This window comes from Sparus aurata, chromosome 22 (genome assembly GCF_900880675.1).
Source record: "Sparus aurata chromosome 22, fSpaAur1.1, whole genome shotgun sequence".
Taxonomy (NCBI): domain Eukaryota; kingdom Metazoa; phylum Chordata; class Actinopteri; order Spariformes; family Sparidae; genus Sparus; species Sparus aurata.
Window position 1 is genome coordinate 14,935 of NC_044208.1, and position 71,742 is coordinate 86,676.

The 71,742-nt window shown below is 44.8% G+C and overlaps 5 protein-coding genes, 1 long non-coding RNA gene and 1 other non-coding gene across 9 annotated transcripts; 4 read left to right on the top strand and 3 right to left on the bottom strand.

The window, feature by feature from the left end:
• Positions 1-19,502: 19,502 nt before the first annotated feature.
• On the top strand, positions 19,503-22,351 carry LOC115574531 (trace amine-associated receptor 1-like; the record flags this gene model as incomplete). The annotated part of the gene is made up of 2 exons (XM_030406120.1): positions 19,503-20,430; positions 22,332-22,351. Coding segments are annotated over exons 1-2 (948 nt in total), but the record flags the coding sequence as incomplete, so codon positions are not given.
• Positions 22,352-23,276: 925 nt separating this feature from the next.
• Positions 23,277-24,185, bottom strand: LOC115574467 (uncharacterized). The gene is made up of 2 exons (XM_030406012.1): positions 23,757-24,185; positions 23,277-23,646 (listed from the first exon to the last, which is right to left on the bottom strand). The coding sequence occupies exons 1-2, from the start codon at positions 24,130-24,132 to the stop codon at positions 23,285-23,287; spliced, it is 738 nt and encodes a 245-aa protein (XP_030261872.1). The 5' UTR covers positions 24,133-24,185; the 3' UTR covers positions 23,277-23,284.
• Positions 24,186-24,541: 356 nt separating this feature from the next.
• LOC115573759 (uncharacterized) lies at positions 24,542-29,315 on the bottom strand. Of its 3 annotated transcripts, XR_003982347.1 has the most exons (5): positions 29,199-29,315; positions 27,227-27,417; positions 26,328-26,735; positions 25,475-26,182; positions 24,542-25,295 (listed from the first exon to the last, which is right to left on the bottom strand). XR_003982347.1 is itself a non-coding variant. In XM_030404704.1 (4 exons), exons 2-4 carry the CDS (start codon positions 27,384-27,386, stop codon positions 25,821-25,823), a joined length of 930 nt encoding a protein of 309 aa, XP_030260564.1. In that variant the 5' UTR covers positions 27,387-27,417; positions 29,199-29,315; the 3' UTR covers positions 25,403-25,820. The 3 variants fall into 3 exon arrangements, 2 of the variants coding, with proteins under 2 accessions (XP_030260564.1, XP_030260565.1); XM_030404704.1 differs by lacking the exon at positions 24,542-25,295 and having other exon boundaries at positions 25,403-26,182; XM_030404705.1 differs by lacking the exons at positions 24,542-25,295; positions 27,227-27,417; positions 29,199-29,315 and adding an exon at positions 27,508-27,776 and having other exon boundaries at positions 25,403-26,182.
• Positions 27,699-29,817, top strand: LOC115574532 (piggyBac transposable element-derived protein 4-like; the record flags this gene model as incomplete). The annotated part of the gene is made up of 3 exons (XM_030406121.1): positions 27,699-27,717; positions 27,812-28,746; positions 28,993-29,817. Coding segments are annotated over exons 1-3 (1,779 nt in total), but the record flags the coding sequence as incomplete, so codon positions are not given.
• A 1,190-nt stretch (positions 29,818-31,007) lies between these two features.
• trnal-caa (transfer RNA leucine (anticodon CAA)) lies at positions 31,008-31,113 on the top strand. The gene is made up of 2 exons: positions 31,008-31,045; positions 31,068-31,113. It is a non-coding gene; the product is annotated as a tRNA-Leu (tRNA).
• Positions 31,114-32,234: 1,121 nt separating this feature from the next.
• On the top strand, positions 32,235-34,507 carry LOC115574325 (uncharacterized). The gene is made up of 2 exons (XR_003982467.1): positions 32,235-33,057; positions 33,793-34,507. It is a non-coding gene; the product is annotated as an uncharacterized LOC115574325 (long non-coding RNA).
• Positions 34,508-45,513: 11,006 nt separating this feature from the next.
• LOC115574533 (probable ubiquitin carboxyl-terminal hydrolase 8) lies at positions 45,514-46,020 on the bottom strand. Its single transcript, XM_030406122.1, has one exon. It carries the CDS (start codon positions 46,018-46,020, stop codon positions 45,514-45,516), a length of 507 nt encoding a protein of 168 aa, XP_030261982.1.
• Positions 46,021-71,742: the final 25,722 nt, after the last annotated feature.

A 71,742-nucleotide genomic window follows, 5' to 3' on the forward strand; every position in this document is an offset into this window, starting at 1 on the left:
TGACGATGGTTATACAGCTGAGTTTTATAAATGTTTCCAAGACAGGCTAATACCACTCCTAACGCTGCTTTTCAATGACATAATAATTAATCAATCCATGCCATTAACCATGCGCCATGCAACAATCTCTTTAATTCCTAAACCAGACAAGGACCATTTGCAAATGAGTAATTATAGACCCTTGAGTATTTTAAATAGTGATTACAAATTATTTGCAAAGAACCTTGCAATGGATAATGTTATAACTTCTTTGATACATATTGATCAAGCAGGCTTTATACAAAATTGCATGGCATCTAATAGGGGTGGGACGATACGGGTAACTCACGATTCGATACTGTGACGATATTTGGCCCACGATAATGATAATATCACGATACACGATATCTGCAATATTCGATATATTGCAAGAAATTTCATCAACGATGTATCACGATATGTGACTGAAAAAGAAAAAATACCCATAAAAAGAAAAAACGTCTTTTGCATTTATTCCATTTATTTTATTTTATTTTATTTCCTATAAATTTAATATGCCTTGATGTGTCCAGGTTGACCCGAAGCACTTTAATGTTCCCACTTCCCAGGTACTGGATGGGTGAACATAACTCTGCACATAATTGGTTGCATACTGAAATGTGCCCAATATTTCATTAAATTTTTACATTATTTTTATCTTGTTTAGCTATTGTTAAACTAAAACGGGCCCAAGTTTACATAAAACAAGTTGCTACTGACTTTTCAGTATCAGAAAGCACTGTCCTGGTTTACATAAGACATGGCAGGGTTCTCCCCAGACGGTGGAACAGCGGCGCTGCGCCGCTATACTCATTTTCTATGTTAGCTGCTTTATAGCGGGTGTTTGTGGGCTGCCGCGTTCTTCTCGTTAAAGACGCGCCCCCCGGCTGATGGTGACGAGCGTCCGTCCGTCCGTCCCCCGACAACGACGACCGTCTCTCTCTTTTACCTTCGCAAAACAGTTCTTGCATATTGCATATTCTTTATCCAGTTTTCTCCCGTCATCTGTCTCGTAAAAGCCAAAGTGGGTTCACACTTTAGAGTGGAAACTTGCGGGTGGGTCTTTGATTCGTTGTTCGGATTTTCCGCCATTCTTGCATCTGTTCTTCTGTTGTTAATTCGTCTTCTTCACCGGCCGCTGCTTACGCCTACTTTACCCTCATTTACGGGATTAGCGCCCCATCAAACAGGACAGGAGAGATTAAGTACTGACGGTGACAACGGGGTAAATCCATAATGTGTGTTGCAATAAAATATCGATATTTGCCAGTGTATCGATTATTTATTGCGACAGAGAGCACAACAATGTATTGCAATATCGATTTTTTTCTCCACCTCTAGCATCTAATAATATAAGGAGGCTTCTACATGGAATGGCTAGGGCAGAGACTAATCAGCACCCAGCGATAGCTGTGTCACTGGATGCTGAGAAAGCCTTCGACAGAGTAGAATGGAAGTGTCTGTTTTATGTATCACTGCATGAAAAGTGGGGTTTTCGTCCCCGTAAATGCCTGGAAATCTCTCTAATTTTCGGCAGTTAACGACAATTTACAGCCAGTATTTTGAGCTCCTGGAGGTGCAAACTGCTCTAATTTGCATATGGATAGCCGTGAAACCACGCCTTGCTAGAGAATGTGTGGGCTTGCTTGAATATCCTCACTCAGTATTGGATGAAACCACTACTTATAAACAAGCAAAATCACCTGTGATTGGTTGGCAGATCTGTCACTATTGGTTTCCCTGGCTCATTATAAATGTAAACGTAAATGTAAACCCCAATAATAAAATCATATATATATATATATATATATATATATATATATATATATATATATATATCCGGCCTCGAAGCTGTAGGTTGGTCACATTGACCAAAAACGGATCACATCTAATAAGTTGTACCCTCTTTGTTCTCGATTTACTCCGAGCTGAACTCCTCACAGCTTCCGCCTGCGATGCAAGATCTGGTTGTTTGTACCTGAAGCTCTTGCGTACTGTCTTGTAATGTCTTAAAGGCAGCTGGAAAACAATTAAATGAGAGTGGTATGAATAAAGAAACGTAAGTCACAGTAAAATTAAACAAGGAAGGACAACACAGTAACAGTCACTTACACACAATGGCGTCATGATCGGCACCATGTAAATCTGGACTTGCAGACATAGCGCCGAGCAAATAGGAGGTCACAGCCTCATTATGAGGCAAGGTTAGTCTGTGAAAACAAAATGCTTGCAGCGATAAACCTCCGTGTCCCTCTGCGGCAGCGAAGAGCCCTCCGTCGGCGACACTCTTCGTAACGACCTGGCACATCTCCTCCCGTCAGCACAGGCCTCCTCCCGACAATGACTGGGCTGCTAGCCTAGCTCCTGCTAGCTAGCTTAGCCGAACTTGCTTCGTGTCCATAAAACACAAACACTTAGACTGCGATGGAGAGTCCAACTCACACTCACAGCACGTCGTCCGACAACAGTTCACAGTCCGTTAGTGATAAAACACGACACTGACGACCAGGGGTGCTGCCAGGGATTTTGGGCCCCATGAAAATAAATATTACTGGGCCCCTGTATAGCCGGCCATTAGGCCAGCGAAAATTTGTTAGATTATTTTCTTCCCTTTCAAATACCTCAAGATCAGCTTGATTTTCTATGTTCTCACTCTCTGTTGTCTTTCCAAGTCTTTCTGTGCTCTCATTTAGTCCATCCTCCTCATCTGAATCCCTTTCAACATCTTCAGCTTGATTTTGAATGTCCTCACTCTCTGTCGTCTCTCTGTGCCTTTCTGCGCCCTCACTTGCTATATTCTGATCACCTGAATCTGTACCCTCTTGCATCTCTTCCTCCACTTCCACTCTCCTCCCTGACAAACTTGATGAGGATCCCGGAACTGGCTCTGTAGAGTATACATCATGTATAATACATGACATACATGAATTATATAGAATTTCCTGTAATACCATTTGAAATAGCATCACCATCACCAGATTCAGGTTTCCTCCCACCATTCTGTTTTACTGTCAGTGATTTGATCAAAAATAACAAAAGAAAATGTGATTTTCACAACCAGTACCCCACTGCTCACTGTCTCCCTCTTGCATTTAGGTCTAATTTATCTCCAAAATTACTATTATAGCAATACCACACAATTTCTCTTTCAAACATGCACATCACCCCCCACACACACACTTAGACCAGCCACTGCACTCAATGTAAAAACTGTATGCTGCCTTACATTATGTTTTTGTTGTTGTTTTTATTAAGTTTGTTTATACGTTCATATTTTGTTAAAAAAAATCTATTAAAAATAATAATAATAATTTATCTCAAAATCTATACGTAGTGGAATTAGAGTTGGGGTTGAAAAAAATACATAAATGAGGCTCTATGGTCATTGCGATTTAATATTGTTAACGTTTCTCTGATCGGATTGAGCGCAGTCACTTAGTCTGCAAGCACCAGAAATTTTCTCCTCTTTTCCTACTGCAAAGCAAGGGGTGAGAGTCCCAAACTACTGACCAAACATAGTATTTCAGTGAGTTTATAGTTCAGTTTCAGTGATAGCTTAATTTCAACAAAACAAAATAAAGTTATAGGCTATATGCTTTTTAAACCATTTAATATTTTTTATTTCAGAATGATCTTTATTCATTAATTTCAATTTATCTTTTTTTCCATAATAATAGATTAATTCAACACAGAGCTGCTCACCTCCTTCCTCAGTTGTGGGTAGGCCTACTGGGACTGGTTCAGGGGTAGGGGGCTCACGGGGCTCACAGACAGCTGCTGTGGCTGCTGCTGCTGCACTTGACATGTCTGTTCAAACATGCATCATTTTTGACAGGAGGGGTGGCCAACTGATTAAATATGGGCAGCTTGCTGAACGTGAAAAGTGAAATCTAAAAATCCAGAGTTTTCTTCCAAAATATGAGCTAATATGGGGAGAAAAGTGAGCTAGCTTAAAAACCACAAGGTTAAGATAAACAACAGACTAATGTGTTCCAGAACTTTCAACCACATGAACTAAACCCACCTTGTTTTTGGAAAAACTGGGTGACATACTGACGCCCCTTTGCTTCTCTCTCCTGCCTAATCTTTGTGTCTTTCCTTTTTTGGCTACCCGACTTCTGGGGCATTTTGCCGTCTCTTGGTCTCCTTACTGACTGATACACCGCAGTTCAGTTGATTCGATGGGAGGACCGAACCATTTTACGTAAGGGAGGGGGGGGGGGGGGGGGGGGGGGGCCTTGAGAAATGTTTCCAAAATAAACTTAGTGTTATTATTAGTGCATTAAGTGATGCATATTTATGATTATAAACTAACAAATTAGTGTCATATTATTTTTGTCAGTATTATAATTTAATTAGGGGCCTTTCTGGGCCCCTGTCAATGATGGGCCCCTGGAATCCTTCCCCTTTCCCCCCCCTTTTCGGCGCCCCAGCTGACGACACACACAGTCCACTGTCAGCTGCTCGACGCCATTAAATCTCCGCTCCTTCTTCCTCGTCACTCATGCTCCGGTCTACCCGGAAGTGTAAAATCTCTTAAAGGCCATGAACTCTCACACGTAATAAGAAATCTTTATCTGTCTACACACCAAGGCTGCCCGGCATCCCCGTCCATTTTTATACTTGCCCTCAAGCCTCTTGCCTGTGCCATACATGCCCAAAAGGATATAACCGGTATTAGTATTAGTGATTATGATTTCAAAGCCAGCCTTTTTGCTGATGACATACTGTTAACATTATCAAACCCAATGTATTCTATTCCGCAAGTACTAAAGCTTATTGACACATTTGGACAGTTTTCTGGATACAAGATCAACTACAGTAAGAGTGAGGCCATCCCACTCAACCATCTCACTTATCAAACACATTTGGGCACATTCCCTTTTAAGTGGACCCCCCAAGGTATGAAGTATCTAGAAATTAAATAAGATCCCCAATTAGCAAAATTGTTGATATAAATGCACCAGAACTTCTCAAAACAGTTAGGGAAGACATTGAACGGCGGACAGTTTCACCTCTATCCCTTTGGGGAAGATCAGAAGTCATAAAAATGAATATATTACCAAGGTTGGCTTTTCTCATGTCTTCTATACTGCTTAAATTCCTCCCTAGCTGGTTTAAGGAAATAAATAAATTATTCTCTGGTTTTCTTTGGAATGGCAAAAAACCTATACAGCTGTGGGCACCTTTAGTGGGGTGAAGGCAAAACCAGAGTCTGTGATTTACTCCAACAACACCAAGTACGGCGAGGACCCAGGCCAGATGGCGAGGGCGTACTCCATCAGAGGCGGTATGGAAGATGGCCAGTGGCGGTCTTCTATAACATCCTTAACCACTTTTATTAGTAAGTGTTGAAATAAAATATTTCATAATCAAATAAGTTACTTTTGATTTTAAGAATGTTCTGTATTAAAATCTTGTGTAAATATATGCAATAATTATGGTTTACTACGTGCGATGATATGAATATTGATAAATGTATAATTAAACTTGTTACAATGTACATTATGTACAATATTATTTCATTTTTTTTTCTAAATATCATGACACAATGAATGATACATTCACTTTGTTAGTGGTTAAATAACCAATTGAGTCAATCAATTGGGTATTAAACCGCTAACAAAGTTAGAGACAAGAGTGCGGTCAATATGCCGAAATAGGTGAAACATCATAAAACATCAGATATCATCATATCCATGTCTTACATCAAAATATTCTTTAATAGCAGCATTTAAGTCGTCACTGCCAGCGCTCTTATTTTGAAAACATGTAAACTGTGTCCTTCAGGTTCAAAGGACGGACCAGTCCAATCAGCAGCAATTCCTGTTGCCCAAGGGTATCTACCTCTTCCGGTTTGGTTAATGTCGTTGTGTTTTCTGATTTGCGTTTGTTTTTTCTGATTTGCATTGGTGTTTTCTGATTTGGGTTTGTGTTTTTTGATTTGCGTTTGTGTTTTCTAATTTGCGTTTGTGTTTTTTGATTTGCGTTTGTGTTTTCTGATTTGCTTTTGTTTTTTCTGATTTGCGTTTTCTGATTTGCGTTTGTGTCTTTTGATTTGCCGTTGTGTTTTGCACTTTAGGGCAAGACGGTGAGCTCAATTTGGACAGAGCTTAACTCTGCGATTCCGAAATAAGTATACATTCTACTGTGCCACACATGTCTCAGTGAACAATGGCTTGAAGACAAAGTTGTATCTTCTGTTTTTTTGTGGAGGCATTTTCTGAAATGATACTCTAGTTCTTCTAAAGGGGACATTTTTGTTTTATGAACAAAACAAATTAAACTTTTCTGGCAAAACAGTAGACAGTGAAAAAAATTGATGTAGCATTATGAATGGTTATGCAATTTCCAATTGATGTGTATACTAATGTGCATGAAAATGATGATGCCCGTTAGCTCAGGAACAATGACAATTGCACATAATCAGTGACTATGAATCCTTAAACAGAGCACAATAATTTAAAGTGTTTCCTTTCGATTCCTGCTTGCTCTATTTGATTTAAAATGGAATTGTATAGTCTTCTATGGCTTAACAGTTTATTTAAACATTTTAATCTGTTTACTTGCATTTTTAATATTAAAGGTTTAATGTGTGTTGATTCATATGCTCACTTGTCTTCAGCAATAGGTCTTCAGTTAGATGATGTGATGCAAGAGCCTTCAATTAGAGGTGTGAATGTATGGTGTGGTTATTGGTCCCCAAGCTGCCAAACACACACACACACACGCACAACTAAAAGGGAAAAACAAATTCATGACTTAGTTAATGATCAGAATAATGACATGTGACACCACAGAGTCCAATTTACTGAGCAACAAGGAACAAACAAGAACCCTGAATATAGCCCACCTATCCCTATCTGCCTGGAGATTTCTTAATTGTAAAGTTAATATTGGCTGTCCAAATGGAAATTTTGCGTTTGCATCATGGTGATTGTGACTGTGCAAAATGCCCACACAACAGAAGAATAATAGTCAAATTAATAGGTGGATTTTTCAACTTTTGTTAAAAACGTTTGTAATGAATTGTGTGAATTTTTTGCAACTTACAATGTTGGCAGAGGTGTAGCAATGCCTCTGTCAGCCCATCCTAAACCTGAAGGTCTTTTTGAGCATTTAATAATGGATTTTATTGAACTCACTCCATGTAGGGGGTATAAATATTGTCTCATTATTGTGAACATTTTTTATTTTTTCAAAATGGATTGAATGCTTTCCATGTAAATATGCAACAGCGATCTAAATTGCTAAATCATTGTTGAGGAAATAATCTCCCCTCAAAATTAATGAGTAATACTTGATCACACTTAAAAATAAATAATAATAATAAAAAAAATAAAAAAAATAAAAAAAAGTAAATCATTTAATTCAAAACATCAAAAAAAAAAAACCTGCACATAAACCTTAAATCACATTGTGTTAGCTAGTGGAGGTGCAGTGGAACGTTCTCACCAAACCCTTAAATCAAAATAGACTGAATTAATGGCAGAAACAGATTTGTCATGGGTTGAGTCTTTACCGCTTGTATTGATTTTATGAGAGGCTGCCCACATGAGATGACTAGACTGTCTCCTTACGAGATAATCACTGGCTGTCCTTTGAAGATATTAACACCCCGTTTCCTCAAAACAGGTTAACCCTCACCGGATTGAATGCTGATAGTTAAAGCTAGAGTTGTGCATTTAACCATGTTCTTTGAAGCTAATCTTCCATAAGGTGAAAGCGGTCCTTCTGGAGCCTACGTTGGTGCAAACTCCACAACATCCAGCCTGGAGACTGAGTAGTGCTAAAGGACCTGAGAAGGAAGAACGGGCGTCAACCGCGGTGGACAGGACAATATCAGGTGATGCTGACAACACCCACTGCCGTTCGGATAGCTGAGAGGGACACCTGGATCCATGCATCCCAGTGCACATCTTTTCCGAACCATGCCACTGAAGGAAGGAAAATGACCTAACCTGCGGAGTGCTGAGAGGGGACACCGTCGGACGATTATGGCTGGATTTCATCGTTGGGTTGGTCACCACAATGACAGTTGCCCAATCCTGGTTTTCAACAGAGCGAAATTTGGACTCCAAACGTCCCCATATATTCAAACCTTTCACACAACCAACTGATTCACTTGCACCCATCAATTACACTGATGACATTTATACTGACTACTCAGACACCCCATCTCTTACAGAATTTTAAAAAATGGACTGTCTACAAAAACAAAAGAAAACACAGAAGAACCAACACAGGATCAAAAGATCCTAAAAGGACATGGACTAATCCTTGCCACAGAGCATAAAAACTGTTTCAACAAAATGAGTTTTGTCTATTTTTACTATTATTTCTTTGAAAATAACATTGTATTTTAATTTTTGTAACACAGTCAAATTCATTGATTTTTGTTTTTTGTTTTTGAAAATTGTTAATGGAGCTTTTATTTTGAAACTTTGAATGTAATTTCCCAAAATGTTGTGTTGACACTTTGTGTCAAAAGGGAGGAATGTGTGAAATTACATAGTCTTCCTGTTAGTGATCAAATGTGCTGTAAGGACAGAAGGAGGAAGGGAGAAATGTCATGTTGCTTGAGGTGTCAGAGAGCCACAGGAGGGGGCACATACAACATGGGAAGATTACAGAAGTTTAGATAAGATAACATTTGCTGTCCCATCTGTTACATCAAAGAGTCACTGTCCTGGGAAAGATAGGATACACCCAAGCATCAAAGAGTCATTGTTTATGTAAAGAAAACATTTTATGACTGTTGTAAATGAAGGTAACCTCCTCTCTGTTCTGTACTTAAGGGGTAATAAGTAAATAAGAGTTCGGCAGAGAACGCTCTTGCCTTCTTCTCCACGCTGCGTGTTTTTAAAGAGATCTGATTCATGCGTTGAAGTCTGAAGTTCTTCGGAGACTTAGCAACTCTACCTCACAAAGGAGAATTTCCACAACATGTCAACTTACTTTTGCAAACAAAGTCAACTCAATTATGTTAAGTTGCCTTATCAAGCCCCGTATTTTCATCAGTGTGGCAGGATTTCATTGAGCTGGAATATATTCTTTGTGTTTTGTTTGGGTAGCAATGCTTGGTATTTCTGCCTCTTGGTCAGAACTCCCTTGAAAAAGAGGTTTCACTTTCAAAGTGGAAGTACAGACACTACTTTAATCTCCTTGAGATAAAAGGCAAGAACGTACATGTGAAGTGTACGTTAGGTTCCAGAGCTAAATGTTTGTCCACGTCTGTTGTAAGCAACTCTAATCTAATGAAGCATCTCTCAGCGGCACACGCTTCTACTAACTAGTGGCCAAAAACATGGTTGTTGACACTGTTGATGATGACAGCAGGCCAGGTGTTGCTAACGTGAGCTCCGCTAACAAAGAAGGACACGGAGCCACTCCACCCAAGCAGCTACAGCAGAATTTTTCAGCTCCAGCTTTACAAAAACTTGTGATACAGACTGAGGACATGCTCCCATTATCGACAGTTGACTTAGACTCCTTCAGAGCCGTCATTGGCAAAATACTGGGGAGAGCAGGTGCAGGTCCGCCATGCAGAAAGACATTTTCTAAATACATAGATGCCAAGTGAGCTAAAATGAATGCCAAGCTCAAAAGGGGAAAGAATAAAAAATAACACAGTAGTTATTTTCCCTGGTAACTAGTTACTTTTTTGTGAAGTAATTCAGTTACTAACTCAATTACATTTGGGAGAAGTAACTAGTAACTATAACTATTTACTTATTAGTAACCTGCCCAACACTGCTCATCACAACAAACATGGCGCAAAAAGATGTGACCTGTGAACCCTGGATGATGTGCGCATGTGCCAGCATTAGAAATCTCATTGGACAGCAATGTTGTCCATCACACACTCTGCATCGTGATTGGTTGATTTTGAAGACACACTCACTATGATGCCTACTCAAAGACAGCTGAGAGTGAAAACATAACACACGTGGACCTGGAAAAAGAAGGTAAGCTACATTGTTAATGTAATTTGAGTGAATTGAACATTTAGAGGACAGTTGGTCATGTTGGTTCTGATTCCCTCGGCAAAAACATGTCTGCATATTGCAACGTTAGCGCGTTAGCTAATATTAACATCAAATCACTTTATGACTATGAACTTGTTAGTATTAGCAGTATTAGCTATAGTAGTCCAGTTATAGAGGGGAATTAAACCCGCAGGGAATCCAGCGACCTCGACCGAAATATGTAATTTAGATTATTTTAAACAGTGTGTAGAGGGCTCACTTTTAAAACCAATGCTATAGCTTCAAAAAATAACAGTAAAATAATGACTAAAATTACGCTCGATTTTTTTGTGGGGAAATACTGACATGGCCATTTTCAAAGTAGTCCCTCAGTATACTCCACGGTTGGGGTGACCGTGGCTCAGGTGGTAGAGTGGGTCGCCCTCTGTTCGGCCCCTGATAACTGTGCAATGGTCGTTGTGTCCTTGGGCAAGGCACTTCACCCACCTTGCCTCGTGTGAATTTGAATGACTGCTGTATGTTTGGGGTGGTGGTCGGAGGGGCCGTTGGCGCTGAATGGCAGCCACGCTTCCATCAGTCTGCCCCAGGGCAGCTGTGGCTACTGTCGTAGTTTACCACCACTGTGTGTGAATGAATGGAACCTGGAACCCTGTGAGGTGCTTTGAGTATCTATAAAAGCGCCATACAAATCTAATCCATTATTCATTATATCCATCCATCCATTTTCTCCGAGCTGCTCCGCCCTATCTCTAAGGGAGGGCCCCGCCACCATGCAGTGGAAACTCCTTTCGGCCGCTTGTATCCGGGATCTTATTCTTTCAGTCATGACCCAAAGTTCATGACCATAGGAACATAGATTGACCGGTAAATCGACAGCTTTACCTTTTGGCTCAGCTCTTTCTTCACCACGACAGAGCGACTGCATTACCGTGGCCGCTGGCACCAATCTGCCTGTCAATCTCGCACTCCATCCTTCCCTCACTCGCGAACAAGACCCCAAGATACTTAAACTCCTCCGCTTGAGGCAGTAGCCTTCCCCCAACCTGGGGGGAGCAAGGCACCTTTTTCCGGTTGAGAACCATGGCCTCGGACTTGGAGGTGCTGATTCTCATCCCAGCTGCTTCACACTCGGCTGCAAACCGCCCCAGGACATGCTGGAGGTCCTGGCATGAAGGAGCCAACAAGACAACATCATCCATGAAAAGCAGAGATGAGATCAGTGGCTCCCGAACCAGACCCCGTCAGGGCTGTAGCTGCGCCTAGAAATTCTGTCTATAAAAATAATGAACAGAACCGGTGACAAAGGGCAGCCCTGCTGGAGTCCAACATGCACTGGGAACAGGTCTGACTTGCTGCTGGCAATGCTAACCAAGCTTCTGCTCCTGTCGCACAGGGGCCTCCGACCCCATACTCCCGAAGCACCTCCCACAGAATGCCACAAGGGACACGGTCCAATACCTTCTCCAAGTCCACAAAGCACATGTGGACTGGTTGGGCAAACTCCCATGAACCCTCGAACACCCTGCGGGGGGTATAGAGCTGGTCCAGTGTTCCACAGCCAGGACAAAAACCGCATTGTTCCTCCTGAATCTGAGGTACGACTGTCGGCTGAATTCTCCTCTCCAGTACCCTGAAATGACTTTCCCAGGGAGGCTGAGGTGTGTAATCCCCCGATAGTTGGAACACACCCTCCGGCCCCCCTTTTTGAATAGAGAGACCACCACCCTGGTCTGCCAGTCCAGAGGCACTGTCCCCAACTGCCACACAATGCTGCAGAGACGTGTCAGCCAAAACAGCCCCACAACATCCATAGACTTGAGGCACTCAGGGCGGATCTCATCCACCCCAGGTGCCCTGCCACTGAAAAGCTTCTGAACTCCCTCAGTGACTTTGGCTTGAGTGATGAATGGAAGTGGAGAACATGGTCCATTCGGACTCAATGTCCCCAGCCTCCCTCGGGATCTGGTCAAAGCTCTCCTGGAGGTGGGAGTTGAAGACCTCCCCGACACAGGGTTCCGCCAGACGTCCCAAGCAGACCCTCACAATGCATTTGGATCTGCCAAATCTGTCTAGCCTCCTCCCCTGCCAGCGGATCCGATTCACCACCAGGTGGTGATCAGTTGACAGCTCAGCCCTCTCTTCAACCAAGTGTCCAAGACATGCGGTCGGAGGTCAGATGACACGACTACAAAGTCGATCATTGACCTTCAGCTTAGGGCATCCTGGTGCTACAAGCACTGATGGACATCCTTATGTTTGAACATAGTGTTTGTCGTGGACAAACTGTGAGTAGCACAGAAGTCCAGCAACAGAACACCACTTGGGTTCTGTTGCTGTCACTGCCCACATGAGTGTTGAAGTCCCTCAGTAGAATGACAGAGTCCCCAGTTGGAGCACTTTTCAGTACCCCTCCCAGGGCCTCCAAGAAAGCGGGTACTCTATACTGCTGTTCGGCCAATAAGCCAAAACACCAGTAAGAGACCCAACCCCGACCTGAAGGCGCAGGGATGCGACCCTCTCGTTCCCCGGGGAGAACTCCAATACATGGCGGCTGAGCTGGGGAGCTATGAGCAAGCCCACACCAGCTTGCCGCCTCTCCCCATGGGCAACTCCAGAGTCCAGCCTCTCTCAAGGAGTTGGGTTCCAGAGCCCAGACTGTGTGTGGAGGTGAGCCCAACTATCTCTAGCTGGTACCGCTCAACCTCCCGCACTAGCTCAGGCTCTTTCCCCCCCAGCGAAGTGACATTCCATATCCCCATGGCCAGAGTCACCGTCCGGGGATTTGGGTCATCGGGGCCCCTGCCCATGACCGCCACCCAAATCGCATAGCACCAGCCCCTTCTTAACCCTCCTGCAGGTGGTGAGCCTACTGGAGGGCGGGCCCACGTCGCTCATTCGGGCTCGCCTGCCATCCCCAACCCCAGGCCTTGCTCCAAGGTTGCGGTGACGCCATTCCAGGCGACATGCACTTCCTTGTTCTAAACATTTTCATTGAGGGTTTTGGAACCGCTCTTAGTCTGACCCATCACCTAGGACCTGTTTGCCTTCAGAGACACTACCAGGGGCATTAAGTCCTGGACAACATAGCTCCTAGGATCATTCAAGTGCTCAAACCCCTCCACCACGATAAGGTGGCGGTTCGAGGAGAGGTATAACACAGTATAACTTGTTTGGGCTCGCCTGCCATCCCCAACCCCAGGCCTTGCTCCAAGGTTGCGGTGATGCCATTCCAGGTGTTGGATAGTATGCGGTCCTGACATGGGCAGCACCATGAATATATAATGTAGGTGACACTGCTCACACACTACTTTGATATTTATATGATAATTAATCACTGGTAATTCATTTTAGACTCGTAAATGGGGCACCACCTCAGTGTTTAGTTACTGGAATAATCCGGAGGACATTATTCCAAACACCTAACTGTACCAGTTGGCTTGGATGGTTAGAGTCCATTCAAGATCAATTTATTCAGTCTCAATATTCTAAAGTAGTGACTTCTTTGCAAGTATCCATCGGTTCTCCACATTAAAATTAAGTTCCAGACAAAGACAAACGATTATATATGTTTATTGACGACATAATTTGGGGTAAAATAAATGACATGACAATTTTAGACGAACAACAGATAACAGAGAAGGTAAAGACTGTAATAAGAATAGCGATAACGTTGTGTGACCGTCGGTAGATGGTAAAGTTAAAGGGTCGGGATTTATATATTAAATATTACGGGAGTAATTTTTAATACTATGAGACCCTAATCGTAGTTCTCTTAAGTTCATAAGATAGAAGTTAGAACTTAGACAGAAGTCAGAACTTTGACAGAAGTCAGAACTTTAGACACCACTCATTCTAACGTATGTGGATCCAGCTGCATGAAGACGTTGAGCCGGTTTTGTCTGGGAGTCAGGAGGCACTGAAGTTTGGTGTTCTTGAGACTTCTGGGTTGGACTATGGCACGGCGCGTCGGTCCAGTAGCCAGAGGGAAGGCCGGTACTCTGTTGAGGAACTCTTGGTCCGAAGGCCCAGCGGGGTTTCCGCCTTGGGAGCACTGGGGGCAGAGTCGGTCTTGGCTGGGAGCACACAAAGTCTCTTTTTGTTGGAGACTCCTTGCAAGGCTTGCAACGTTCTTCATCAGATGATCAAAGTCTTGAAAAAGACTTTTCTTGGTGGTTTCAAATAGTGGTACTCAAGTTCTGATTCTGAAACTAATTCAACTTCTTCTGAATCAGGTGGTGATACTTTAACAGTATAAACTCAAAAAGTTTGAATAAAAAAACTTGAATAAAAGTAAAATACTTAAAGTAGGGATTCAATTCGCTTCTTTTAGAGCTTGTTGCAAAAATAAAAGTAAAGATTACTTTAAAGATAAAAATAAAAATGAAAAAACAAAGAAGGGAAGAGAGAAGAAGGAGAAGAAACAGGGGGAGAAGAGGACAGGGAGAGAGGAACACCCGGAGAAGAAGAGAGAGTGAGAGAAGGGGAGAGTGTTTGTTTTATGACCTGCAGCAGGCAAACTGGACAGGGGGGGCCGGATGACAGTGTCACACCTCCTGTGATCTGCGTTTAGGCTCCCAAAAAGTTAATCTAACTATACTATTGTATTTAACGTTTTGAAATTGCGTTTTAACCTTCCCAAAACTTCACCATCTTAAAAGTTGAATTTCGTGCCTTCGTGAAAAGATGCAACATGATAATGATCATTTTTCATTCAAAAGAATTATAACCTGATTAAGACATGAAGCACTAAAGTATACAACATATAACAATAAAGTATACAATACACCGTAGAACCAAGGACTTATACATATTCCTTGTAGTTCTATCTTTAACAAAACATATCAGACATTTAACTGGTAAATAATACAAGTATTACACAAGGAATGATGATCTCCAAGTCTCTCCTCCATCGACAAAGGGGAGGGGTGGTTTCTGTTGACCTCAAACTTATTGAGTAATAAACTTCTTTTGGGCTTGACAATAACATGGGAAAGATCTATTGTATGACCTTCTTACGCTATTTTGGAATCTGCTAAATTAAAAACAAACTGAGATGTAGTTTATTAGTTATTTAGGACGTATTTGAATTTGGGTGAGAATAGAAGACAGGAATTGGAATGTCAGACCCAGAACAACAATGGTCGTAAATAACAGTTGGACATGTGAGGAGAAGAACACACAGGTTAGGTTTCCCAGTAAGCCTTCCCCCACTGGAGAATGTTCCAGAGGGAGAGAGACATAGATTAGTAAAACATCTTAAATCACCACATCTATGTTAGAAGACATTCCTTCTTCCTTTTGGTGTGACCAAAGAAAACTCGGGCTTGACCTTGTTTGACCTGAGGAAAAGGGGTTCATCTTCTTTGGAGGAAGGGGAACAGACCAGATGTGCTTAGTCGTTGTAATTACTAAAAGAAGGTCTCTGGTGATCTGTTTATTGCAAGAAAAACAACATCTTCCCACTCGTGGAGAGGAGAAGATTTGCCAGGCCAGGATATGGGGGCTTTCAGTCCCATATACTGGAAAAAGGAGTCGATTTGGGTTAAAGGTAATCATGGCCAAAACATTTTCATTAGGGGTTTTGGAACCGCTCTTAGTCTGACCCATCACCTAGGACCTGTTTGCCTTCGGAGACACTACCAGGGGCATTAAGTCCTGGACAACATAGCTCCTAGGATCATTCAAGTGCTCAAACCCCCCCACCATGATAAGGTGGTGGTTCATAACACAGTATAACTGTATGAAAATAGATGCTATGGATACCCACAGATCTCCCCTTTGCAGACACGCCCACTTTATGTTAAATTCATGACATTTGGGTTAGAAATCATGTCTTTTGCATGCAGTTGAAACAGGATTGTTAATCGTGTAATATGGCGACTGTTACAGTGTGTTTATTTTATTCATTTTTAATGTGTAAGGCAAGGAGCTGTACAGCAGATCACCAAATGCCACGTTATTGTGTTTGTTTTATTATTCAACAGATGTGCTGTGCTGCTAAATAAACTGCTGTGCTGTGAACCCAAGGAATAGTCGTTGAGTGGTCTCTTCAGTCTGCTGAGGTTGAGCCGAATAGATGGGGTTCCAATCCTTAAATGAGGAATTTGATTATCTTTGCATACTGTGTGCCTTAAACAGTTTGTGTGCTGCAAAAAATAGGTATAAACAGAAAGTTGTGACTATTGTGGACCCAAAAAACATCATATTATTGATCTATGGTGATCTTAGCTCTCAGTAGTTTAGCATTTTCAGTAGTTTAGCATTTATTTATATGTAAGAAATAATTTCAGCAAGCCCATTAACAACCCTGAAATAAAGACCTGTAGGGCATTTAGGGAGTGTATGTGTTTCTTGGTGAAGTGACTGTAGTCTCAGTAGTAAGGTTTCTGTGTGCCACTTGATACTGTATGTTCGCTGATATTGGCAGAGTAGAACCCAAAAGCAAGACAATGAGACAGTCAAAGTGGCAGGGAAAGTTCAGTTTACTTAACAATTCAGGCAAGGTCAAAACCGGGAGATCAGTCATACAGGCAAACAAATCCGAGGAGGGGCAGGCTGGGTGTCCATGGTCCGAAAAACAGGCAAGCAGGTTCAGATAAAATATGTGTCAAATAAAACTCTGTCATGTCTCAAATAAGGTTCCTGTTGCGAGCTGTCATGTCTCACCTATTGCGCCTACTGAATATTGGGAGAAATAAACAAGAAATCTCAGTTTTGTTTCCCCCGTGCTGGAAATGAGCTTTGAGGAGTAAAATTTTCCTCTAGGTATGTCTTCAGTATTGCTCATTTTTGTCTCCAAAGGAGGGCAAATAAAGTCGCACCTACTGCTCCTAAGGAATTTTAGGAGAAACAAACGAGAAATGTTTGAGACCAAAAAAGACTACAACAAGACTGAAATGAGAAATCTCACTGAGCAGTAAAATTTTCCACTGGGCAGACACCTCCACCTCTGCTCTTTCCGGAGTCCATCGTAGGATCTGCTCCATAAACAGTGCAGCTGACTCCTTCAATTGCTGCGTCCTGGGTTCCGTTTCACAAAGCAGGTTCAACAAACTCTGAGTCTAACCCTGAACTCTGAGTTGATCTACTCTGAGATAGGAAACTCTGAGTTTTCGGTTCCAGAACAGCTGATTTGAGTTAGTTTAATCAACTCGGAGTAGTTTAACCTGGAATTAAGCACGTGCACCACAAGTATAAAAAGACAGCATCAATGGAGCCCCGATTTGACGAGTCACCATGGTAACGGGGAAGAGGAGGGCTACGTTTTAATGCGCTCATACGGTGAGTTTGAGCATGTTTTTAGAAGGAAGTGTAACACCACTGCAGCAGCAAAAGAGAGGGGGACAGCGTGGGAGAACATTGGTGCTCAGGTCAATGCGTAAGTTTAAATGTAGTCCTTTGCAATCACAATAATATTACAAGGGGAAACTGCTTGAGTGGTAGCCTATTAATTTATTTCATTTAGGTGCAACCCCGGCTGAGAAGCGCACTTGGCTGCAGCTTAAGATGAAACATAAAAACATTAGACCTCTGCATAATCTCATGGGGGTACCTCATTTTGATCATGTTTTACATTGTAAAGTAAATATTAAGTGGCTGTTTGACTGTACAGTTGTTTTATCCCCAACATAATGCTGTTTTCACACACATACATTTTCTTCTCATCTATATCATGTTCTGTTAAATAATTAAGCCTATTTAAACTAACACAGACTTCTACTCAGCCAACAGAAAGAAAGCAGATGCCCGTAAAATGGGTGGTGGCCCAGCACCGCTGTGTATGTAAATGATGGACTGTGACGTGAAATGGTACCGCTCAAAAAGATAATTGTCTGGAAATGCAAGAACATCTATGCACGGTCTGATAATCATCTCCCGACGAATATTTAATTCTCTGCGCAGTAATGCTGCACCTTCATCCACGGGATCATTATCAAAAGGACATGCCATGGTAGTGAAAATAGTCGCCACCTAATAAAACTTTTAATGTAGGCCTACTGACTGATTTTTACAATGATCAATGAGAACTATACTACGCCAAAACTCGCCTGCTGACTGAATGAATGAGGAAATCAAATACCGTGTGTGGCTGAAAGAGGGCGGAGACAGAGAGAAACTCGAGGTTTGTTTAGAAAAACCTGGTCCCGACCAGGTTAGTTTCAGAGAGTATGTTACCATGGTTACTGACCGAGCTAAAGTTACCTCTCTCTGTGAAACAGGCTAGAGTTACCCCTCTTTCTCTGGTTTGAGTTACCTCCCTTTGTGAAACAGAAAACTCAGAGTTTCCCTCATTTCAGGGTTAACAGACTCAGAGTTTTCACTAAACCTGCTTTGTGAAACGGACCCCAGGGCATTGTGATTCAGCCAGGTCTCTATGATGATGGTCATGCAGTGTTTAAGCAGTTCTCATTCTGAGCTCATCCACTTTGTTTGTTAAGAGACCTGCAGTTTGTGAGGAACAGACTTGGGGAGCGCTGGTCTATGGAGGTTAGCGTTTAGTCGAGCACGAAGGCCAGCTTGCTTCCCCCTCTTCTGTTTCCTCTCCCTCCACTCCCGGCGTCATTTTGCAAGTACAATGTTTACTACTGTAGTTCGTGGGTTCGTAGGATGTCCGTAGGGATAGAAAAAGTGTCAAAATGGAATCCAGCATGGTTATTGCCAATGAAAAGTAAATTTGCTCTGTCAAGATAAATACAGTCCACCGTGAGACCAAAAGAAAAGATGAAAAGACAAACAAAAACTATGACATAAAGAGAATGCAGAGCCACTGCGTCCGCATGCGACGACATCTTAAGTACTGCAGAATCTATTTGGTTTGTTCACTGTTCAAGTGTAAATGTAATCACTGTGTCATCAGGTTAGTGGCTGTTGGCTCTGCAACACCACTTTATGTATGGTATTTAAGTTATGCTTCAGACACACTCAGGGTTTTGCATGCAACTAACGATTAGCCACCACTAGTCACAGCACTGATTCTTTGTTTCAATGACAGCTGCCATCATGGACCATTGGAGTCCCTTATCTGCCATTTTGTTTGTAGTTTCCTTTGTCTACACCATGCAAAGTGGCCATATTTAACCCAAACCATCATTTTACCACACACGCACGCTCGCACGCACACACACACACACACACACTTGGTATATCATTATTTATTATTTCTGTCTTTCTGTCTCTTCCAAACAGGAGGTAGGTACCTACATCTGATTGGAGAACCAAAGTTTGTTTTAATTTACGTGATAACTGATAAATACTGTACAAAGTCATGAGGCTCTTCACAGTGGCATAGTGACTAAGTACGTACTGCCCTTGTACGTACTGTATTGAAGTGTCACTCAGTGACGAAAAATGCTTTAGGGAATGTTTTTTTTCTGAGAAAATTCTGTTACAGGATGTACATGCTGAACTATGTATTTCTTTTGATACCATAGGTAATTATTGCAGAAATCGAGAAGCATGGATTTGACTGTCAATTTAACATATAATATCAATGACATGCATCCCTGCTATGAATCAGATAACACAACTCATGTATTTACAAGTAACCCTTCCATAATCTGTGTAATATTGTATATTTTCCTGGGCTCATTAGCTGTTGCCACAATATGTGGAAATCTTCTTGTAATAATCTCCATTATTTATTTCAAACAGCTCCACATCCCTACAAACTACCTCATCCTGTCTCTCGCAGTGGCTGACCTGCTTGTTGGAGTTGTAGTTGTTCCTTTCAGCATGGCATTCACTGTAACCCTGTGTGTGTATCATGAAGATTTATTTTGTAAAATACGAGACAGCTTTGATGTATCACTGTGCACATCTTCTATTCTTAACTTATGTTGTATTTCCATAGACAGATATTATGCAGTTTGTCAGCCTCTGACATACAGATCTAAAATCAATGTCCATGTTACTGTGATCATGATCCTTGTGAGCTGGTGTACTTCTGTTTTAATTGGAATTGCGATTATATTTGCAGGATTCAGCCAAGGAACTTGTGAAGAAATGTGCTCAGTTGATGTTGTGTTGGCAAACACTATGGGACCTGTTTTATCATTTTACCTCCCAGCAATCATAATGCTCTGCATCTATCTGAAGATTTTTCTGGTTGCACAGAAGCAGATGAACAGTATCCAAAATGCAACCTGTCACAGCACAAAGTCAGGAGCTACTTTCAGTAAAATGGAGACAAAGGCAACCAAAACTCTGGCTATAGTTATGGGAGTTTTCCTGTTATGTATGATTCCTTACTTTCTTTGTATTGTTTTTCAGCCTTTAGCTCATAAAACCCCACCCATTCCTGTGATTGAAACACTTAACTGGCTTACATTGTCAAATTCATTGCTGAATCCTTTCATATATGCTTTCTTTTACAGATGGTTCCGATCAGCTTTTAAAATGACAATTTCTGGTAAAATATTCCAAGGTGACTTTACCAACTCAAGTTTGTTTTGAAATATCATGTAGTATTGTCTCAATACTGCACACTGTTAATGTATTCTAGTACACTGAGCCAATAAAAATAATAGAAACAAAAAGTCATGGCTGCTCTATGGATAAATCACAAGGATATGCAAGGATAAAGTTAAAACAGTTTGGATTGAAATTGTAATTGCAGTTCTGTTAATGGCTTAAACTGCAGTTTAACCCATTAATAGATCAAATAATAGGGGATAAAATTGAACTGTATTAATCCAGAAGGTATTTGTTGTACCAGAGATTGCTATGAAAATACAGTACTAGAAATAGCTCTAGAAAAACCAGTAACAACTAGTGAGTTCCTCAGGTCAGGGTCACACTGGGCTCAGTTTAAGACAATAAAGGGTATTAGATATTAAGGAATTATACAAAATCTATAAAATATATGGTGTTGAAGGAGATGAACGCTATAACCAGTGCAATACTACAATAACAATTGAAGATATACATAGGTATGATATTCAGTATTTTAAAAACACATAGGAACAAAAAAACCCAAAATAGGATTAATACTAAAATTAAAAGTGTGTGGCCTGTTCGATCTATAGAGACTGTGACCCCCGGCTGTAATTCCTTATACCTTTAGTAGTCCAGGTGATATGTTCCAAATTTGAGGTGAAGTTTTCCCTTATTCATTAAAACATGAAACTTGGCTACTTATACATTTAGGGCCCCAACATATTATATGATGGAACCATTGCAAACAATGCCTCACAGCTCTTTTTCCTTTCTGCAATAACCAAATAATGGATTTTGCATTGTATCTCTTGGAACAAACATAATACAGAAGGTGATATCTACTCCAATATTTTAATAGTTACAGATTAAAATGTCACTGTACACAACATCATAAACTGCAACTCAACAGAATGTTTGAAATGTGAAAACACGTGTTTGCCAGAACAGGATCTCTATGACATGAGGCAATGGAAACACAACCTCTTTTGTCCACAGGAGCCACCAAAATCAACACACTAAATAAAAGTTCTTTGTAGTTATTGTAAGCTAAGTTGCCATGGTCATATTGAATATAGTTTGAATATGATATTATTATAGTGAATATAATGTACTATTACACTCAATGAAGTCAGGCTGAACCCAAAAGTGGACACAAGGCAGAATCAGGTAATTCGGGCAATTTACTTTCCCTTGACTATGAACAGGGTTTCAGCAGATGAGGGTGAAAGCTGGTTAGGCTTGAGTCACGGTCCAAGAGGTGAAGGAAGGAGGAGAGGAAGTTCACGTCGGTGCTGGAGTGCTGTACACATGTACACTGAACAAAAATATAAATGCAACACTTTTGTTTTTGCTCCCATTTTTCATGAGCTGAACTCAAAGATCTAAAACCTTTTCTATATACACAAAAGATCCATTGCTCTCAAATATTGTTCACAAATCTGTCTAAATCTGTGTTAGTGAGCAATTCTCCTTTGCCGAGATAATCCATCCCACCTAACAGGTGTGGCATATCAAGATGCTGATTAGACAGCATGAATATTACACAGCCTTAGGCTGGCCACAACAAAAGGCCACCCTTAAATGTGCAGTTTTGCTTTATTGGGGGGGTCAGAAAACCAGTCAGTATCTGGTGTGACCACCATTTGGTGTCTTATAGGTGTCGTATCCAGAGCATCCCAAACATGCTCAATGGGTGACATGCCCAGTGAGTATGCTGAAAAGTCAATGTTCTGTAAGAGTTAATGAATAAAAAAAAGTTTTAAACTCTTCATAACATGCATTCAACATCAGTGTTGGGAAAGTTCACTTTCTACATGAACTAGTTCAAAGTTCAGTTCATAAACTTTAAAATGAACTACTTCAGTTCATAATTAAAAATTTTGAACAAAGTTCACAGTTCCAAAAATGAACTAGTTCATAGTTCTTTTTTTTTTCAATATGTTGATGCGAGCTATTAGCGTATTTTTCAAAATTATTGCCACAGTCCATATAGAACCACAGACAGCAATTATTTTATCAGCTTTAACACTGAAACTGCAGCTCTCCCACAATATTCTGCAAAACCAGGTTGTCTAGCTGCGGCTGGGAGATGAAGACAATGGAGCCGCTACTGTACACCGTTAACCCTTGTGTTGCCCTTCGGGTCAGGGTGACCCACCCCCTAAATAATCATTACCGCTTGTGTCCGGTAGATGCCGCTATTACCCCCTCTGCGTTTTCGTCACGCATGACCCCCCTACAGGCAATGACTGGTATAGCACGCGGTGCTTTAGCACTTGCATTGCCCTTCGGGTCAGGGTGACCCACCCCCTAAATAATTATTACTACCGCTTGTGTCCGGTAGAAGCCGCTATTACCCCCCCTGCCAGTCTAAATGTTATCTGACACGTGTGGGGGTTTTTAAACAGTGCTGCGCTTGTGCTCAACGTGCTGCGCCATACTGCGCCTTTCACTTTGGCAACCTTGCGCTGTGACGCGAAAACGGATGGAGATGGATGTGGAATTCTGTGCAGCAAAAAAAAAAAAAAGCCTGCGCTGTTATGCAAACGGGGAGATGAGTCTAAATGTCATCTGATGTGTTTGGGTTTCTTTCTTTCTTTCTTTCTTTCTTTTTCTTTTCTTTTCTACAGCCCGTGCTGCACCGTTCAACATTGGCAACCTTGTGCTGTTACGCGAAAACGGATGGCGATGGATGTGGATTTCTGACACAATGTAATCCCACCAGTCAGTTTCTTTAGTTCAATATAGGTTTTTTATTTCATTTTGTAACATACATTGACATGACATGTAGATTGACACAGTTTGACATTTGTTTTTGTTTTTTGTTTTTTTTTATTGTCATTTTACTTTACAAACACTAGCACATCTTCCCCAGACATCTCTGGAAGGTCAAAGGCGTGCATGTTAAAGGAGGCCACCACCAATGAGATGAACTCCCGGTTGGCTTGAGGGATGGTAGCGTCGCTGCATAGTTCCTGCAGTATCCGAGTCATAGCGGCGGTATCGTCCTCGTTCATCCAAAAGTCGGCACATTCCCTTCGAAGCAGCTGCTTGTATTGCATCAGTAGGTCCAGGGCGCAGTCGAAATGAAGGATCCTGTTCTTGTAAAGGGGTGTCGTCGCCACGTTTTTGAGATGCGAGACCTTATCGCCGAGCGCAGAACGCACCCTCTCCTTCAATTCCACCACGGGAGGATCTCTCCTGACTGAAACGAAACAATACAAAGAAACACGTGCAGAAAATATATATGACTTTAGTTGAGCAGCAGCAGCAGCAGCAGCCTCGATCAATTTGCTCAGTATAGCACATACTCACCAGGCTCCCCCTGGGATCCGCATTCTAGCAGGTCTAAATACATGTATCTATCCACCTGAAAAGCGACCCGTAGGAATTTCATTGCGCTTTCCTCGCTCTCGAGGTAGCAATCGATGAGTTTGGGCATCATCTCAACCTGATTGATCTTGCAGTGATAAGATCTGAGGAGATCATTATCCGAATCTCCTGTCCGTAAACGAGTCACATAACTGCTCATGTCGCTGTGTCTATCTGCTATGTCAGGCTTGCACGTCTGCAACATCTGGATGCGCGAAGTCCACTTGATTGAGCCTGGGCTCCGGGCTATGTCGGCTTCCGCCTTTAGCATTTCTTTCAACACTTTGTCCACCGCGTTCACATCGACGGGGCTCGCCATGGTCACAGGTCACTTGTGTGTAGCACGCAGGCTTTTAGTACACAGAAAGAGCGAGAGAGAGAGAGAGCGAGACAGAGAGAGGGAGAGATACACACAGAGAGAGAGAGACACAGAGAGAGAGAGAGAGAGAGACACAGAGGGTTGTGAATAAATGGAAAGCTGTTGCAGCTCCGCAGTCTACTTGTATTTCTATACGCATGTGACGCGATATTATCCAACCTGTGCTGTACTGTTGGCATTGGCAAGACTGTGCTGTTACGCAGGGGACAGGGAAATGAGTCTAAATGTCATCTGACATGTTTGGTTGGGTTTTTGTTGGGTTTTGTCTTGTTTTGTTTTGTTTTTACAGCCTGTGCTGCGCCTTTCACCATTGGCAACCTTGTGCTGTTATGCGAAAACGGATGGAGATGGATGTGGATTTCTGACACAATGTAATCCCAGCAGTCAACAACCAGTTTTTTTAGTTCTAGAGTTTTTTTTTATTTCATTTCATTTTATAACACACATTGACATGACATGTAGAGTGACACAGTAACATTTCACTTTTGGCAACCTTGTGCTGTTACGCGAAAACGGATGGAGATGGATGTGGATTTCTGACACAATGTAATCCCAGCAGTCAACAACCAGTTTCACACATTGACATGACATGTAGATTGACACAGTAACATTTCACTTTGGGCAACCTTGCGCTGTTACGCGAAAACGGATGCAGATGGATGTGGATTTCTGACACAATGTGATCCCGGCAGTCAACCAGTTTTTTTAGTTCAAGAGTTTTTTTTTATTTCATTTCATTTTATAACACACATTGACATGACATGTAGAGTGACACAGTAACATTTCACTTTTGGCAACCTTGTGCTGTTACGCGAAAACGGATGGAGATGGATGTGGATTTCTGACACAATGTAATCCCAGCAGTCAACAACCAGTTTCACACATTGACATGACATGTAGATTGACACAGTAACATTTCACTTTGGGCAACCTTGCGCTGTTACGCGAAAACGGATGCAGATGGATGTGGATTTCTGACACAATGTGATCCCGGCAGTCAACCAGTTTTTTTAGTTCAAGAGTTTTTTTTTATTTCATTTCATTTTATAACACACATTGACATGACATGTAGAGTGACACAGTAACATTTCACTTTTGGCAACCTTGTGCTGTTATGCGAAAACGGATGGAGATGGATGTGGATTTCTGACACAATGTGATCCCGGCAGTCAACAACCAGTTTCTTTAGTTCAGTATAGTTTTTTTTAAAATTTCATTTCATTTTATAACACACATTGACATGACATGAAGAGTGACACAGTAACATTTCACTTTTGGCAACCTTGTGCTGTTATGCGAAAACGGATGGAGATGGATGTGGATTTCTGACACAATGTAATCCCAGCAGTCAACAACCAGTTTTGTTTGGTTCAAGAGTTTTTTTTTATTTCATTTCATTTTATAACACACATTGACATGACATGTAGAGTGACACAGTAACATTTCACTTTTGGCAACCTTGTGCTGTTACGCGAAAACGGATGGAGATGGATGTGGATTTCTGACACAATGTAATCCCAGCAGTCAACAACCAGTTTCTTTAGTTCAATATAGTTTTATTATTTCATTGGTAACACACAATCGACATGGCATGTAAATTGGCACAGTAACATTTTAAGTTTTTATTTCTACTTTACAAACACTAGCACATCATTCAGAGGCATCGTCGGAAGGTCAAAGACGTGCAGGTTAAAGGAGGCCACCACCAATGAGATGAACTCCCGGTTGGCTCGAGGGATGGCGGCGTCGCTGCACAGTTTCTGCAGTAGCCGAATCATAGCGGTGGTACTGCGCTTGTTTACCCCAAACTCGGCGTATTCCTCTGGAAGCAGCTGATTGTGTGTCATCAGTACGTCCAGGGCGCATTTGACATTCAGGATCCTGTTCTTGTAAAGGGGTGTCGCCGTCACGTTTTTGAGATGCTCGACCTTATCGCCGAGCGCAGAACGCACCTTCTCCGTCAATTCCACCACGGGAGGATCTCTCCTGACTGAAACGAAACAATACAAACAAAGAAACAAACAAAACACATGCAAAAAATTATTACTTTAGTTGAGCAGCAGCAGCAGCAGCAGCGTGTGACGATCCCTCCCCTCGAGGCCTCGATTATTTTGCTTTCGGTCGCACATACTCACCAAACTTGCCCCTGGGTCCGTCTTTTAGCAGGTCCAAGTAGAGCAATGTCTGCATCTGAAAAAAGACCCGTAGGAATTTCAGTGCGCTTTCCTCGCTCTCGAGGCAGCGATCGATGACTTTGTACATCAGTTTAACTGGATTCTCCTTTGCGTGATAACAGTCGAGGAGCTCAGCATCTGACTCTGAATCTGTCAGGATATGATCCAGAAAGCGTCCAATACCATGTTGTTTCTCTGCTATGTCGTGCTTCCACCCCAGCAGCATCTGGATGCGCGAAGCCCACTTGATTGAGCCTGGCCTCTGGGCATTGTCCGCTTCCACCTTCAGCATTTCTTCCAACACTTTATCCACCGCGTTCACATCGACGGGGCTCGCCATGGTCACAGACTTTTGGTGTAGCACGCAGGCTTAGTACACAGAAAGAGAGAGAGAGAGAGAGAGAGGGTTGTGAATAAATGGAGAGCTGTTGCAGCTCTGCAGTCTACTTATATTTTGTGTACACATGTGACGCGATATTATCCAACCTGCGCTGTACTGTTGGCATCGGCAAGCCTGTGCTGTTACGCAGGGAACAGGGAAATGAGTCTAAATGTCATCTGACATGTTTGGTTGGGTTTGTGTTGGGTTTTGTTTTTTACACAGCCTGTGCTGCGCCTTTCACTTTTGCAACCTTGTGCTGTTCTGCGAAAACAGATGGAGATGGATGTGGATTTCTGACACAATGTAATCCCAGCAGTCAACCAGTCAGTTTCTTTAGTTCAATAGAGTTTTATTATTTCATTTTGTAACACACATTGACATGACATGTAGATTGACACAGTTTGACATTTTTTTTCCATTTTACTTTACAAACACTAGCACGTCTTTCATAGACATCTTCAGAAGGTCAAAGGCGTACCATAGTGATTCTCTGCTATGTCGTGCTTCCACGCCTGCAACATCTGGACGCGCAAAGTCCACTCGATTGAGGAGCCTGGGCTCCGGGCATTGTCGGCTTCCGCCTTTAGCATTTCTTCCAACACTTTGTCCACCGCGTTCACATCGACGGGGCTCGCCATGGTCACAGGTCACTTGTGTGTAGCACGCAGGCTTTTAGTACACAGAAAGAGCGAGAGAGAGAGAGAGAGAGAGAGAGAGAGTTGTGAATAAATGGAGCAGTTTGTTCTGCAGTCTACTTACATTTATATACGCATGTACACATTTGCTGGGGGTGGCCACGCAAACCCAACAGACTCGACACTCGGTGTCAGAGGAGCGGTCGGCAGTCAGACACTCGGCACTTGATGGTCTTGCCAAAACAAAAACTCGCACCGTTTTGTCTATCCGAACGCAATGTTGCCAAACAGGCACTGTTCTGTATCACTGACGCGATGTCAGCCAACCAGAAATGTTGTGCAACCGACACTGTCAAGTCGTACCGATGCGGCGTTATCCCACCGTTACTGTTTTGTATCACTGACGCCATGCCATCCACCCGAGACAGTGGGTTTCACGGCTAAACAGGTGTTGGATGAGATTTCCTCACACGCTCGGGGACACTACTCTGATTCAGAAGAGGACGTGTCTGAAGAATCGGACGTGGTGGAGGAACACGAGGGTGACGGTTGTGGCGCAGGAGAAGAGGCTGAGGATGAGGCTGAGGCTGAAGAAGGAGAAGGAGAAGAAGAAGAACAAGAAGAAGAAGAAGAAGAAGAAGAAGAAGAAGAAGAAACTGAAGAAGAAGAAGAAGAAGAAGAACAAGTAGAAACATACATGTCCAAGAACAACACTATCAAATGGTCCTCTGTGGCATTTTACAAAGATCGCAGGATAATAGGGCAACGCGATGATGATGCCGATGTCGATGCCGATGATGCTGATGCTGATGATGATGATGATGATGATGACGACAATGTCAGAGATGCGAGGATAAGAAAGAGAAGAAGGAGGAGAAAAGGGGCAACAACAGCAACAGCAGAAGCAAACCCACCGGGACCCACCGCGTACGCGGTTGCCAATGCCCACGACATTGTGTCGACATTTCTCATGTTTCTCACTCCGGCGATAGACAAAATTGTGCTAGAAATGACAAATCTGGAGGGTTTCCGAAAGTACGGAGAAAACTGGAAAGACATGAGTAGAACCGACTTGCGCGCCTACATAGGGCTGCTAATCCTAGCAGGTGTCTACAGGTCCCGAGGCGAGGCCGCAGCCAGTCTATGGGACGCGGAGAGCGGTAGGGCAATTTTCCGTGCCACCATGCCTCTCAAAGTGTTTCACACTTACTCGAGAATGCTACGCTTTGACGATCGCGAGTCGAGACCCGAGAGACGCGCCACTGACAAACTGGCAGCCATAAGAGAGGTGTGGGATAAATGGGCCGAGCGGCTTCCGTACCTCTACAACCCAGGGCCTGACATAACGGTGGATGAGCAAATGGTTCCCTTCAGAGGTAGTAGTAGTAGTAGTAGTAATAGCTGGCATACAATAAATGCTATTGTTTGCGTGTGTGTGAGTGAAAGAGTGAGTGAGTGAGTGAGTGAGTGAGTGATTTGACATCAATTATTGTGTTTGTTATTCTGATTCCTTTTTTTTCCCTTTGTCTCTTTCTCTCTCTCTCTCACACACACACACACACACACACACACACACACACACACAATAGGTCGTTGTCCTTTCCGACAGTATATGCCAAACAAGCCGGCCAGGTATGGAATCAAGATATGGGTGGCGTGTGACTCAAAGTCAAGCTACGCCTGGAAAATGCAAGTCTACACCGGGAAGCTGACCGCCGGCGGTTCAGAGAAAAACCAGGGCATGAGGGTTGTGCTCGATGTCACAGAGGGGCTGACGGGTGGCCACAAAACTGTCACGTGTGACAACTTTTTTACCTCTTACGAGCTCGGACAGCGCCTCTTGGAGAGGGACGTCGCCATGGTCGACACGGTCAGAAGAAACAAGCCCGAACTCCCGCTGGCGCTGCTCGCCTCCAAGAACAGACAAGTCTTGTCCTCAAAGTTTGCATTCACATCCACCACCACTTTGGTGTCCTACATGGCAAAGAAAAACAAGAACGTTATGCTCATGAGCACCTTGCACACAGAGGCTCCCGACGACGACGCCGCCGGCCGTCGCAAAGATGGGAAACCGGCCATCGTTCTAGACTACAACAGCAACAAAGGAGGTGTGGACAACTTGGATAAGGTGATTGGAACATATAGTTGTAGAAGAATGACCGCCCGCTGGCCCTTGGTCATCTTTCACAACATCATCGATGTTTCTTCGTACAATGCCTTTGTGTTGTGGCGAGAGATCAACCCTGGCTGGCTGCCGGGTAAACGAAACAAAAGGAGGCTGTTCCTGGAACAACTGGGAAAGGCGCTGGTGACTCCGCTCATCCAAAAAAGGGAGCGTTTGCCTCGCACGGCAGCGTCCGCCTCGGTCGTGAGAGCTGTTCAGAAAAATAGTGCTAAATGTCGTGATTGGCCTGAGGAGCAAGAGGAGGAAGAGAAGGAGGAGGACGAGGAGGAGGAGGAGGAGGCTGCAGAAGAAGAAGAAGAAGAAGAAGAACAACAACAAAAACGAAAAACCAAACAAAGAAAAGAGCAGCAGCAGCAGCAGCCCATGATGACCACCACCACCACCACCTCATCAGCTGTCAGCCCACCTGGAACACACAACAAGAGAAAGAGGTGTCAGATATGCCCAGCAAAGAAGGACCGTAAAACACAGACTGTGCTCTGGTTGCAAGACATTTATATGCAAAGGATGTACACTGCCATACTGCCCGACTTGTGCGCATTTCAATTTAGGAGCTGACACAAGTGGTGGAGAGGCTAGAAGGAGACATGTCTGACTGACTGACTGACTGACTGACTGACTGACAGACTGTGACCCTCTGTCTTCCTTCCTTCTACAATCACACTAGATTTTACTGCTGCACTACTGTGTGTAGTCTCGAGAAGGCGCTATAATGATAAGACATCCATCCTGCCCCCCTGCCGCACTAGCGCTGTTGTCCTGGCGGGTCACTGTGACCCTCTGCCTTTTACATTAGCGTTGTCTTGGGGGGTCACTGTGACCCTCTTGCCTTGTGCACTAGCGCTGTTGTCCTGGCGGGGTCACTGTGACCCTCTGCTTTCTGCATTAGCGTTGTCCTGGCGGGGTCACTGTGACCCTCTGCTTTCTGCACTGGCGCTGTTGTCCTGGCGGGGTCACTGTGACCCTCCGTCCTCTGCATTAGCATTGTCTTGGGGGGTCACTGTGACCCTCTTGCCTTGTGCAATCATATTGCATTTACTGCTGCAATACTGTGTATAGTCACTAGGCGGCGCTGTAACAATAAGACACCAGCCCTGTTGCTGCCGTTGTCCTGGGGGGGTCGCTGTAACCCTCTGTGAGGTGAAATGGAAAGACATCACGAGGGTTAAGGGGTCACACTGGAATGGTCAGTTTTTACACAGGTGAAAGGGGGGGTGTTTTAAAAATCGACATCCAAACCAGTACAGGTACACAAGCCAGTACACAAGGTTCACAAGCCAGTACACAGTGTATGTGTGTGTGGTGAAAATTTTTGTGTTGCATTTTGGGGCACCCTCTTCCTTTTCAGGGCAGCAGATGTCGCTGTTTCATGTCGTCCAGTTAAAGGGTCACACTGGAATGACCAATACCAGTCAAGTTATACAAGCCAGTACACAGTTGTCAGGATGGCCGAGCGGTCTAAGGCGCCAGACTCAAGGTTCAGCTGTGCAGTACGGGACATCTGGTCTCCGTATGGAGGCGTGGGTTCGAATCCCACTTCTGACATACTTTTTAACCTAACAAGTGTATATATGTAATTTAATAAACAATGATTATGACAATAACAGCTGTTTTGTTTTTTATTTGTTTTTGTTTATTCATTCAGATTATACTCCCCGGTGTCCCCTACAGCATGTCAAGAAGTAATAGTAGTACTTAAGATTACATGAAATTTAACATAAGAACACATATGTATATATGTATTCAGATATGTGTGAACATATATGTAAGATACATGTGACAAAAAAAATAATATTCTGCAGTGGTGTGTACAAATGAAACATTGAAGGTTACATAAGATGACATGACACACACACATACTAAAAGAGAGAGAGAAAGAGAGGGAGATAAATAAACCATAAACTGATCATTCAAATGTATAAAAACAAAAATAGATATATAGATAGATAGATATATCTCAGCATGAGTGACCGACACACACACACACACACACACACACACACAGCTCATGTGTTGTTGCGCGTTGTGGGGAACAACTTCTTCATAGTGGTGATTAATACATGACATTCAAAGCATCTTAGGCCAATGCAGTTACATATAATATGTCCACAATTTGAGACCCACAACTTCTGCTTGTTGCATATGTCACATTTGTACTCAAAGTCGTCAGGTATCACCACAGTCATGGGATCAAGTGATGATCATCTTGCGTTAGTACTAATGGATGGATAGATAAGCTGAGAAGGAGATGTGTGTGACTGTGTGGAAGATACATTCAGAGAGAGAGAGAGAGAGAGAGAGAGAGAGAGAGAGAGAGAGAGAGAGAGAGAGATAACTGAGAAGTGAAACACACTACATCATTGCATGTCATACATCAAGAAATGTTTCAATGTAAACCTGTTCTGTTTATTGATAATATCATTATTCTCATTAAAGTGTGACCCGGTTAAAAGTATCAGGTCATACGCGGTGTTTGTAGTATCATTTAATAATCAAAGCATGCAAATAGTGTCATTAAAAAGGTTGGAATTCATTTAAAAGGTTATGATAACAATGTTAAAAGCAATGTTAAAAATATATATGTTTATTTAAAAGATAATGTTCTGGAAACTGTCTAAACCGGCATTTGTAAGTGACAGCCGGAACGTTTTGTTTGCTGTGTTTACGCACGGACAAGAGAGCGTGGGGACCGGCCAGGAGGGAGCGGCCATTACGTCAAGCTAGAGAGTAAGCTTGACACGGAGATTTTTTCAGTTGAGTTGAGAGTGAGAAGTGCACAAACCGGTTTGTAACTTTTGTCTTAAGATTGCCTGCGCGACAACCAGTGAGAAGAGTGACAAGCTGCATATTGAAAAAACGGGAGGAAGTTCAACACGAACGTCAGAGATTTGTTTACTTTTTGTGCTATTGCTAATGCTAATGCGTAGTCGTCAGGGGGTCCAGGCCTACGTTAGTTCATTACAAGCGAACGGACATATTGTAGTTAAAGTTTGACTCGCTCAGTTGAACAGTTATAATAGAGTTTATCCTTCAAAGTGACAGGCGGAATGTTTTGTTTGCTGTGTTTTCGCACGGACAAGAGAGCGTGGGGACCGGCCAGGAGGGAGCGGCCATTACGTCAAGCTAGAGAGTAAGCTTGACACGGAGATTTTTTCAGTTGAGTTGAGAGTAAGAAGTGCACAAACCGGTTTGTAACTTTTGTCTTATGATTGCCTGCGCGACAACCAGTGAGAAGAGTGACAAGCTGCATATTGAAAAAACGGGAGGAAGTTCAACACGAACGTCAGAGATGTGTTTACTTTTTGTGCTAATGCTAACGCGTAGTCGTCAGAGGGTCCAAGCCTACGTTAGTTCATTACAAGCGAACGGACATATTGTAGTTAAAGTTTGACTCGCTCAGTTGAACAGTTATAATAGAGTTTATCCGATACTTTCGACCATAAGACAGAAGAGACCCAGACAGAGTTTGGAACAACCAGGACTTTGCTAGTGAGTTCTTCTGGCAACGTGCAGGAGTCATTGTCCATCAAGTTACGGCTCGATTCTACCCACATACTCTTCATTTGACTCATTAGCCGTTGTTTGTATGTCACAGCATAGTTACCTGCCACCTGAACGCAGATCACTGTCAGATGTTGAGTTCGACATGTCCACCTGCTCACGTGCCAATGTGCAATCTCTTCCGTGAAGACGTCGATGTGCTTTAGCGGGATACAACACCATCTGACAATTATTGTCAGATACTCCATTCTAAAAGGCTAAAGATATCATTAAGAGAGAGAGAGAGAGATAGGGGCAGAGTGACAGAGAGAGAAAGAGTTTCCCATTCTGTGCTCCATATATACCCAACACTTGATCAAATTACAAAGTTGTCTAAATGAGATAGCACTTAGTGTGACATTCTGCCATTTGTTAAAGGACAGGCCAGGACATTAACATTTGATTAGTGCCTGGTTATACATTCTTCTGCAAATTACCACGGGACAGGAAGGGGGGAGGACGTGATAATCTTGTTACTTTTCATTACTCTCCCATTTCCATTTGTTCTTATGTTATCCTATTCTATTTACTGTACTCTTTTCTTGTTTTTATCTCTACTCTTCTGTCATTTTATCCACTCCTCTCTACCTTCTGTCCAGGAGGTTTGTGATGAAGTAATTAAATTGTGGCAACTTTCTGGAATATATTTAATGTCCTCTCTTTGTCTGTTAATCTTTCTGTTAGGATGCAACTCAACTATAGGGAGAAAAAGGTCGGCATCAGAGAGAACAGAAGCCCAGAGAATTACAATTATGTACACACTGTTCTTCAGGAGAAAAAGAGACTTAAAAGGGAGGCTGGGAGCACACAGAGGACACCGTACGTTATAGCCTTTCGAACACACCCTGAACTTTTAACCCGAACATGCCTGGCCGAGGCACACAGACAGAAGCGTGTTCATCCAGTATATAATTTCAGCAAATCCATTATATCCATATAACACAGGCTGACCTGTCCACCCAAACATGCCTGGCCGAGGCACACAGACAGAGCCTTTCGTTCAGTGGATAACTGCAGCAGATTTATTATGTCAGGGAACATCAAGTTCCACAGTTTATTAAATTAGCTTCACAATATGTAACACTCTGCCATGATGCTAGAGAAACACACGAATGCTGATCAGAACCACTATAGTTATAGTATAATGTTTTTTATTATTACTGTCATTTCATTTATTTGTATTTAACCTACGAATTGTATTTTTTGTTTTGTATAATTGATTCTTGATGCTTTGGCAACATAGTTCTCATAACATTCATGCAGATGACTAATCGCAAATCACAAAACTAGAGACCTGCCTATATGCAGTGAAGATATATATATATATTTAACTCATTTACCACCTCAGTTTCTTTACTATCAATAGTGATGTAAAATTTCTCTAGGGCTTTCCTTCTTATTGAGAAGCACATGGATACTGTTTTTTTTTTTGTGATTAAGTGTTAAGTGATTCCTTTGTAGCCATTCTGAAACAGTAACCATCTGTCTGCTTAAGATCTCTGCAGACTTCTTTAAATCTAAACTCAAAACTCACTTCTTCGATTTAGCCTTTAATTAGCCCTGATATCAACTGTAAGCTTCTCAGTGGGTCAGTGTGTCTCAATGAGTTCCTATAGTACTAGAGTTGAACTGCGCTGCCGACGAGAAACGATCTGTTTATTCTGCTCAATATCGCATTTCTCTAACCTTTGTTTTTTGTTTTCTGTTCCCACAAGCTGCAAGCTATGTCACTCTCTACACTCTATAGCTTCTCCTCCTCCTCCTCTCTCTCCTCCTCCGCTCTTTCTTTCAGGCTCCCTTCTGATGGACCACGGCCCCCTGGTACAATCTACCGTTTCCGGGCTCCAGCTACCTTGAAACACGGACTGATCTGGATCGTCGCACCCTGGGCTCTGCTGGATCATTGCTCTCTGCTTCACTATCTCCTCATATCTATATTTCTGTTAACCTTGATCCCTCTCTCTGTCTATTACTAATTATGTTGTGTGTCCTGCCCTCTTCCAGGTCATCATGGTGGACAGGAGGTCGTCTGGCTCGGGCACCGCTTGGTGATGCCTCGTCCTGCTCGGTCGTCTCCTGAATCAACTCACTTTACATAACTTGTATCAGACTTTCTGTTAATGTAATTTGTAAACTGTGAATTGTTGCTCTTTTCTGAACACGCAACATCTATTGCATGTCTGTCCGTCCTGGAAGAGTGATCCCTCCTCTGTGGCTCTTCCTGAGGTTTCTTCCATAGTTTAGTTTTTTTTTACCGTTAAAAGGTCTTTATTCCATCAACGTGAAGTTTTTCCTCACTCAAATCGAGGGTCTAAGGACAGAGGATGTTGTTCACTGTACAGATCATAAAGCCCACTGAGGCAATGTGACAGTGATTTTGGGCTATATAAATAAGATTGTTCAGATGCATGCCAATAAGGGGGGAGGTAGGGGGAGAGAGAGATTCACATTCTGGCGATATTAAAATTATTTACATTAAAATAGTAAGCGTGACACAGAGATTTCTTGAGTGAGAAGTGAGAAGTACACAAACTAGTGTGTAACTTTTGTCTTATGATTGCCTGCATGACAACCAGTGAGAAGAGTGGCAAGCTGCAAATTGAAAAAAACGGGAGGAAGTTCAACACGAACGTCGTAGAGTTTTTTACTGTTTGCACTACTGCTAATGCTTCAAATGAAATGTCTCATGGATCGAAACGGATTTGACAGCAACGCAGAAATCCGAATGTTAGCACACTAACATTCGGATTTCTGCGTTGCTGTCAAATCCGTTTCGATCCATGTTTGTTTCCTTAGCTTTATGAATGTTTGATGAAGTGAATTTCAGGGACCGGTATTTGACGCGAGTGCTGTACTTCCTGGTTTGCCGCGTTGCATCTTGGGAGATGTAGTGTCCTATTACAGATAAAGACTAAATGCATTTTTGCACAGACCTTTCGGTAGAATGTGAAAATGGTGCATAATGTTTGACATATGAAACGTGTATGTGAAAAGAATTATACATTTTAGTATTATATATTTCTACTTTTGACTTGCATATGATGTTCATTATACTATTACTAGTTGATTAACATTTGATGATATTTGTCATGGGATATGGGTTGATATGTTATTTATTATATTGCTTATTGTTACTGGGCTATTGTGGTGAGTGAGCTGTGATGATTGTGTTATGCACATGGAAAATGAAATGTAACATTCCTTATCTTTCAGGTTTATTACCGCTTCCCCCTTTCAAGAAATAAAAACATACAAAAGTGGAATACTGAGTGATGTCCTTTCCTTTTTGGGTTGCCCTCCGTGGGGAGAAACGACAGTTGTGCTTCATAACTCTCAGGGGGGAATACATCACTGCGTGTCACACATAAAGAGATGTGTCAATGTAAGATTGTAAGACTAATTTATTTATCTTTATTGATACTATCATTAGTGTCATTACCACTTATTTTACTATTGTCTACTATCTCACACACTGTCAATAAGACAACGGGAGAGACTATTTTGTTCTTCTACTTATGAAGCATGCGTTTATCCATTTAAAGACAATGACATCCGTTACACAGACCCTAAACTCTTCTTCACTTGCAAATGCAAACGTACTTGCATGTCGACAGCCCATCAGATACATCGTCTTCTCATCTGCAATGGTCAGAATTAGCAGAATGTCTCTGTACTGAGAAATGAAGCAGACAGACACAGACATACGCACACCCAAACAAGGTCATCACAAACTTCTTCATAATTGTATGCCCGCCACAGACTGAGAAACAGGAACTGAGACACGATTTATTGTGTTATTTTGTAGTGTTTTAATGACTTTAAATAGAGAGGGTTAGATACATAAACCGTAAACTGACAATCTAAACATGAAGACACAAAAAAATTAGATAGCTATTGCTGCCCAATATATATCAGCATGAGTAGACAGACACACACACAAGTACAGGAATACAAGCACACACACATATATATATACACACAGGGACTCAGAAGGCCGAAATGAAGCCTTGATTTGAGTAGGAATGGATGGATGGATGGAGTTAATGGCAAAGTGATTCCACCCTTGTAGGTCCTGACTTTAAGTTTACATTTTTTATTTCCAATGACCTCCAGCATGGCTTTGTGGAGTTCTTTCAAGTTACAGACCCTGAATCGATATTGATGAACACACTGGTGACTGGTGTAAGATTAGGAATTGAGGAAACAGTGCCATTGTTGATCGTGTTAACAATATGTTAAGGCTTAGACAGATTTGTATTATGTTCACATGGTTCCTGTAGGATGCACAGCCCTTTCTCCACATTTGAAGTTCTTATGGAATGCAGCGTGGATTAAAAAAAAAAAGTAAAGTGTGATTGCTACATTATATGCCAGTAGACACCACATGAGTATACAAGAGTCTAAGGCGTCCAGTCAGCATCAAGTATCTCAATGATATCCTCAAGTATATGGGAATCTTCGGGTGGGCTGTCAAAGTCCGCATGTACCCATAGTATGGGCTGTAATAGGCTGTTTGTGTCGCTCAAATCGACATTGTCATTGGGGAAGTTCATCCTCATCGTGTCAAAGGACAAGTTATCAGTGTTCATACGCTGTAATTCGCATTCACAATACTCTGTGTCGTTGGACTGCACTGTCACATCAGTCTGGACACCCCTGTTATCCTCAGCCATCTCTCAGTAGAATTCCAACATGACTGCGATGTAGTGGTATTTGTAATGTCAAAATCCCAAGCCAAACGTTTGTGACAGCACTATTGACTTTCAGGATGCCGTGAAGGTCACAGATTCTGCAAGTTGGATGTTGAAGTTTATACACATAAGATGAGTCCCCGTCCAATAGCACGTAGCAGTTGAAGCCTTTATCCGAGACCTTGCGATTCATGAACAGAAGGCAGAGAGACAAAATGATTTGGTAATACTGTTTTTTTTTAGACTTTCATGCCAATAAAGCCTCTTTGAATTGAATTGACTTGAGTGAGAGTGAGAGAGAGAGAGAGAGAGAGAGAGTTTTCCATTCTGTACTCAATATTCTGTTTAGAAGAAGGAATTACTTTCAGAAACATGCACACGCACACACACACTCATAATTATTTCGAGAGAGAACTAGCAGAATATATCTGTACTGTCAGAGATAGAAAGCTGAGAGAGATCCGGACCAGGTACAGACTCAGTGACCACCAACTGACAATCTAGACAGAAAGACACAAAAAAGAAGAAAACAAAAAGTAAACATACCATGTGGTCAATGTTTGACAGGTGAGGTTGAGACAGAGATGTACTTTCTTACTTTTCTATAAGAGTTCAACTCTACAATTCTAGATTTTAAAGAGCTGAATGACCTCTGAATATTAAAAATGCTTCTGAGAGAAAGACACAGGGTATATCTGGCTACATCATATATATATCAGCATGCCGCAACCTAAGGGAGGAGGAGTGGCCATCAAACACACAGCACAGGCTCAACAATTTAAACAGGAATGAACAGGCTGGATAAAAGCGTGTCTTTTGGAACGGATGAAGTATCTTGGACAACACCGTACCAGATGGTCCAAATAACGACATTTGGATGAATGTAAATAACATTCAGCCCCACGTCTGTGTTTGCGTAACAGCACAGGCTCGAGAATTTAAACAGGAATGAACAGGCTGGATAAAAGCGTGTCTTTTGGAACTGATGAAGTATCTTGGACAACACCGTACCAGATGGTCCAAATAACGACATTTGGATAAATGTAAATAACATTCAGACCCACGTCTGTTTTCGCGTAACAGCACAGGCTCGAGAATTTAAACAGGAACGAACAGGCTGGATAAAAGCGTGTCTTTTGGAACTGATGAAGTATCTTGGACAACACCGTACCAGATGGTCCAAATAACGACATTTGGATAAATGTAAATAACATTCAGACCCACGTCTGTGTTTGCGTAACAGCACAGGCTCGAGAATTTAAACAGGAATGAACAGGCTGGATAAAAGCGTGTCTTTTGGAACTGATGAAGTATCTTGGACAACACCGTACCAGATGGTCCAAATAACGACATTTGGATAAATGTAAATAACATTCAGACCCACGTCTGTTTTCGCGTAACAGCACAGGCTCGAGAATTTAAACAGGAACGAACAGGCTGGATAAAAGCGTGTCTTTTGGAACTGATGAAGTATCTTGGACAACACCGTACCAGATGGTCCAAATAACGACATTTGGATAAATGTAAATAACATTCAGACCCACGTCTGTGTTTGCGTAACAGCACAGGCTCGAGAATTTAAACAGGAATGAACAGGCTGGATAAAAGCGTGTCTTTTGGAACTGATGAAGTATCTTGGACAACACCGTACCAGATGGTCCAAATAACGACATTTGGATAAATGTAAATAACATTCAGACCCACGTCTGTTTTCGCGTAACAGCACAGGCTCGAGAATTTAAACAGGAATGAACAGGCTGGATAAAAGCGTGTCTTTTGGAACTGATGAAGTATCTTGGACAACACCGTACCAGATGGTCCAAATAACGACATTTGGATAAATGTAAATAACATTCAGACCCACGTCTGTTTTCGCGTAACAGCACAGGCTCGAGAATTTAAACAGGAATGAACAGGCTGGATAAAAGCGTGTCTTTTGGAACGGATGAAGTATCTTGGACAACACCGTACCAGACGGTCCAAATAACGACATTTGGATAAATGTAAATAACATTCAGACCCACGTCTGTTTTCGCGTAACAGCACAGGCTCGAGAATTTAAACAGGAATGAACAGGCTGGATAAAAGCGTGTCTTTTGGAACGGATGAAGTATCTTGGACAACACCGTACCAGATGGTCCAAATAATGACATTTGGATAAATGTAAATAACATTCAGACCCACGTCTGTTTTCGCGTAACAGCACAGGCTCGAGAATTTAAACAGGAATGCACAGGCTGGATAAGCAGGTCAAATGAAGTTCAGACCCATGTCTGTGCTTGCACAGAGCACAGGCTGTATTAGCGTGGCAAATTGAATCCAGACCCACATCTGTTTCTGCGTAATGTCACAGGCTCGGGAATTTAAACAGGAATGCACCGGCTGGATAAGCAGGTCAAATGAAGTTCAGACCCACGTCTGTGCTTGCACGAGAACAGGGGCTGTATTAACATGTCAAATTGAATACAGACCCACGTCTGTGTTGCGTAACGGCACAGGCTCGACAATTTAAACAAGAATTCACAGGCTGTATAACATCGTGTCTGTTGGAACACATGACACAACTTGGATGATACCGTGTCAGAGGGACCAGGTGTTGTCAGTTGGATAATGTGAACTATTCCATGAGTCATCACAGTGCAGTCAGGGTGTGTGGATGTTGTGTAAATGACTGTGAATGGCCATGTCAGCAGTGGGTGGACTTCCAACCACTGTGAAGTCAATGCAGCTTCCCTTGACCAACCAACTTTAAGCAAATGAGTCAGGCATGTAAAAGGGGTTACGCGAGACACATCGACATCACACTCCTTCAGACTCTGAAGGGAGAGCTACTTACTTGCGCTATTCTCACCACACCGAAGGTCACAACACACTCACTGTGCACAGCCTGGATGACTTGCAACTAATCTTCTACTGGAAAATAGAGTGACTTTTCACGAGCAGTGCTATACGATGAAGGACGACACTCGCTTCATTGTGACAGACCACCCGCCTTGGTATTACAGGTCTGCTCACGAGAATGTTTTCGAGTGTGGAAGTGCACTAGGACTGTTCAAGGCGGTGGTCGACCTGATGCTACGCAAGGAGGGTGAACTGTCTGACAGGGAGAAAGGGTACAGGCCGAAGAATGTCTACAAGACCATCAGGGACAAGGTGATTCGAGACGCCTATACTATACCACAAAAGCCGTCACGCTCTCTGTTGCTTGCGCTAATGGACCTTGTAGACATTGAAGGTGGAAATGGCTTTGAGTCTATGGTTGGCGTAGACAGGGCTGGTGTCAAACACGTGCTGCTGGCTTTAGGTAACTACACCACCTTTTTTGTACCGAATAAAAACCTAACAAGCACCAGCGGCAAGACAGTAATTCCTGTGGTCACCCAGTACTCTGCAAAACAAAACCTCGTGTTCCACGACGGCAAAAGGTCTATGGTCGGTACGTACAATGTCGGGATTAGAGCAATGGACAAAAGTGGCAGTGGAAAGTCGCACTTTGTGCAGGAGGTGCTGTTTGTCCCCGGGTTCGAAAGCCTCGAGCTGTTGAAACGGGTTACGCAGAACAAGTTTGAATTTTGGGACATGGCCCTCGAGGTCCCCACACACAAGAAAGCCCTGACCCCGTCTTTCCAACAAATCAAACCCTTCCAGTTGTTGGTGTGCACAGATGATAAAACCTTGTCATCTGCCCACTGCAGTGACGCGCTGACCTCTCGCATGGAAGACGTGCAGCCCATGTGCTGTGTGCTAGGTCCTATACCAGCTGAAACGTTGAAGAAGAAACGTGACATCAGCGTGGACTGTTTCACTGAACAAGAAGTGAGATGTAATCTGGAGCGCTTCACGTACCAGCACGGTGGCGCTCGCACTGTGTACTTTAGACGGAACGGAAGACTCGTAGATGGCAATCGGGTCAACTTGGTGCCCGTTGTTGCCCTGAGAAAATGTCAGGCTCAGGCTCGTAAACTGTATGTGTCTACCACATTGAGGTTTTACAGGGCCGTCAAGCAATGTTGCGTCAAGGGCAATGGCGAGTTGGTGAGCTGTTGGAATGAGACACTGCAGGAGTTTGACAGAGGTACCTTCGTCACCGGACGCGAAATGTATCAGGAGATATTCGGCCCTGCAGTGACAGCCTTCATCAAGCGTGTGAATCCAAACAGCTGGTGTATTTATTTACCCAAGCACGTGGAGAGTGCAATCGTGGACCCTACAATGGTCGAGATGGTGGAATTGGCCATTAGGTTCATGGACAACAAGATCCCCCATGCGTTTGCAGTGGCAGAGCTGTTGTTTTGCCCGCTTGATAAGGTACGAGACTACCAAAAGGTTTGGAACATGTACTTGTCTGATCCGACTATTCACACATCTGTGAGGAAGAAACGTCTCAGTGTGGTGGAGGAAGAAATGAGAAGGGACTGGAAAGCTTTGACTGACATTGTCTCCAAGTATGACAAAAAGAGACACGGTGAAAGAGGCAACCACATGGTCAGAGAGTGTGAAAAGTTGTGCAAACAGCAGACCCTGGATAACGTGAACAAAGTCTACAGAATGTGGTTCGCTATTATGAGACACGACACAGACAAGGACAAGACCAAGAACAAAGACAAGCCCAAGGATAAGGAGGTCGTACAGATGTATGCCAATGCTAAGGTGATGTTACTGAAACTCCGCACTTATCACAACAAAGTGAAAAAAGGGTTGAGGCTGGGAGAAGGCGAGTGTGAACCGGTTAGTTCATCACGACGGCGGTTGTCATCGTCATGATCATCATCATCATCATCATCATCAGCAGCATCGGCAGCATCAGCATCCCCTTCACACTCGGAAGTCAACACTGGTACGTCTTCCAGGTGTCTGACTATTGAGAAGCAGTACATGGACAATGAGGCTGCGACTTGTGTTCGTGACAAAGATGACAGCCCGTTCTCTATCATAACCCCGGACCCAGTTCCGTTGTCAACATGGATCAAGAACATGTCGACTCTGCTTCTAAGCGAACCTTGGCTCAACGATGAAAATAGTCTCAGGAGAGACGCGGTCTGCACTCTCCTGAGATTGGATAACACTCTGTTACACAAAAAATACAGTGATATCCTTCGCGAGTGGGTGATTGCCAACCGAACCGTAGTCGGGATAATCAAGAGTTACGGGCTACAGGACAGACTCAGCAAAGCCCTGGTGGATTGCTTGGAGACCATGTCCACCCTCAGCTGGAAACGTAAGGTAGAGTTGTCCTTTGGAAGTAATCAGGATGAACCAAGAGGACACCACCGCCAGCAGCAGCGGCTCCAACCCCAGCAGACGACCAAGGAACTTGTTGTGAGGCTGAAACGACGCGTCGGTGCTGATAACCGAGCATGTCATCAGCCCAATGCGTTGAAGCGAGATCACCCAGGGTTTGACGCTTCAAGAAAATCATCAGGGTTTGATACTTCAGAAAAATCATCATCAGCCTCAAAGTCATCCGTGTCCAAGAGTCACAAGAAAGCTCGCAAATCACAACAAGGAGAGTGTGGCAGAGTGCGGAATAGGTCCAATCACAAGGATGTGAACATTTGCCTGAGCAAGACTGAGGAGGTGAACTCTGAGGGGGAATGTGTGGATGAAGACGAGGCCGCGGAGGTGAACTCTGAGGGGGAATGTTTGGATGAAGACGAGGCCGCGGAGGTGAAATCTGAGGGGGAATGTTTGGATGAAGACGAGGCCGCGGAGGTGAAATCTGAGGAGGAATGCCTGGATGAAGACGAGGCCGAGGAGGTGAATTCTGAGGAGGAGTGTCTGGATGAACACGAGGCTGAGGAGGTGAACTCTGAGGATGAGTGTCTGGAAGAAAACGAGTCTGAGGAGGTGAACTCTGAAGAGGAGGACTGCCCGGAAGAACGCGAGGCTGAGGAGGTGAACTCTGAAGAGGATGAATGCCTCCTGGATGAAAACGAGGCTGAGGAGGGGAACTCTGAGGAGGAATGCCTCCTGGATGAAAACGAGGCTGAGGAGGTGAACTCTGAGGATGAATGTCTAGATAAACTCGATACCGAGGATCTAGGCCTCACAATGAAGTACGACAACTCTGAGCCTATTGGTGACTATGACTATGCTGATGGGTTCATAGACGACAGGTCTATTGATTTCCAGTACACCGGTGATGAGGAAGAAGAGACTTTCCACACGCGGAAAGCCAGGACCAAAAAGCGCAAGTGTAAAACTAAGAAGAGGGGACACAAGAACGTGTCATACTGTGATGAAGACGAAAATAACCCTGAGCCTGTATGTAAAAAACCTCGAGCACACAGTCGTATGCTACAAACTGACTCTGACGAGGAGAAGGAGGAGGATGTTGCTGGTGGTGGTGATGATGATGTTGATGAGTTGCTGATGCCCAATGTGAAGCCTGTCAAACGTACAAAAAAGTACAGGTTGGACAAGCAGAGTAAGGCAAGGCATAGTAGGAGTGGTGACAATGTTGAAGAGAAGTCTGATGAATACTTTGTTCAGGATGATCACAGTGCTTGTAAAAGGAGACAAAACAAGTCTGATGATGAAAGATGTGTAGAGCCTGAGACACGACCCTCCTCCCCAAAGACGCGGCCCTCCTCTCCTACTAGTAAACGCAAAGTTGTCAAGCTGTCAGACACTGAAAGTCATAATGACTGCCACGGAGGGGAAGAAACACACAAGCAAAAAGGTATAAAGAGGAAGAGGGAGAAGAGGTTCAACTCTTCCAACAAAAAAGTCACCCACTCTCCTATTTACTCTGACACAAAAAAGGAGGAGGAGGAGGAGGAGGAGGAGGAGAAGGACAGAAGAGCATGTGAGACCCGAAGGTACAAGTCTGATACACCCAAACAGGAGCTTCAAAAGACAGAAGTCGGGAGGCCTCTGTACCAAAAAGGTCTTCTCGAATACCCCACCAACAACAACAACAACCACCCCAGAGCTACTACATCGTCTTCACACAAGAGTCCTATTTCACACTCCCAAGTGCGGTTGGGTGGAAAGAAAGCTGTAAAGTCACCCACTAAAGCTACTACTTGGCATAGTGACACTCAAAAACAAAAAAAATCATCTCATAAGGAAAGGAGAGAGGACAGAGAGGATTACACCACCCATCCGGCTGAGCCCTCTTTTGGGGGTTCTGATTTGGAATCAGACTTTGGTGATGATGGACCACAGAATAGATCTCAACCTAGTCCGGGATCAAGCATCCTTGACACAGACTCTGAAAATGTTATCATGTAAGTGAGATCATCATCATCATCATCATCATCATCATCATCGCCACCATGTCTTCTTCCCAGGTGAAAAAGAAGTGCTCTCTATCTGGACCCCAAAGTGCTTGTATGATACGATATTTAGAGGGTCTAGCAAACAGTGTGTGTGTGTCCCAGCTACAAGAGCCTTGTTCATCTTCTGTATTACTGTCATCTAAGTATTCCAATCCAGACACAGTAGATGACACAAAAGTCAAACCGCTCAATACTCTGGACAGGTATTTTTTAAAGAAGAGTTAACCTTGTTGGTTGATAGCAATGAGAACATTGCCACTTGCAAAACCAATGTTGTATGTACACGTTGTAAAAGACTAAATGTAAGCACACGTTATACTGTCTGTTTCTTGTGTATAATAAAATGTAATCCTTGTAAAACAACAACAACTTGTACAATGTCATTTGTTGCACAGTTTTCTTTATTTCCACAGCATACAGAATGTGTCATTTCAATGCAAAGTGATTTGTTTGTGGTACATCAGCATGTAAGCTACACCATTTAATGATCCTGCTTCATATGTCGTCTTGACATCCTCCCAAGAGCACAACTTTACTAGAGAATTGTCCGCAAGATACCACTTGTCATGACATCGCACGTAAGCTGTGTAATGTCCACAGTATTGTGTACCACGGTGAGCTATAACTGCATACAGTTCATATAGAGCCTTGTCGACACTCGGTGGTTCAGCTCCTCCTTTCATGTATTTCAAGTCCAATGTCTCTGGGAAAGTGAAGCGTTTCTCTGTCTTGACAATGTGAGCAGTACCTCTGCCAATGTTAATAACCCGTGCTATGGTCATGCACACAGCGGGGGGTAATGATAAAACCTTGCTCGTGATTTCACACTGAGTCCTTGTGTGACACGTTGTACAATAATAACCGTTGCAAACAGCCAAAGTGTTGTCAGAGTATTTCCGGATGTACTCCTGCAGCTCGTTGGGAAAATTGTCTTGCATCAACACAGTATCCCAGTGTTGGTGTCATTGTTGTTGTTATAATTATTACAATGTGAGTCAAACTACCACGTAGGAGTGAAACCCAACCTTACACAAGTATTTGAATAAAGAAAAGCAAGTCAAGAAAAAGACTGTCGGTTCAGACAAGGTTTATTGTACACAAACTTAAATCACATTGATTGTTCTACACTGGAACAACAAGTATTGTGACATGTGGAGGACAAAAACATGTGTATTGACATCATCAAGATAGATTCGATCTGTAATGTTAGCTCTAGTACACGACAGACATTACATTCAGTTTGCCATGTCAATGAGCTGTGAGTCCTCACAGTTAAAGCGCACCACACCATCACGCACAACGAAGCCGTACTCAGATCCGGGTTCAGGTCTCTTCAAGTTCCACAATTCCCAGACGTATTTCATGGTCTTGAACATTAATCCACAAGTAGACTCTGTCCAGTGCTTGGATTGGGTTTTTGCTGGGACATTTGTGAAAGTAGCCAGTCTCGTACCCATCTTGAAATAGTCATAAGAAGGAGCTTCGCTGACATCCCAGAGTAATCTCTCCAGCTCTCGACACCAGGAGGAAAAGGACTTGTGGTTGGTTACAGCTCCGGTCATCAATCTCTTGATCCCCAGTCCCATCGGAACTATGTTATAGTCAGTCCCACACAATGCCATAAAGATCAACTTTTCCATGCGTGCTCTGTTGTCTTGGAATGTCTTTATGCGCACAAAAAAGTACCTGCCTGCCTGGATCAGCTTTAAGAAACGACCGTGGCTACCCTTTGGTACCATCCCGTTCATGTAAGCTTTACTCATCTGCTTGAGGTAACTCATTAGCCTTTTCTGTTCCTTGATCGGGTCCACCTCGCGTGAAACATTGGCTAGATCAGGAACCTCGGGGTCCTCTAGACAGGACCTTTTTCTTTTATCGCCGGTAGAAGGAGGACTTTCCATCAGCTCGCAGCCCGATGGCAGAGTATTGTTGGATGCGGGGCATAGTGTTTCAAAAACGTATGAGACCGTCTTTGCACTGGAGCCTTGATTTACATCACGCATCAAATTGTCTAATCTTTCCCGCGCGTTTGACTCAAAGAACACAGAAAGAAATGAACAGTAAAGCGATCCCCTGATCCCGGCTAGGTACAGGTACCTAGCTACTTTTTCCTTAAGGTTACATTTGGTGGTGTCATACTCATCCAAAATGGCCTCGAATGCATTGTGCTGTTTCCGAGCTCGTGGTAGCAAGTGGTCATCATCATCGCCACCATCGCCACCATCATCATCATCTGCAGCAGTAATGTCGCATAGGACTCTGAACCTATCAATTGATGTCATGCCCATGAACGGTGGCACGGAGGGGTGGTTGTTTGGAGTGTCAAACAGTAGCTCACCAAAGGATGACTTGTGCATGCTTAGGTTCTCGTGGTAGCTCTTGTTGTCCATTCTCAAAGTAATACCCTCTCTACCGCAAGCCGTTAGCACAGCCAAGACGTCCGAGTCTCCCGTGCACACAGTCACGTAACCTGTCAGAGCATTGGCCAACTCCACGAGCAGCGTATCGGCTTCTGTGCTCGTACACAGTAGACAGGCGTCTCGTAACACAGAAACCTGCGTTGTCTCGGGGTCTGCGAAGGTTGCGATGAAAACGCCCGAAAGGCCCTCGGGTCTGTTTATTGACCGGTCTGCGTAACCGGGGTCTACGTTTGGTGGGTCACACTCGGGGCCTTTCGGATCTTCGAGTGTGCTCGCGAACAAGCTGCCGTCCCCACAAGCCTGCCGCTCCACGTTCCATTTCTGGTGGAATGACACCAGGTTATCAACCGAGGTTCGAGGCTCGTCCTTCAACAAGTCTTCCTTTGCACCGGTTACGAGGAACAGGTTGTTCTCCAGACCCATGATGGCCAACAGCTTCATCATGGCGTATTCAATGGCGCGCAGATTACTCTTACAGAACTCAATGTGAGGTGCGACGGGGCTATTTAGCCTCATTTCCCTCACAGCTGGCTTATGAGCCCTCGCGCCATCTTTTACGAGCACTACATAGCGACTGCCTTGGGTTTCCAATGCGTAATCAAGCGCCAGCCTTCTGGCCATGCTCGATATGGACTTGTGCGAATCACCCTCGAAATAGTCAATTTCCTTGACCTTGTGGATTACCATGAGATGGTCTTTCAGAGTCCAATCCTGTAGTTGCTGCGATTTCTCAATCAATTCAAACGGCGCGAGGTGAGGGTTTGCGAGCATCGCATGGAAAGCTTTATGTCTCAACCCCATTTTGGTTGTAGAAAAATATCAATTCAAATTGAGACAGAAACAAAAAAGACAATTTGGTCTATGACTAAAATGTATTGCGTCTAAGGTGTACAGAAGAGTGCAACACTGTTTGAATTTAACATTGTCGCCCATGAAAATGCAGTTATTCGAATGCCACTAGTTGGATGTCCCATCATTACACTAACTTTATTTTGTTTTTAGTTTTTCTTTGGGGGGACAGGTGGTAATGCGCTGGGTCGATAACAATATTCACCACGCTGACCGTTGTCATCCTTGTGTACGATTTCAACAACACGCTCGGCAACATCTACGGTCGTTGACACATCTACAGTCTTCCTCTTACTTTTCTCCCAGTTGAACAGTATGTTCCTATAACACAAATCACTGTGGTCTAACCAGGGGCCTGTTCTCATCCTCATCATCCTCCTCCTCATCACTGTCAAAGTATACCGCCGAGTCTCAACTCTCATGTTCACACACATAGGAGCCAGACAGTTGAGCACCTGGGGACAAAAACTGTTCAGCCACGGGAACCTGGTGCGTATACTCTTAGAAATCGTGGGCCTTAAACAACTTTGTATGGTGACCCAATTAGTCCCCGGTCTGATTATCACCAGGTATGCGGCAGACCTCTCTGCCATGCTGGGGTACGTGAGCGAGAACATGATCCATGTTAGCCACAGCTGTGTGTTGTATCGCCACAAGGTGGACTTGTCCAATGTATCATTGTTCCTGGTCTTGAGCTCCAGCAGCGCTATGTTACCTTTCACAGTGTCACGGGCCACTAGGTCCACTTCAGTGTAGGAACCCCACGTGTCACGAATGGACGTGCAGCCTCGTGTGCAGCCATTGTGGTACGTGTAGTCGCCAAGCACGCTGCATTTGTCGGGTGTGGGCACACCGGCAACCTTGAGACCTGCGCAGATTGGAGTCAGACGTAGAGCAGCGAGCTGCGTGAGAATGAGACGAGAGACGGGGCCGACGTCAGCTACCGTCTTCTTACCGTTGAAAACATCTTTACACTGAGCGTCTACTTTAACTCCTATGCCAGTGGACATACGATTTTTGTTCCATAGGCGTCTGCAGGCTGCCGGAGTCAGGCTTTTAGACTTGAAGAGTTTCAGCAGAGCTTCTTTTAATGCAGCCCCCTTGGACTCGGGCGCATTCAGGTTTCTCACGTGCACAGACACCCACTCGAGTGAGCTCTCGGGATTACTGTTCAGGTCCTTGACAACCCTCGTGAACAGATCCATGCTTATCATGTTGTGACCGGACGAGCGCTTTCTGCCGCACATGATAGAGTCTAGATTTTTTGTAATACCCCGAACTTTGTACCAACGGTGGTCGGCTGTAGACTTTGCGTGCAGCGCACCGTTTCGGCTATGGAACTCTATCACTGGGTCTCCAAGCTTCATTGTATTAAATGTTCTAGGTCACTGAGATAACCGTAAACCCTGATAGAAGAACAAGGACCCTTGAGGTTACCTCCACTGGTGTCTTAAACTTGAATTAAGTAAGCCAAAAACAAAACAAAACAACAAAAAGACACAAAGGGTGAGGGTGGTAAAAGAGAGACAGAGAGAGAGAGAGAGAGAGAGAGAGAGAGAGAGAGAGAAAGAGACTGATAACGACGTATTAGTCACTCTGATGAATCGCAAGAAATCGAACCTGGGAGGCCTTGAGTCTCTGATAGCCACTGGCAACAATGTGTTTAACGGCAGAATGTCAGCCATCTCTAGCAGTGCCATCAGGAGCACAGCTCGGTTCAGAGGCAAGCTGGGAGCTGCCATCTCTGTCATCACCTCTCTCATCGTAGGGTTTTTGACCATACCCAACAACATTCTATACTTTATTGGCAATGAGCACAAGACGAGGACCAAAGATCTGGGCGAGCACGACTACGCTTACATCCACGCAGGGATCGCGCTCATTACAATTGGATGTCTAGCCATGGTTGTAAGCATAGTGCTGAGCTACTTTGCTGCAAAGAGCAAAAGGAAAATGGACTCTGAGGACGCTCGTGGTGCGCTCGAGTCTACCAAGAGCACCAAGACCGTACTAGCGTGCTTAATCATGATGAACATTGAGCTATTCATGGCCGTGATTGCAGGCTGCATGGAGTTGCTGTACCAACCTCTGATCAATGATGCCCTGAGATTACATAACATGGAATGTGCCATTGCCGTGTTCAACATCATGATCTACATCATGTATGTGGTGACTATGGTACTGACTTCGTCCATCCTAAAGGAGAAACACCCAAGTGTCACAGTTGATACCCAGAGAGACATTGCGGATGGAGTGGCCGGTCGAGAATACATGAGCAGAAGCAACACGTACTTACAATCTAGCTTCATGTAGGACCTCGAGCGTGGTGGTCTACGTCTCGTATTCAGGACTTGATCATGTCCCACAGAAGACAATAGACTGAGAAGTGACGAGATGTGTATAGGCTACTACTTAACCCACGATATACCCCCGGCTCTCTATATAATGTTATTGTTGTACTACTGTATCGTATATCATCATCATCATCATCATCATCATCCAATGTAGACAGAATTGGACGATAACATCCATGTATTGAGATTGCAACAAGTGTGTTCTTGTCATTGAATGTACATTTTCCAATAAATGATGACAATAACCCATATTCGAGTGTCTTTATTAACACATGTACAATACTATAACAGAAAGGGAGTCCAAGTCAAACACTGTCACGAAAAAAGAAAGGGGAATGAAAACAACTGCCAGATAGCGTGGCCCTTATTACCACGCTAGACATCAGCAAGCTGTCCATTCTTACAAAGGAGAGTTTCTGCAACAGCATCTAAGGTGTGTACACCACTGTTACCAAGCAGATTCACAGAGCTCTTCCTCTACGTAACAGTGAATACACAGGACAAGAAATATGAAAGGGAAACAATGAAAATGTGAAAAGGAGGCAAACAACCGACAACAGAAACAGCAACAAGACCAACGGCAAACACGGCAACGCAGGCCTTTGGTGACCCGAGTGGAGTCCGTGACCACGGATGACTGCTGGGATACTGGGTATTAAATGTCTGCAAAATCTACATGTCTTGAAGAGGACAGCTCCAAGGGTGAAATGGAAATGGAGGAGGATATGGAGTTGGCAAAATCTACACATCTTGAAGAGGATAGCTCCAAGCTCGAAATGGAAATGGGGGAGGATACAGAGTTGGCAATATCTACACGTCTTGAAGAGGATAGCTCCAAGCTCGACATGGAAATTGAGAATGTTGAGTCGACAAAATCTACATGTCTTGGAGAGGACCACTGGAGGCGCACGATGAACTTTATAAACTTTCATCTTGTCACATCAGCAATTGCTTCCCGGAAAAATCTCAAACATCAGAGGACTGCATCGATGTAAAGAAGGAAACGTTTGACAACCCTGCGTCCCTCTGAAAAACTTGTCTAAAAAGCCCAAGATGACCACTCCGCCCACCCCAACCCAGCCAGTGTGGTTCAACTGCCTCCGTTTGAAGAACAGGAACCTGACAACTTACGAAAGGGAAAGATTGAAGCGTGTGAATGTGCAAGTTGTGGTAGATGAAACTGATGTGGTCATAGGGCCCAAGGAGGGTCCCCTCACTAGACCCATGTATGTGACATCTACACACTATCATCATCTCGATGCATTATTAGCCATGCTCGTGTGCTACGTCGACCCCAGTGTGAAACACTTGAACGGTTATCCTGTGAGACGCGTGCGACAACCAGATGCACAGTGAAATCATTCATGTCGTGATTGACTAGAGAGAAAGAGAGACCAAATGAAGGAAAAGAGAGGACAAGTCGGCGAGACACATGCTACAGCAAGGAAAACGTCTACAGCAACAAGGAAAATAAACAACAGAACACATTGGATCCACCGGAGAATGTCGGACTGACATTGTGGGCATTATTCCGTCACCTTCAGATAGCCATCATGCTTGTTAGCAAAGACTTTTCACTACCACACTTTGGTAGTGATTCCACACCGCCTCATTCTTTATTCAGTATTCCTTACTCCTGACATCCCACTCATGTGTACTGATAGCATTTCATGTGAAATACAACAATAATAAACAAGTGAACTACCAAAACTCTCTGTGTTTTTTCTTTCGGCCTCGTGTGTGGTGTGTGTGTGTGTGCATGTATAAGATGAAAATAGGAACACACTGAGCAACACAATTCTGGACGGTGATATGACTCTTTTATTTATTACACATACAAGAGTAGTCTGTTTGGTTGTGAAAGCACTAGCTTCTTTAGGATCCAAGTTGAAGGCACCTGTTATTCCGATGGTTAGCTTGATAGCTGCTTTATGTGGTGTGCTTAGTATCGGGCATTCTGACCGATCTCGATGAACATTCACTCTCTCCTCTCCAGGTGTTCACGGGTCTCAATTGACACACACACACACACACACACACACACTCACAGTCTCAGTGTCTTTGCTCTTTGCACAGAGACTCCTGTTCTGTCGAAACCCAGTCGATCTCTGACAGTCACACTCAACTCTTTGTCAGCCGGTGACTTGAAGAGTTTTCTCCTGGACCCCAGTCGATCTCTGACAGAGAGATTGTCGATTTGTGATGTTAGATTATCGACAGGGGATATCATCTCGGTCCTGCTCCCCCTCTTTGTCCTCCTGCTCCTCCACCGCTTTTTTTTCCGTGGAGCATGTGGAACTGACTGTGGAGTGGTTAAAGTGTGCTCCGTCTCATCCATCAAGCATTTGTGCATCAGCACCGTTTTTAGAGTATCACACAGTTTCTGATGGTGCTCGGCAAACCTCACACCGTAACACATCGCCTGACTGTATGGCATAGATAGAAACTCTTCGAGGGTGAAATTCTCGAATACGTGACTCAGCTGACCGTAGTCCCATGCCTTCAGGTAGAATTCTACAGCCATGTATGACTTGTCTGTATGGGAAGTGTATGTGTAACTCAGGGTGACATAGATAAACCGGTAAATAAAAGACATGTGTGGAGAGTCTAGAGTTCTAGCCAACATTGATACACACACACACACACACACACACACACACACATTGGTGGAAAAAATTAGATAGGGCTGGAAGCTATAACACCGGTGTAAGATTTATAGGTGGCTATTGACTTTGGTTAAATGTCCAAGTACGAGCTGGATATCTCCACGCGTTTGCATTTTGTGCAAGTCTGTATTATTCATTTATCTAGACATATATATGTACATACATACATACATACATACAGCCACCAGCATTTACACCTGCATATCTCCGTTTCATCTCCAAGTCCAAGAGACCAGACTAAGGACGCGAAATGAAGCTGTCTCTGGCATTTAAATTGTCTTACTACCTTTCGAGAAATACAAGGTCTTTCGAGAGGCTGGTGGCGGCTATACAAGATCCCCAGAGTCTACCTTGCGATGAGAGCGTAAGAAATACAATTGCTCGGATGCTGGCGAGGCAAAAGTCGGACAATTACGCCACATACCCTGAGTTTCTGATCAATAGCATGTCACTGCGTTTGTCTGACGATGTCGCCTGTAATCTTCTGATGGACATGCTAAAACGGCAGGATCCTGACTTTGCAGCTGCTCATCTGGAAGCGCACAATCTCGAAGGGCTCCTCAACTATGACGAGCGCAAGCTGAAATGGGCCGCTTTCAAAAGGATAATGAGTGGTGTCACCTCGGCTGATTTGGAAAGAGTGAAACTCCTGCTGTCGTGGGAGATCGCAGAGGGTTACGACACTATAGGCTACGGGATCACTGAGACCATGGAAGTCATCGACGTGGCACGCAAAGTCACGTCAACCCACTGTACAAATGCAGCGTTTGTGATGGCCCTCATCTTCACGCTCATGGAGCAACAGAACGCGGTGGTGCAACTAGCCTCAGGGACCGGTCTCCAACATAAGTGATCTTGGGGTGACTGCCGTCGATTGCGTGTTAAAATGGCATGCTGTACGCGAAACTGTATTACTCTTGTGCCTGTACAACTTCTCCTCGTGGTTGTGTTATGCCAAATACAAATAAAATGAAATGATTACTCTCCAGAGAAAGTGCGTTTGTGTGTGTGTGTTTGAGTGTGGTAACTCTTTATTGTCGAAATGCAAAGACACATGTAGGTGGGTGATGTTGTGAAGTAACAACTGTTCAATACAAAAAATGGTTGTCTAAAACAGAGGGAGAATACATTTGAAGGACAGCACAATCCCATCCCATCTTCTTCATCGTTCAAGTACGAGTTTACAGCCATGACTTGTCTGTATGTAAAGTGTATGTGTAACGCAGGGTGACATAGACAACCCGGTAAATACAAGACATATGTGTAAAGTCTAGATTTTTAGCCAACATTCACACACACACACATTGTTGGGATAAATTAGTTAAGGCTGCACGATATGACACCGGTGTGACATTTACAGGTGGCCATTGGCTTTGGTTAGATGTCTAGCTATGAACTGGATATCTCCACAGCATTTGGCATTTAATGCAAGTCTGTACAATTCATTCATCTGGATATTTACATATATATATATATACATGCAGCCACCAGCATTTACACTTGCACATCTCTGTTCCATCTTCAAGTCCAAGAGACCAGACTAAGGACGCGAAATGAAACTGTCTCGGGCATTTAAATTGTCCTACTACCTTTCGAGAAATACAAGGTCTTTCGAGAGGCTGACGGCGGCTATACAAAATCCCCAGAGTCTACCTTGCGATGAGAGCGTGAGAAAAACAATTGCCCGGATGCTGGCGAAGCAAAAGTCGGACAATTACGCGAAACACCCCGAGTGTCTGATCAATATCATGACACTGCCTTTGTCTGGCAATGTCGCCTGTGATCTTCTGGTGGACATGCTAAAACGGCAGGATCCCGACTTTGCAGTCGATCATCTTGAAGCACACAATCTCGAGGGGCTCCTCAAGTGTGACAAGCGCACGATGAACAGGAACACTTTCTCCAAGATATTGTGGGCTGTCACCTCGGCTGATTTGGAAAGAGTGAAACTCCTGCTATCGTGGAAGATCTCAGAGGGTTATACAACTATAGGCTACGGAGGTATTGAGACCGTGGACGGCGGCGACGTGGCAAAGCAAGTCATTTCCACCCACGGCCCAAGTGCAGCGTTTGTGATGGCCCTGATCTTCACGTACATGGAGCAACAGAACGTGGTGGTGCAACTAGCCTCAGCGATCGGTCTCCAACATGAGTGATCCTGGGTGACCGCCGTCGATTGCGTGTTAAAATGGCACGCTGTACGCGAAACTGTATTACGCTTGTGCCTGTACAACTTTTCCTCATGTTTTTGTTACGCCAAATACAAATACAATAAAATGATTATGCTCCAGAGAAAGTGCGTTTGTGTGTGTGTTTGTGTGTGGTAAGCCTTTATTGTGGACATGTAGGTGGGCGATGTTGTGAAGTAACAACTGTTTAATAAAAACCAGTTGTCTAAAACAAGGGGAGAATACATTTGAAGGACAGCTGAATCCCAACCCATCTTCTTCATCATCATCACAATCAGCATCATCATGGTTGACGAATACACTTACTGGTGGATTGGTGACAATGATAGTTGGCTCAATGTGGGTTTGATAGTGGCTCCATTGACGATAGTCTTTGGGTTGGCACTTATTGCTTACAAGGTCTATGGCAAACCGTCATCCCCAAGACCAAACATCTACAAACCATGTTCCCACCTACATTCTCAACACAACACTGTGTACGTTCCCACAACACGCGCCTTAGACGGATGTGATGAGCTGAATGATGTGCATATTCCTCTCCTCAATGCCAAGGATGCTTCGGTGCTTGGAGTTGGGAACACAGCAAAATAAAATAATGAACACAGAAGTGGGGAGGCATGGTAAGTTGACTAAACTTGTGTGTAATAGCCATGGTTGGTTTTTAATGTAACGGGGAAGGAAAGGAAACAAAAAAAAACATATCTTGCTCCCAATGTCTCAACAGAGAGAGTCATCGACAAAGAGGATGTGACACTGTCCAGAGCCATGACATCCCAAGTTATCAACAGGCTGACCTGGGAAAGTTCTTCTTCTTCTTCTTCGTTCAACAAACCTCACATACTGCTTATACCGTGCCTGTGTTTACGACAATAAAAGACGCTTTGACTCAAAATAAGTGTTTGGATGTTTATTAGCAGAATCATCAACAGCACATTGGCAAAGCAATCGTACAATTGTAAGTGTGAAATAGTGAAAGGTAGTCTGCTACATCTTCCCCTTTTCCTAACACAGCAAACAAATGCAGTACTACAAGTTGTTTGTAAATGAGATCATAGTCAATGATATGACAACAGCCCATGCCCCACATGCAACAAAAAGGTTGTGACACAAAGTGGTGTTGGTAGGAGAGAAACAGGTGTCATCTCAGACGTGGTTATTCCTCTGGTGCATTTCCTTCGTCCGTTTGTAACTCGACATGGCGCATCGGTGCATCGGCGTACAGCTTAGCAAGGCGTAGAGTTTTTGCTGCAACAACGGTTTTTGCACCTTTTTTGGATGTCCCGCAGCCTAAAGTCAAAGGATATGTATAGAAGTGATGTCAAGTGTTGAAGACAAGAGTTGCTCGGAGGCACAGTGCCTACGATGTAAGAAACATGAAAATAAAACAACCTACCCTCCATACGTATGTCAATCTCACCGCCAAAAGTACGCAGTGGAATATTGACTTCACAACGGTACACGTACACTCGGGTTGTGTAACTTTCTTGCACACTGTACTTGGGTAGGGGCCATCCGTTCTGCTGACATAGTTCCTGTGACACAAAGCCTGCAGTTCAAACGTGCCTCTTTTTCACACACACACACACACACACACCCAAATTTGAATGCAAAATCACCAAGGACACGAGGACACTTACTTGCAGTCGGCCTATGAAATTCACACTAAGAGTCTGAGACTGACTTTGCAGGATGTCACTGTTTGAGTCCATGTCAATCCGGTTTATGAGCACCGACAATTCTTGCACAGCCTGAGCTTTTTGCTGCTGCGTTAATCTTACCAGCTTCCCACGCTTTGAGTTTATGGCCGAGATGGGGTGTGCATATCATCTGATATGTTTAACCAACCTGTGCTGAGCTGTTTAGATGGGTCTGGATATCAGCCTGTGCTGTTCTGTTCAGCTGACATGAGTGAGTTTTATCCAGCCTTTGCTATTGCTGATGCTGGCTAACATAAATTCTTACATATGAGACTCTTGGTCTAGAGGAGCGAAAGCGTACAATCGGCAATTACGTAGCACAGAAGGCATCGAAGATGGACTGGTGTTTACACTATGACATTGAGGCTAACAGCGTGGTCATCTACACCCAGAAGGCTGATCCTGATGTCAGTTCGCATGGGGTAGTGGTCATAGCGCCTAATTTCACACTGGACCAAGACTGAGAAGCCCAGCCCAGTCCTGAGTATGAAGAAGAGAAGCGGGAACCGCTTCTGTGCTGTTGCACTCAGACGGAGGAGTTGTCACCACTGGGGTTGTAGCAGTTTTACTACTACCAGTCTGTGGCGGGGATAATCGTGATGTAAAGATCGTAGTCGTCTTTCAGTGATTCTCTCGAACGTTCGCTTACCCTGTGACACTCTTACAGAATACGTGTTTTTATGGCATTGTATTTTATTGTATTGTATTGTCTTGCAATGTCCTTTATATGTGAGAAAGAGAGACCATGTACAATCACAAGTAGACACATGATGCAAAAATAAATAAAGTGCAATGTTTGGTAAGGAAAATGTCCAGTGTCATTCTTACACCAGCCACCCAACCCTCTCCCGCCTTTTGTACAAACACAAGACAATTCCACATATCAGGTAGGGTCTTTATTGATGTCTCACAAGAGAAAGGGGATACATACGTACAAACATACATATGCACATACTCAATACAGATGTGTTGCTGTCTTTACAACATTTTTGAACGCCTCTTTGTATAATGAGGAAGCATACCACCACCACCACCACCACTACCACCAGTGCCACCACCACAAAAAAACATGTATCCTATCCCAGCTGAGAGTGCAGTGCACCAAGCCATGAGCACAGCCACAGAGGTCCATAAGGCTGTGTCACTAGCAAACCCTGAAAGCCATCCCCCGAACGTGATCCTGTTTGCCGTCATTGCATCGTATCGTTTATCAAAGTCTTGTATGCTTCTCGTGATATTCTCCAAGTCTTGATGTACGTCGACAAGCTTTACGCTGGTGTTTATGGCCTGCAGTAGCTTCGTTTCAGACAATCCCGGTATGCCGTCCTTCAATAGATCTGCAAAAGACACGGGCCCGTCCGATATGTGGGGTCTGGAAAACGGCTTGAGTGGAGGAGACTCAATCTCCACTGCAGCTGACCCTTGCATCCAAGTGATTTTCTTATTCTCAAAGCAAATACCTCGGTGGCACGAGGCACATACCGTCTTGCACTCTTTGGGGTCCTTGAGACACGCGAGGTACCTCACGTGAGGCTTGGGCTTGTAACAGTACTTGCCGTAACACTCTGACGGCTCGTAATACTGGCCGCCTATCAGCCACGCTTTGTAGTCGGGCCAGCAAGGGAGTCCATCTGTGCTCATCTTGGGCATGGGTATGATCCCTCTGACTACGGTCTTGTCGACGACTCCGGGTACAGAGTGAACTAGGAAAATCTTTCTGTCTTTGTACAGGGCCGTGCCAACGGTGGGGAACTCGGATAGCCCGGGATGCTCTTGCATGATCGCCAGGCCGCTGGGACAGCTGCCCGATCGCTTTGACGCAATCTGTCTCAGACAATTTTCCACTCCTCTGGCCATGAACTTGGTGTGCATCGCGGCTTGTGTCATCTGATGGGTGACACTCTGCATCTGAGCGTACCACATTTGATAACTGGCCATGACTGAGAACTTGGCGTTGGTGTCACGCAGCGCGGCCTCCGTGTTCCTCATCATGGCGTCCCTCATCATGGCAAAGTTGCTGTTCACAATTTCGTTGTTCTTCTGTATCTTCTCCTCCTGAGCGTCGATCCTGCCGTTGACCAGGGCTATGTTGGTGTTGAGTTTGTTGCTCACTTCCACCGACTTGTTCAATACGTAGACGTACGAATTCTTAAACTCGTCCATTTGGCTCTCTATGTTGTCTATCCTACCGGAAAGGTGCCACGCGTACGCCAAGGCCGCCGTTCCTGTCAAGACCCCAATAAACCTCTTGTGTCTACCAGCGCGCCCCCCGTCCACTCTTCTGTGCAACCAGGGAAGGGGTGCGCTGTCGGGCAGCTCGTACATCCTGGCCTTCCTCTCCTGCACGGCCAACTCCTCGAGACCTTCCCTCATCAACTCGCCGGCTCTGCGAGCGTCGTTGATGATCTCGTGCACAGAGTTGCAGAGTCGGCCGTAGTCCTTCCTGCAACTGTTGTCACCTCCGCATATGGCAATCAGACAGGGCCGTAGCGCGCTCACGTCGTAGTTCACACAGCTGACATTCAGGTTGATGTAATCTATGCCGGGGGTGAAGTTGGAGACGAAATAGAGCGCTTCGACCGGCTTCACTATCACCCCGTGTTCAGCTTCGACCACCGGTTTGTCGACCGTGTACCCGTCGTCCACCGCGACCAAGTTCATGCTGTGCGAGGTCTCCCCCGTGTTGTACGCGGCACACACCTTGTTCACGGGAGGCACGTACTCTACGACATTTTCCGAATCCAGGATGCCTACCATGTAGTGGTTACGGTCCGTTGTGGGGATGAGGGTGTTGATGTTGATTGCGAGCTGGGGTGGTTTCGTGGAGACGATCGCCTTGTCACTGGGCTCTCCCGGGGTGCACGACTCGAGCTTGTACAAATTGCCCACGTAGATTTTATCGTAGCTGGTGCTGTACAGCTCTCTGTGGGGCTCTTTGAATATACCGAGCGCCCCGTGAACGGCTATGAGCCCTGGACACACTACCATGTTACTCAAACCTATGGTGTACCGGGGGTCCAGGCAGTTGCTAGACCCAGACGCGGGGTCTTTGTATTGGTTTTCGGGAATGTTGACAACGACATCTTCCAGCTCCGCCACATCTGAGACACTGCCAGCGGAGCGCTTGCTTCTGCCGTGGTGTGCTGACCCAGATGACGCTACGGTGGTGGAAATACCGGCCGCTATCTGCTGTCTCTTCCAGTCCCTCAGCCTGTGTACCGCCGATGTAATACCCAGTATGGCAGGCGTGTCGGAGCGAAGACCCCGTCTGAAATCAGAGTCGACCGGGGCAATGACAAATTGATTGATGCCAAACGCGACCGCAACCAGCTCAGGAAAACTCTTGAGTGTCTCGAAGGAGGTCGACGTAACGGTTACGTTCACCTTTATGTCCCTAGCCCAGACGGTGACAATGGATCCGGAGCAGCACTTTGTGTTCAGGTCCTCTTCACATTTTAACACAGTGTTTGTTTCCATGTCGGCCAGCGAGAGCTCGCTGGTTATCTCGCTCAGCTGCGAATTTCTATCTTCGAGTGGACTGATCTTAAGTCCCCCGGTAAGAGAGAGTGTAAAGATGATCTTGTTAGCCCTGACTCCTTGCCTTAGCAGAGTCAAGAGGTACGACATGACCCCTTTGGGAGAGGAGTTGGCGGCGATGGCGGCGTTGTCGTCGTCGTAGTAATCCTCTCCGCTCCCAGACACCCACATGTTCTGACAATGTTTCGGTCGATTCATGTCGACCAACCCCTGGGGTGTGATGAAAGTGTCGAACGCGGTGAGCTGTGAGAAGTCAATTTCGTCCAAGAGTTTCTCAGATCTGGGCAGTCTCAGGAAGAGTTTCACCGCACTCTTTCCGATCAGGGCCGAAGCAAGCGCTGCTGCAACCCGGGTGAAGTTGGTACCTTGCCAGTTTTCGCGAGAGCACCCGGCCGTGCCCCAGTCGGTCGCGTCCAACATGATGGCCGTCGAGTACGTGGACACTCTCACCTTAGACAGTGTTTTGGCTACGTTGTCGACGATGGTCGGGAATTGATGGTTTGTGGAAGCCACAGGAAGGAGACACTCGTCGAGTGAGACCTTCATGATTACATGACCCGCTTCTGCCGCCATGTAGAAAGTGGCTACGTCAAGCGCTACCGAAAGGTAATCTGACTTGTAGACTGCTTCGTCCAAAGATACAATCGTCGCGTCGCAGGACGAAGGTACGAGAAAGTCCCTGATCTCTGTCGCGGTGGGCTTGTAGACAGGATCCCGATTCTTTAGACTCGACGCGCTCGAGACTTCGCAGATTGCAATGGGGGCCGACGCGGCACTGTCTGCGTTGGTTATGCCCACTTGAGGAGTTTTAGAGTTTTCAATGCAGAACCTGTTACCTTCTGACATGAAACAACGGTCCCCTAGTTGTGCGTAACAGACACCGATGGACTCAGAGTCTCCCAGTCCCACGTAGGAGAGCACACAGGCATAAGGGGAGTTTCGGATAGTCAGGACATCGTCCGCCTCGGGCCATTGTCTTTTCTCAGGGGGTGCATGTAGCGTTCTCCTCAAGAGTTTGAAAGCTGCGCACTGAGGATCAGGTTCGCAGTCGGACATCGGATCCTGGCTGAAGTAATAGTCTCTATTGCGTGGCTTAGCGTGGAGCAGAATCGATATCTCGTTCAAAGGTGTATTTGTAACAACGCGGTCCGAACACCTAAACCCACCTGGGACCGTGAGACAGGAATACCTGTCTAGCTTCTTAACGTAGGCGCAGAGTAAACCTTCGGCCTCGTTCTTGGCGGGGTCGCCCACCGAGTGATGGAAAGGTCTCCAGTTAGCAATGATCTTCCCAGGACAGTAGTGTGTGCACATGTCATTTGTGAGGTCGGCGTAGTCCACCGTCAAAGCAAAGCCACCGAGGCTCGTACCGTGACACCAACCCTTCTGCGTGTTGCATGTGCTGACATCAACCCAAACATAGGGAGCGTATCCGTAAGGTTGGTCGGGTTTGACGATGGAGCCCATGAGGCACGGCAGCCACGAGAGTAAGACCAGGAGCTTCATATGTACTGACATGGAGAGGTGGTCCGTTGTTGCTGTTGTTGTTGTTGTTCCACCACTTGTGTAATGATGCTGATGATGATGATGATAATGAAGAAGAAGAAGAAGAAGAAGAAAAAGAAGAAGAAGATGCTGTCGATGATGCTTAAATGAGACCAACAGCTCAGGTCACACTTGTACTATAGTACCTTAGGGAAAAGAGTCACAAAAGAGGATTAGTCACAGGACCTCTTTCCTTTTCATTGCTGTGCTTGTATTTCAACAGTGTCTGCCACGTAGACGCCAGGCCGATAAACTGCTTAACGGCATCATTGTGAACCTTGGCAACATCCTGGTCTGGGACAAGAAACGGTCTACCCATGTGCGTTCTAATACGGTGCAGTATACAAAGAGACGCGTCGTTTGCCAACGAGTAGGACCTGCTTAGCAGGTCAACAGACATGTTCTGTATTACCTCAATAACATTTTCATCCTTCACGGTGTGGGCGAGGTGGACATTGACTTGCTCCTCTGTGAATTTGTGGTTGTAGGAGTCGAGGTAACCCTTCACCTCGTGAGGTTTAAGCACTTTGATGGAGTCCAGAGTGTTCCTGTCTAATTCACACAGGAGACACCCCGTGTCCTTGTCACAGTGTACTTGGACTATAGAGGGGTGTTCGTGAGCAGTTAGGTTCAAGTAAAGCATCGGGTACTGTTTTTGCATGAAGCGATCGTTCTCGTTGACAGAGTTGACTTCGCGATCCTGTTGCCGCTGCTCCCCGGGCTCGGGGAACATGTGGAAAATGGCCTCAGATGCCATTGCGGGCGAATAGCCTTCTTGATTCATTGACGTAAGCCGTCGCGACACCGTCGCTCGATTGTCGGGCACGTTAGGATTACTAAACGAAACGATTGGTCGTGTCGCTTCTTGTGAACCACAATCGGTGCCACTGACAGCGATTCGATTCCTACGAAAACGAGGTTGTTGGTCCACGTCCTCGTCGCTGTCGTCATCGCCGTGCTGAGTTCTCGTCCTCTTATTATTTCGAGGTGCCGTTTTGGGTTGGCGGTTTTGAACAACCTCACGCGATGAATGTTGTTGAGAGGAATACCAAGACATTAAAGAGGTCGAGGAGCCAGAAGCCAAAGGGGAGCCAGAGTCCGAAGAAGAGCGTTGGCTCATTGTTGGCTTCTGGTAACGGCAACGACAATCTTTCAAAGGCCGTAGCGGGATTTATCGAGAGTGATAAATTCACAGTATGCGGAGGGCTTATTGCAGCCTGTGGCTTACTCCGTGGGGGTGACCACTGTGTATTCCGTACACCAAGTTCCAAGCACGTGATTGTCATAGTAAACAGTGAACATTGTAAAATGTGCAAATGTGCGTCTGTGCAAGAGAGTGATTTTGACAACATTAGGACTAGGGCGTACTTACGTGGAATGTTTCAGCTCAAGTTGTCGGACACCGTGAAGCTATCCGAGCTGATATCTGAGCTGACACGCACTCAAAGAAGCGACGATGTCGTCGACAATGCTGACGACCGTCGCACCGTCCCGTTCACCGGCACACCTCCCTATTGCACGATAGAGAACGTGAAACACATTTCCAGTGTGGCACTCGAGAAATTGATTGAGTTCGACAAAGAGTTTGTGTGGGGAGATAATCTGATATTTAACACAACGGTGGTGTAACATTCCGAGGTGAGATAGGTAAGCTGTATATAACGGCGGCTTTAGATAGATAGATAGATAGATAGATAGATAGATAGATAGATAGATAGAGTCGTGATGTCGTCAAGTGACACGACCCAAAAGGGTCGCAGGGTAGGACCTGTGTTTTGTACAAAAGACCAACACGCGTTTGTAAAAGTGTCCACTGAGGACAAGAAGAGAGCCGTTGTGAACGTGAACACCATGACTCTGGTCGACTATGCCGATGGTTGCGAGTACCCCGAAGAAGAGGCTCTGTGTTCAGACGAATCTTTATTTGTGCCGATCTACTGCAAGGATTGCTACGGTACCAACGAGGAGGATTACAAGGAGGCGCTGGCTAGTATGGTTTCATGCAGTGACGGCAACAACAGGTTCCTTGTGGGGACGTGCAGCGTGTTTGGAACCGAGCAGGGTGAAGTGTACCCAGAGTCGAGGAAAGATTTTTTTGTGGGGAACGACATGTCGTACTCTGGTGCGTGTCACCCGCAGCCCGGCAGGGCTGTGTTCTTGCACAAAGTCAAGCAGGACACTGGTCAGGTCAAGCAGGACATTGGTCGAGTCAAGTGTTACTGGCACGTTCACAGTAGATCTGCCGAGAAAACATTCCTGTACTGCTGTGTCGAATGTGACAACAACAAGTACACCAACGGTGTCTTGGAGTCGGAGATGAGCATGGGTTTCAGCCTGGGCACGGTGGGAGATAACAAGAGCGGTCCCTTTACAGAGGAATGTAGTTTAGTCTCTGTGCAGATGAGACCGGGCTGCTTTTGTACACTGGTTGCAAGTACAGATCTGGCCCAAACGATGACGAGAATGGGCTTCACCACACTCAAAGACTCTGTCCTCGATGCAGGCGTCACCTTGAAAGACAGCGCCGAGGTTCGCGATAAACTCCAGAGCGAGACGGACAACGTCGAGGCACAGACTGTCACGCATACTGTTGAATCGCTGAGGAAGGCCGTGTTACATCAGGCTGCGGACATGCAAGTGCTCAAGGATGTATTAGAGGCAATTAAGGTTCAAAATAGCGTACTCATCCAGAGACTGAACCATCCCAATGACCCAGACAATCTTTTCACAATGCACGGCGCCAAGGATTTCACAAAGCGCACTGGGGTACAAACTAAGCTCTGTGCTGGTATTAAACCTACTGACGAAGATGCTAACATGAGGGTAATGGACTGTACAGGGCACCTTACAGTACCTGAAGCTGATACTGAAATGGCCGCTACCCAGACACAAATTGATGATCTGATCAAACTCTTGCTGCAGCAGCAGCAGCAGCAGCAGCTTCACCAGCAACCAGTTCTGTGTCAGCAACAACAGTCACAGGCGCAATTGCTACAGAGTGGCATGCAGTCAGCCCCCATGCAACATTACGCACAACCTCAAAATCTGTCTAATCACCATCAGCAGCAGCAGCAGCAGCAGCAGCAGACCGGGCAAGGTTTCTTCACGGGGCATGCTGTCTACAACCCGAGCAGAGTGTCGAATGATGTGTTGTATGAACACGGGACTCTTACCCAAGAGCAAAGGAGGATGATAGCAGTGGAGTATAACAAGGCGGAATCTGAGAAACAAGCAGCCGTGCAGAAGGAGCAAGAGAAGATGCTCGAATCGATTAAGGCTAGCGCAAGAGACGTAATGCTAGAAGCACGTGGCTCGGTGGAACAAGACTCATCATTGACTAACTACAATATGGACACGTTGCTGAGTTTGGCGAGAGACACGCCGTATAAGCGTGTTCGCAAGCAAGCCAAGGACGATCAGTCTCCCAGGGACATCTCAGCGTTGCTGAAGGAGTTAAGTGAACTTACAAAACAAATACAAAGCGGCCGATCAAACAAGGACAGTAGCGAGGTCACGATGGACACAACGGACGATGTAACGGTTACCACATCCCCATCGTCCACCAATGTCAACAGCCAATGTCTGCCTTCTGCACAACAGTCTGTGCAGCAGCAGCAGCAGCAGCAGACCAATACAGCTGTGACAAACAAACAACAAGCTGGTTATAACGTGCCCAGCGGAAGCAGCTCACTGAAGACTTCAGCTGCTGTGGCAGATTTCATCTCAGCGGTTGTCACAAAGATTTGACCCTCAGCGTGTTACCTTGTGTGTTAAGTTATGATGATGATGATGATGATGATGTTGATGATGTTGGTGTGAATTATTGTAAAGAAATAAAGGAATCACAACAAAAGAAAACACATTTTGGTCTCCTTTTTATTCAATGGATGGGCTACAAGGGGATTGTAATCAATAGTGTGGTGGGTTGTTGCTGTAAGCAAGACACTAACGACACATGTTTCAAGTGTAAGCACATCCGCGATTTTGCTTAGAGACTGGCTTTGACCAACTATGGCTTCACCAAAGTCCATTTGCCACATGCTCAATGCACATCCCGTGGAAGCAGTCCGCCGGCCTCGTTCAAGTACGAAGCACCTACCAAACGACGATGGTCATGATAATGACGTGATGTCATCAGGGGTGATGGGGTTTAAGGGACAATGTAATAATCTGGCCCTCGGTAACCTCGATTTTAAATGCGTACCCACTCAACTGTTTGCCTCGGATACCTCGCACGGTCTTCGTTTTGGGGATGTGTGTGTTAGACTCGTGCCCGTCATCAGTCAGTCTGAGGAATACTCGTTGCTCGTTGACCTGTACAACACGTATGTCACAAAGGGGAGTGCTATGATAGCCAGGGCGTGTATAAACAGCTACGCTGGCACCGAGGAGCTGTGCATTCCAGCAATCCCTATCCACGTTTTCGTCTCAGAGTGGAACAAAACGCTTCAGCAGTTTCAATCTTTGATCAGGCGTGACAACATTGGCGTCGGGTACAACGCCATGCGTCAAAAACCTCGCCTGACCGTGGTATCTAACGTGATCGAGATCACTCTCAAAAACGTACCCATTCTCAGTGACCATCTGTGGTTCATGCTACATTCCATTGTGTCCAAACCCTCCATGGTCAAGCAAGTCCTGCAGCTGATAGGCTCCATCGCATCAATTTCAGGTTCTATGTGTCACACGGGCGAAGTCGAAAACGTGGCCATGGGTAAGGTCGGTATGCACGCTGTGAAACTATACCTGATAGCGAAATCCGTGCCAAACACGGGAAACAATGTCACCGTTCTAGGAGACGAATCTGGTGCAACTCTAGGTCTAATCTGGGTCGCACAAGAAGAGGAATTGTACGACCAGCTACGCGACGATCAAGACTGCTACTACTTGTGTATCGGTACCGAGACCGGGAACACCTTTAGGTGCGATGGGTTTTGCGAGTGGCGCTATTATAATAACAGCATCTTCAACAGGATGACCACGATCGGACACGCAACCGTTTCGAGGTTTAAAGACACGATGCTAGCTGGTGACACGGGAGACTCGGCTAGGTTGATGACAAAAGGACCGTAGTGTGTGGTGGGGGTTTTTTTTGGTTTTGTTTGTACTTTTGCGTTTGTCTATGTTTTTTTTGTTTTTTGCTTTTGTTTTTTGTTCTGGAGGATTTCAGTGCACAGAGACCAAATCCCCGCTGTATGTCACGTTCAAACTTAGGAAGGGGACATGTTACCCAGAAAGTTTATACCAGACCAAGACTTGATCCTGTGTGCCTCTCTGAACAAGACTATAATGACTACAAACATTCACCCCCTGTACCTACCTCCCGTCGTGTGCTGGGTGAATCGGACCAGTGTGCAAGTGCAACGTGTCAAGGGTGTCATTTTCAACGCACTCAAGGTCATGTCGACATTTCTAATTGGCACCACTCTCCTTGTGCACATCATCAGATTGTGGAACATGTTTGCGTGGGGTTTATTGGGGACATTGTGGTCTCTGCTGGTATGTATCACCTTGATTAGCGGTTCCGGGTTGACCATCCTAAGCTCGGAGAGACGAAGCTGTCTCAGTAGCACCAGTGTGATGGTCAACACGATGACAGGCATATCCCTTTCCCAGAAAGTCACCATGTTCACGTTATTCCTAGCCACTTATATTCACACTTGGGCGTACTACCAGCTGTGCAGCAGAAACAAGGTTGTCTGGTGGGTCGAATGCTCAGCTAAACGCGGTCCGTCTCTCCTCCCGATTCTAAAATGTACGACATTCGTGTTCGTCTGGATTAACGCGATTGGCTTCATCAGACTGCTTCGGCCAAATTAGCACAATGTTGTTGTCATCGTCGCACCAAGCTACTCGGTTGTACTTTATCTTCATGTCAATGGTGTACCTGTCGTATGACCTGAGACGAGGGGGTCTGACGCAAAGGAACTGGCTGACCGGGTACAAAATCATATTCTTGGTTGCGACTGTCAAATCTATCGTATCATATGTACACTTGGAATTGAACACTCTCCTCGAGAGGACCAGACAATTGCAATCTTCGGCCCTCTCCACCACCACCAAAGGCGAGGTGTTTGCGCTGTACAGGGAGGAGAGACTGTCTGACCACAGCGCAGAGTCACGCTACAGTAAGCAAGCGCTTGGACATGGCGAGCAGATACCGTTTAACCCGTATGACCAACACCAACCACCGCCGGTCTTCTGGTGTAGTCTCATGATGTTATTGATCCTATACAACACAGCACATCTGGCTCTGGTTCCCTTGTCAGACATATCACCTCTATTGTTTGGCACACCAGCATACATGCTCTACTGGGTAGCTATGAGAACAAGCCAGATGATGTTACAGTGCTGAACAGGGGTTTTCGTGTTATTAAGGACAGAGGCTAAATCTGTGTTGGGAAAGAGGGACTATGGTGTACTCGGAGGGAGAGCCAGAAATTGACTCTCACCAACACCACCACCACCACCACCGCCACCGCAGGCACATTGAATGTGTTTCACTACCGGAGGAACTTTTGAATCGGTGTATTACTGTAAGCCTCTGCCTACTGATACCAGTGAACATTCTCCTGTGGATTACTAGACTGTGTTTCAACACCCGTGCTCTCGTGGAGTAAACGAGTGGCAGAAGAAGTCGATGGCTCTTTGTGACGGAGAAAGCTGGTGGATGAACCTTTTGAAGGCTACGCCTGATGAACAACAACAACCACAACAACGTTATGGATGTCCAAGTTCTGATAGCTGGTGGCTTGACATGGGAGACGATAATCTCCCCGTCACAGCCCGTCAGCCACAGTCTCAGTGGTGGATGACAAGAGACAAAGAGAGTGTTGTAGAGACTGACATCCGCCACACATCGTCAACCACATCAACACCCCCCGAGTTTGTGAGCAGTAACCCGAGTGCCTTACGTCCACATCTTGTACAGACACAGTCAATGAAAGCAAATGTCACAAGACATATGATAAGGGAATATTATTCCTCATCGCGGTGAGGGCTCTCACATAAGCCATCTGTTCATATTAAGTTGGGCCTTAAATCTATCGCCGGTCTTGATTGTGCTGAAGTTGTAGCCGTTGCATGCTCATATCACCTGTCCTCCTGCGAAGCCTTGTACACTTTCCACAATAGTCATAGCATGCCGGACCACTGTCCTGAGAAATTTCTTGGCACTCTCGGTGTCCACAATGGTGCTGAGTGTCATTGCGTCAAAGTCGGCGTTGACAGCAGTCGCCGCAGCAGCCCTCACTGTGTCGTCGACCTCTTGATACCCAGCCCCATTGGCCACTAGCGTCATCATGGACAGTTTACTCTGTGGCATGTAAGGCGAAATCAGTTGAAAGACGTCAAATGCCTGCTCCTGCTTAATAGCCTGTATGACCTCCTCCACAGGGTCTCCACCGAACTCACAATTCACTTTTCTGGTAGCCAGCAGTCCGCCCCAGATACCCTTGTTCACCATCACGTTGTAACCTAGATCGCCGACCACATCGCTTTGAGCTTCCACGTCTTCGTGGCCGGGCAGCTGGACTGTGAAACGGTCCCCCTGCTTCAGGAACTCGTGTCCCGTGTTGATCAGCTCCACTTCGTACAGGTGCGGGCTGTTCAGGAAGGGTCTATTCACAATGCAGCTACTTGTTGTGCAAACTGCCACTTCCTTCAGGTTTCTTATAAATTCTGTGCTCAGTCCGTGTAGCGTAGGCACATATGAATCGGCACACACAAAGTGGAACAGGCCGCCGGGCAGGTAGTTTTTAGCAGACTCGTATTTGTAGCATCCGTAGGGGACAGTGGTGGTGCGTCTCTGACGTTCGCTCAGGTTATGGGTGTATATGCGAATCATTGGATGTATTCTGGTGGACGACATGGTGACTAGATAGATAGATAGATAGATAGATAGATAGATCGAGTTGGGCACTATTGTGGCACAACAAGCAGCGCTAGTAAAGCAAAGTGTCAGTCAGTTGCGAAATAGGAACCACTCAGCTTGAGATTGAACTTGACAGGTTGGGAAGTACGGTATGTTGGGTACCTTGAGAACAAGTGCCACGGCTGTGAGGAGTTCTAGAAGGACAGGAGCGTCTTTGCTATTGAGCCTCAGCAACCTTAACGTAAGCATGTTAAGATTTGCATCTGACAGCACACCAAATGTTTGTGAAAACCAAGGGCACCACTTTAGAATGATGTAAGAATTGAGATCGTCTTGTGCACTAGCCTGTGGTGGTACAAGACTGTCGTCTGGTGGTTCGTTACAACTTTGCTTAGTGCTACTCAATAACTGCACTCGGTTAGGCTTGTCCTCATAGTCTTTGGCGAGTTCCGTTCTGGATTTGGATGACGTGAGGCACATCAGCTCCTCCAATGTCAGCTTGTGCCACATGGCACCCACAACACTCATCCTTGCACTGTATGTACCTCTCGTTATTGGTATAAAGACAACACAAATAAATGAGTCTTTTGAGTCTTGCGTGTGTGTGTGTGTGTGTGTCAAGACGAATAGTTCATCTCCACCCTCTTGCGATAAGCCACCAGTTTGTCATTGTAAAAGGTGACGCGGCCGATGGTGTCAGCAAAGTTACAATTTGTCATTTGTAGATTCTCTCTTTTCACCACCCTAGTAAGCGCAACGTACACCGAGGGCTTTATCGGTGACATGAAGAAATGTCTGGGTGGGTGGTAGAGCACTTGTCCGGGCACTGTGCAGCCTTGGCAATCGTACGTGTTCATCGCCAACATGCAAGCCAGCGGGTGTGTAGTCACCGTCCAGTCCATGTAGTTCCACTTTGAAGGGATGACTTTGTACATGGTTCCGGTCTGCTCCCCTTTCACGTAGAACTCGTTGAACTGGCTCTCTCGTTTGAAGCGAATGTCTAGCACGACACCTTCCGTGTCTGCGATCGACGGGAGCTGTCGCTTCGTACCCCTTTGCGTGCCCGTTGAGACGTCAAATGTGGCAGACGATGTGCGTTTGTGTGCAACCTGTATACCGTTGCATTCCATGTGCCAGATCAGCCGCACCTTGCAGCCCACCCAGAGCTTGTCCAGCCTCAGATAGTCCCTTTCCGTGTTGCGAAGTCCCTTACGATATGGGGGCACTGAAAAGAGCTTGGGTAGCGCCTGAGAGGCCTGCCTCAGCACTTCGTACCAAGTGCGTTGTGACTTTGTACTCGACCGGTTCCGAGTAACACTGAGAAATTTGTCCCTAACCTTGGCTTCTGTCCTCACCTTGTTCATGTAAGCTGAGGTGTATGCAATCTGTTGTTGGTCCTGGTGGAAAATTCGCAGCTTATCGGGTTCGTATTCGGGATTCATAACATCAGCCTCGCGGACAGACACCTGACCCCTGAATATGAGCTGAGACTCTTTTGTGACAGTGTTGAACTGAAGGTACGTCAAGGCT

Excerpts from the sequence above, each read along its gene's own strand:
- LOC115574467 (XM_030406012.1), bottom strand. The coding sequence starts at position 24,132 with ATGGCGAGCCCCGTCGATGTGAACGCGGTGGACAAAGTGTTGAAAGAA. Across the intron at positions 23,647-23,756 it reads CGGATCCCAGGGGGAGCCTG|TCAGGAGAGATCCTCCCGTG; the intron begins GTGAGTATGTGC and ends GTTTCGTTTCAG.
- LOC115573759 (XM_030404704.1), bottom strand. The coding sequence starts at position 27,386 with ATGGCGAGCCCCGTCGATGTGAACGCGGTGGACAAAGTGTTGGAAGAA. Across the intron at positions 26,736-27,226 it reads CATAGCAGAGAATCACTATG|CCTGCGTGCTACACCAAAAG; the intron begins GTACGCCTTTGA and ends CTGTGTACTAAG. Across the intron at positions 26,183-26,327 it reads CGGACCCAGGGGCAAGTTTG|TCAGGAGAGATCCTCCCGTG; the intron begins GTGAGTATGTGC and ends GTTTCGTTTCAG.
- LOC115574533 (XM_030406122.1), bottom strand. The coding sequence starts at position 46,020 with ATGCAAGACAATTTTCCCAACGAGCTGCAGGAGTACATCCGGAAATAC.